The sequence below is a fragment of the Ailuropoda melanoleuca genome, chromosome 4 (assembly GCF_002007445.2).
Source record: "Ailuropoda melanoleuca isolate Jingjing chromosome 4, ASM200744v2, whole genome shotgun sequence".
Lineage (NCBI taxonomy): Eukaryota > Metazoa > Chordata > Mammalia > Carnivora > Ursidae > Ailuropoda > Ailuropoda melanoleuca.
The window spans coordinates 107,023,270-107,094,988 of NC_048221.1; the positions used below are offsets into that span (position 1 = coordinate 107,023,270).

The following is a 71,719-nucleotide window of genomic DNA, read 5'->3' on the forward strand; positions in this document are numbered from 1 at the left end:
AGTTTAAACAGTATGGAGTTTCCTCAAAAACTTAAAATAGGAATACCATACAATCCAGTAATTCGACTACTGGATATTTATTCAAAGAAAATGAAAACATCAGTTTGAAAAGATAATATGTAACCCTATGTTTACTGCAGCAGTATTTATGATAGCCAAATATGGAAGCAACCTAAGTGTCCATCAATGAATGAATGGATGAAGAAGAGGTCGTACATACATACAATGGAATATCACTCAGCCATAAGAAACAATGAAATCTCGCCATTTGTGACCGTGTGGTTAGACCTAGAGGGTATTCTGCTAAGTGAAATGAGTCAGACAGAGAAAGCCAAATGCCATATGATTTACTTTTATGTCGAATCTAAAAAACAAAACAAACAGATGTTGCAGCAAATGTTGAGAATTCGTTCTTTCTGATAGCTGAGTAATATTCCATTGTATATATGGACCACAGCTTCTTAATCCAGTCATCTGTTGAAGGGCGTCTCGGTTCCTTCCACGCTTTGGCTATTGTGGACAATGCTGCTATGAACATTGGGTGCATATGGCCCTTCTCTTCACTATAAGACACATATTTATTATGTGGAACACACATAGACACACACAAAGATAAGGTGAAAAAAAATGGATAAATTAGACCCCATCGAGATTTGAAACTTATTTTCAAATATATCATTAAGAAAGTTAATAGACATTCCTAAACTTGGGGAAGATTTTCCAATGCATGTTTTTGACAAAAGATACTTTTCAGAGTATATAACAAAAGATAATCTCTCTCTCTCTCACCGCTCTATCTATCATCTATATCTGTTTTGAACAGGTGTTTCCCAAGATATCAAAATAGCTAATGAAAAACATATGAAAAGTTACTCAACATCGTTACTCATCAAGGAAATCTACGTTTTAACTACAATACCACTCAAGATCTACCAATATGATTATAATAAAAAGTGTGGCAACACCAAGTAATGCCACGATTTACAGGCACTGGAACTTGTACTCACAGTTGATGGGGCAGAAATAGAGACGACCATTGTTTACTGAAGCCAAACCTACATGATTCAGCACTTCCATTCTGAGGAATGTTCCCAAGGGAAGGGAGTGTGTAAGTCCACAAAAGACATTGCAAAAATGTTCCTAAATCTTTATAACAGCCTCCAATCTAGAAGAACTCATAGATTGAAAAATGAATTGTGATAGATTCATATACTAGAGAACTTTCCTGCTGTAAAAAGGAATAAATTATGGCCACACCAACAACACGAGTGAAGTTCGAAAAACATGTTGTCAAAGGAACCTGAAAAGTACATACTGTCTGATGTCATTTATGTGAAGTTTAAGACCAGGAAACAGAGCCCTGGTGGCCGCTGGTGCTAGGCGGGGGCTGGAGTATGGATGGGACTGCAAGGGGCGTGAGGAGCCTTTGGGATGTTGGAGGCAGCAGCCCTCCAGACTGTGTAGCAGTTAAAGGAGGATATGATCATGTGTATATTCATCTAGGTATATATTTAATTTCACTTTATATACAGGAATTTCACTTGACTGCATTTAATATTATCTACTTTTTGAATGAATGAGTTAATTAAGGAATAGGACTTAGGAGTCTGAAAATCATAATTTTTCCCCCCATCTTCTTCCCTAAAGCACTGGTGCCTTGAGGAACCAGAGCTCGGAGAACCCCTGATTTCTCGTCGCTAGAGGCTGATTGTGTGACTGTTTGCTCTGGATGAGTAAGGCCTTGGTGCCGCGTCGAGCACAGAGCACGTCTCCAAGACTTCAGCAAACGGCAACTGGCAGAGTAATTACTGTCACGCTTTACCGTCATCAGTACTATTACTGCTATTCTTACTATTATGATTATTAGTAGGATTAGGAGGAATATTTTCTTGGATATAGGCTCCTTTTCCTGCTTGGTTCTCTGTCTTAAAACAAAACAAAAACCCGGCAGAGTGTTTCTCAGAGAAGACGACGCTGCAGACAAAGTCCTTTGCAGGCCTGACTTAGAAGCCTCCCTGATACTGTACTGTATGGTGATTAACATAATATAATAAAATAAAATAAAATAAAATAAAATAAAATAAAATAAAATAAAATAAAATAAAATAAAAAAAACAAAAAAAGAAGCCTCCCTGATAGAATTCGCTGAAGGTTTGGTTGTTCTATGTAGTGCAAAAAGGAAGCTTTTGAAGGACAAAGTTCTTGCAGGCCGTGACCCTTGAGCCCTGCAAGCCCTTCTCCCAAAGCAGCCCCTGCGACAATGAACATAGCACAGAGCAGAGCGCAGCTGCTGGAACCACTGCCCTCCCCCGCCAACCAGCCCAGGGGGAAGGTTTTTGCTCAGGGCTGTAGCACGGTGGGAGGGAGGGTATAATCCTGCTGGCAGTAATAACTGGCAGCATCCTCAGCCTCTATTGTGCTGATTTTGAGGATGAATTCTGTCTTAGACTGAATCGCAGAGAACCGGTCTGGGACACCAGAACCTAGGTTATCGGCGTCATAGATGAGAAGCTTAGGAGCCTGGCCTGGTTTCTGCTGATACCAGCTCAAGTAATCGCTGATGCTGTCATTGGCCCTGCAGGTGATGAACACGCTCTCTCTCAGGGACACGGAGAGGAAGGCGGGAGACTGGATCAGCCTAGTACTCCCGCGGACAGCTGGGAAGGAAGCAAAACACAAAGTCACCATTGCTTACTTGGTCCCACTCCATTTTCCTGCCAGAAGATTCTGGCTGCTCTGGTCCCCTAACCTGAGAGCACCTGGGTCTCTGAGGGGAGGGGAGACCAAGGTCAGGGATCCACAGAGGCAGGGGGAGAGGACTCCCACCATCTCGGGGGTGTCCCCTGCACTCCCCTCCTCACCTGGGAGGCAGGACAGCAGAAGGCAGAGGAGCTCGGTCAGGACACCCATGTTCGAGTCAAGGCCCTGCCTGAGGCTCTTTTTTGCCCCGAAAGTCTGAGCAGCCTATTCATGGGATTCTGAGGAGCAGAAATGGGCTCTGGAGAAAATATGCAAATCACTGAGAGCTCCGGCAGGTCTGGCTGCAGCTGCAGAACCAGGGCGTCTGGAGGGCTCAGTGCCTCCTGGGGGATCACACAGATGCAGGATTCACGTCCAGTCCCAGAGGAGCTTTTCCCGCTGTTTGTAAGAAAAAAACATCTCTCTGGGGCGCCGGGGTGGTCAGTCAGTTAAGCATCTGACTCTTGATTCTGGCTCAGGTCATGATCTCAGGGTCCTGGGCTGGAGCCTGCCTCAGGCTGGGTGCTAAGTGGGGAGTCTGCTTGAGATTCTCTCCTTCTCCCTCTGCCCCCCCTCCCTCCACCTTGCACTTGCTCTCTCTCTCTCTCTCTCCTCTCTCTCTAAAATAAATATATTTTTTAAAAAAGAAAAGAAAAAATCACCTCTAATTTTTCTGATCCCTATATGTCCTCATAGCTCTAAATTTTGTGCATCTTCTAAAAACAAGAAAATAATAGAACTAGGATGATGCTCCAAGACTTGAATTTTTGTATGAACAGTTTTCCCTGGAGAATTCATGAGCTCTCATCTTCTAGGGATGGGTATAAAATGCCAGTTTTTTGTTTGTTTTTTTTTTTAAAGATTTTATTTATTTATTCGACAGAGATAGAGACAGCCAGAGAGAGAGGGAACACAAAGCAGGGGGAGTGGGAGAGGAAGAAGCAGGCTCATAGCAAAGAAGCCTGATGTGGGGCTTGATCCCATAACGCCGGGATCACGCCCTGAGCCGAAGGCAGATGCTTAACCGCTGTGCCACCCAGGCGCCCCTGAAATGCCAGTTTTATCCTGATAAATTACTTAGACTAAATAACAGTGAGTCATGGACAAAAAGACGAGAGAGCATGTCCTCAGATCAAATCCATGGACTGCCTCTTCAGGCACTATGTGGTAGAGAAGGCTTACGCATCGCAGTCTATTTCCATGGCCAATATTAGTCTTTATTTTGGAGGTTAATGTCATTTGGGTATTAACTTTCTCTGTTTTCTATTTTTACTGCTTCTTATTCTTCTCATCAGTTGTTGCTGATCATATTCTCATGTAGTTATTTATTTATTTATTTGACAGAGGGAGAGACAGCCAGCAAGAGAGGGAACACAAGCAGGGGGAGTGGGAGAGGGAGAAGCAGGTTCCTAGTGGAGGAGCCCAATGCTGGGCTTGATCCCAGGATGCTGGGATCACGCCCTGAGCTGAAGGCAGATGCTTAACGACTGAGCCACCCAGGCACCCCATATTCGCATGCCTTAGAGTAACCCTAAGTTCTCTTTTTTTTTTTTTTTTTTTTTTTTTTTAAAGATTTTATTTTTATTTATTCGACAGAGAGAGAGACAGCCAGCGAGAGAGGGAACACAAGCAGGGGGAGTGGGAGAGGAAGATGCAGGCTCATAGCAGAAGAGCCTGACGTGGGGCCCGATCCCACAACTCCGGGATCACGCCCTGAGCTGAAGGCAGAGGCTCAACCGCTGTGCCACCCAGGCGCCCCCCTAAGTTCTCTTTTGACTGACACAGTCCCAATGTGATTTTTAACATTTAATAACACCCTCTTTTTGCTCTCACGGGTAACCCAGTTTGGATGAAAATTTATATGACAGCACTCTATTCTGATTCTTTTTATTCCTAGTTTTCTAAGACATTTCTTAACTAAGAATTAGTAATGACTTGTTAAATTTTATCAACTATATTTATAACTATTATCAGCATGATCAAACACATGTATTTATATATTTTTAAAATATATATTTATAGTTACATCACCATATAGATACACATATACAATCATCACAGAACATGAATACACGTATTTTTAAGTATGTGTCACTTTAACAGATAGATATATGCACCTATATGTATATTACAGACATATGTGCATAGTTTTCCATGAATATGGTAATTTTTAACTTTGTATTCAAATATTATTTTGTTTTAATTTCTTCTTAATATCTTTATGAACAGATTGCTAAATACTCATATTGAAGGCATCCATTTTAATAAAATGCATCTGTATACGTGTGTAGGCGTATAAATATTGTATTTGTCACCTTTTGCACGATGATTGGTAACAAACCACTCACAACCGAGTGGCACACGATACTAAGTATTAACTTCAATATTCACAGGTGTGCGTGTTAACAATGGTTTGGCTGATCCAGGCCCGGCTTAACCAGGTGCTTCTGCTACATGTCACTGAGATGCTTTCTGTCCTATGGATAGTGTTTCCTCTGGGACCAAGGTGTATATTATATATATACATATATATTTAATATAATTTATATGCTTTTGCCTTCGTAATTCTTCAAGTTTCTAAAAACCTTTAATCTGTTAAATTTTCAAAGTATCCCTCAAACAGTGAAAAATAGAACCTACTATCCAGTTAATCGCACTACTAGGTATTTATCAAGAAAATACAAAATCAGTAGTTCAAAGGGATACATGTATCCCTATATACATAACAGTATTGTTTACAACAGCCAACTTCTGGAAGCAGCCCAAGTATCCATTGAGAGATGAATAGATGAAGAAGATGTGGGATATTATCAGCCATCAAAAGGGATGAAATCTGGCCACTGGCAATGACATGGATGAAGATAGAGAGTGTAATGCTAAGTGAAATAAGTCAGTCAGAGGAAGACAAATACCATATGATTTCACTCACATGTGGAATTTGAGAAACAAAATAAATAAGCGAAGAAAAAAAAAGAGAGAGAGAGACAAACCAAAAAACAGCTTCTTAACTTAGAGAACAAACTGATGGTTACCAGAGGGGAGAGGGGTGGGAGGATGGGTGAACTAGGTGATGGGGAGTAAGGAGTGCTCTTGTCGGGAGGAGCCCAGGGTGAGGGATGGAACCCTTGAATCACTATATTGTACACCTGAAACTTATATGACACTGTATGCTAACTATACTGGAAATTAAAATTAAATTAAATTAAATAAAAATAAAAACAAAGTATTTGATCATGTCATTGGCAGATACATGTTTTTCAGATTATACCATCATAAAAATGTTTTCAAATCTAGTTTTGTGTCAACTGGAAAATAGAGCTGAATGTGGTTTCAACACACAGCTTTAAATAGAAATTGTCTTAAAGGGCTTCACTGGAAAAAAAATCTTTTTAGCTGAAGTAAACATTCTCTAAAACAGCTGCTTAAACATTCTATAGATCACCTGGTAACTTGTTAAAAGTGCAGATTCCCATCTCAAGGTCTAAGGTGACCCGCAATTTTGTGTTGGTAAGAAGTTCTCAGTGATGCAGATGTTTCTGCAGGCTTCTGGGAAAACGTCGAGGAGAAAGTTATTTTCATGTTAAGGAAAAAGAACACGACATTAACGGTTAGCCTTTTTTTGTGTGTCAGAAACGTTTTTCATTTATTTGTCAAACGATTGCTATATATTTAACATAATTTCCTCATTTTCTGTTTACCATATACCTCAATAAAGTTTCAGGCTATGATCCCAGAGTTGCTGATAATACTTGGAAGAACATTCCAGTAAATCATGGGTCCATCTTCTAGCCAGAAGAGCTCTGAGAGCCGGGAATTAGTGACTATAACTGGTCTGCCTCCTGTCAGCCGCCCATTATTGCCATCCCTTCTGGAAGCACATCTCCCCCTTTTTTTTTCTATAGCTTCCTTTAGAGGTGCCCAACGAGGCAGCCTCACTAGAATTTGGAGGTTAGAAGAGGAGGATTTGATACTACCATCAGCAGCTGCAGGCAGAGTGGGCAAGGTGAGGACTGGAAATCATCTGGTGAGGGCTGCAGAGGCTAGAGCAGGAGCACCTCCACCCCCCAGACAGGCCTGAGGACCACATGGTTAGGCAGCCTGTACCATCAGTGGCGATGTGCTCTGACTTCCCGGGGGAGCACCAGGGAATCACCCATTTCTAGCACTTGCTTTCCTTATTATCACACTCCCTAGACTTTGAAAGGTTTTGAAAGGTTATAGTTCAGAGTCAAATTCTATGAATTTGAAACATTCCTGCTTGGAATACCTAGAGTGGCTTCTCTTTTGCTATATGAACCTTGGCTGATGCCATAACCCACACTCCACAGGTGTAATCATCTCCATCTTGATCAAATCAGGAGAGGCCCCGTCACGTCTGTGCTGCAGGACTGAGGGGGAAAGGGAGTCAGGGGGCCGAGGAGCTTCCTTGCCCTTCTCTTCAAGCTCTCAGTGTTCTCCCAAGCGGGGCTGCCCCTGAGAAATTCTCTGAGCAGATGCAGGCAGCCCAGCCCCTCACATCTGCTTCTCTGGTGGTTTATGTTCTGACCTGTAACACTGTGGGCGGGTTGCTGTTATACTGATGGCAGTAATAGGTCCCAGCGTCTTCAGGCTCCAGGCTGCTGATGGTGAGGGTGAAATCTGTCCCAGACCCACTGCCACTAAACCGTGATGGGACCCCAGTTTGCAACTTGGATGCTTCATAGATCCGGGGCTTAGGAGGTTTCCCTGGTTTCTGCTGATACCAGGTTAACCACTTGTTAGCATTCTGACTGGCCCGACAAGTGATGGTGACTCTGTCTCCCGGAGATGCAGACAGCAAGGATGGGGACTGGGTCATCTGGATTTCGGAACTGGCTCCTGAGATTGGAAGCATAGAAACAAATACCCACGCTATGAATCATGTTATAAGAGGCCTTTGCAGGCAGTGCTGAGTGCACTGGCTGCGTAAATTCCCAGGGTTCTCCTTCCTCACCTGGGAGCCAGAGCAGCAGGAGGCCCAGGAGCTGAGTGGGAACCTTCATGTCCATGCTGTGTCCTGGCTGGGACTGCGTCCTGCACAGGGTGTGACCTGCTTGTTACTTAGTGTTCAGGGAAGTGGGCTGTGCTCCAGTGATATGCAAATCAACAGGGGACAGAGCATAACTGGGCACAGCCCAGGGTTGAGTTATCTCAATAACCGTACAGATGCAATAACCCTTCTGCTCTGGGCAGCATAGACATTTTCACAATGTGTATTCTTCCAATCCATGAGCATGGAATGTTTTTCCATTTCTTTGTGTCTTCCTCAATTTCTTTCATGAGTTTTCTGTAGTTTCTAGACTACAGATCCTTTGCCTCTTTGGTTAGGTTTATTCCTAGATATCGTATGGTTTTGGGTGCAATTGTAAATGAAATAGACTCCTTAATTTCTCTTTCTTCTGTCTCATTGTTAGTGTATAGAAATGAAACTGATTTCTATGCATTGATTTTCTATCCTGCCACTTTGCTGAATTCCTGTATGAGTTCTAGCAATTTTGGGACGGAGTCTTTTGGAATTTCCACATAGACTATCATGTCATCTGCGAAGAGTGAGAGTTTGACTTCGTCTCTGCCGATTCAAATGCCTTTTATTTCATTTTATTGTCAGATTGTCCTAGCTGAGGCTAGAACATCTAGTACTATGTTGAACAGCAGTGGTGATTGTGGACATCCCTGCTATGTTCCTGACCTTAGGGGAAAAGCTGAGAGCGAATGATATTCGCTGTGGGTTTTTCGTATATGGCTTTTATGATATTGAGGTGTGTTCCTTCTATCCCTACACCGTGAAGAATTTTAATCAAGAAAGGATGCTGTACTTTGTCAAATGCTTTTTCTGCAGCTATTGAGGGGATCATATGGTTCTTGTCCTTTCTTTTATGTATGTAGTGTCTCACATTGATTGATTTGTGGATGTTAAATCATCCTTGCAGCCCAGGAATAAATCCCACTTGGTCCTGGTGAATAATCCCTTTAATATACTGTTGGATCCTATTGGCTAGTATTTTGGTGAGAATTTTTGCATCCGTGTTCATCAGGGATATTGGTCTGTAATTCTTCTTTTTGGTGGGGGCTTTGTCTGGTTTGGGGATCATGGTAATCCTGGCCTCATAGAAAGAGTTTGGAAGTTTTCCTTCCATTTCTGTTTTTTGAAACAGCTTCAGAAGAATAGATATTAATTCTTCTTTAAATGTTAGGTAGAATTCCCCTGGGAAGCCATCGGGCCCTGGACTCTTGTTTGTTGGGAGATTTTTTTATTACTGCTTCCATTTCCTTGCTGGTTATGGGTTGGTGTTAGAAGCTTTATCACACTTAGGAAGTTTTTCACTTGTGTTGCCTGGTGGGACAGAGCACTCAGAATGCAGGAGGACACATGGCTTAGCTGGAGACAACAGGTTAGCAATGGCAGATACTCAATATCGGGGCACTTACTTACACATCATGACACCCACACTTCTTTATTACTCTTCTCCCTCATTGCATCTCTGGATGGTCGTGATGATAATTTCTTATGCCAAGAATAGCAGAAAATTATAGCAAAGAGGAATCTCTGTGGCCTCAAAAATAGTCACAGGCACCAAATAAAAGGAGCCTGTACACGATCTTAGAGTATCTGGGATTGTACTGACGGATGCTGTCTTAGAGACACAGCAAGAAAAGTGTGTCATGAATCTTAAAGAGACCAAAAGAACTCTCTATTCACAGGACAGCAGACTGGTTCTGTCCCATGGCCTCCAGGGAGAAACACCTCTTCTGCAGGCAAATTTGTGCTGTTCTGGTCGAACCCGGACGCTGGGGGGTTATTGCATTTTAAAAAATGAAAGAAAAAAAACCAACTTCTAACACCAGGTTTGGCGTCCAGAGGTGGTTGCCTCCATAAATATTTTTATTCTAGAAATCAAGAACTAATAGAATTCTGAGACCTTATCACAAGATAAATATTGATATAATCCTCTTTGCTTCTGTCAGGGCTGGGCTTCGCTTCGGGACTGGTTTTTACAATAAGAGGACCCAGGTGCAGTGTCCCCCAGGAGTCCCAGGCCAGACTGCACAAATTTGTCTGCAGAGAACATGTCTACCTGTGAGGACCGCGGGACAGAATTAATATGACAAAAGCTCAGAAATCCAAAGAAATTTTACAAGGTCCTTGCATTGGGTGCTTACACAGCTTTTAAGACACAGAGTCTTCTTTGCTCTGATAGCCTGATGCCCTCGGTGTGATAAATCATAGCATAGAGAGAGAACCCAGGATATCTACACGTTGTTCCTCTCAATATTTAAGAGTATACTGATGAACACGCGCATGTCAAGAACCTACTGAAGCTGGAGAAAACGCTGCATGAAAGTGTTACAGGGAAAATTTATCGGAGCTCACACAGGGTCAGAAGGAGTTGTGTGCACCAGCAAGAGTAGAAAACGTCATGATTCACAGGGCATCCAGCTGAGGACTCAAGAAGTCTTTGCCTTGGGAGTGGGCAAATTACCCCTGGACAAAATGCTATTCTGGTCCCACCTAACAAAGCTTAAAAGCAAGACCTGAGTCCATCAGTTGCATCCAAGTGGCAAGATTGGATAATTCAGAAAAAAAGATAAACAACTTTAGCTTTAGAAATTGTCTAAAGTGTAGTAGTGTGGGAAAAGAATACTTAAAAAAACATGAACAGAGAGAGCATCACTGACAACTTCAAGCAGTCTGTCCCATGAGTAATTGGAGTCTTGAGAAGAGAAGGTGAGGAAGTACAGGAACATTTTGAAAAAATATTGGCCAATTTTTTTTCAGTCTTAAGAAATCATTATCAGGACTTGCACAATTAAAAATCCAAAGTCCGCTTGAAACCATGTATTTGGTGGTTGAATATAGAAGGGCAAGGCAGATCGCACAGAACTTCCTCCATGGTCCTGGCGCAAAGAAGTTTCTAGAAGTGGAGTTGTCTGGGGGAATGTAAAAAAAAAAAAAAAAAGGTTGTCTCCAAAGTGAAAACACATTTTCAGGGGTGCCTGACTGGCTCAGTCAGAAAAGCATGCGACTCTTGATCTTAGAGTTGTGAGTTCAAGGCCCATGTTGGGTGTAAAAGTTACTAAAATAAATAAATAAACTTAAAAAAAAAGATTTGAAGACAATATTTATTTATTTATTTAGCAACCAGTAAGTTTGCCTGTTTTGAGTGAGACCCAGAGAAGAAGAACACTTTGCAGTGAGGACAAGCTGGAGAGGACTTTATGATCCAGGAGGGTGGTGATGCTTAAAGTGCCTTGGCGCATGGAGAGAACGTTTGGAGCCTCCAGAAAGCTCCGACAGGAGAAGCACTGTACGGACCTCTAGCGTATTGGAATAGTGCTGTGATCACTTCACAGAGAACAACTCTCTTTTTGAGACAGGTCCTGGCTTGCTCTTAAGACCTGGAGAGACTACACGTATACAGAGCCTGAAGTAGCCATGTGACCTAACCTGTATGAACTGAGCGGTGACGTCCAACAAGCCATAACATACACATGCACAGCAGCATCCTATCATCAGGGAGAAGTGGGGTATACAGGCTAGGCCTTGATGTAGTCCCCAAGGCACACAGGTGAGTTGTTCAAACTCTCGTGGCACCCGCACTTGCCGATTGCTCCCTTTCCCTCATCCTCATCTTAATGTGGATTCTCTTCAGACAGTTGACCATAAAAAATAATAACAATTCAGATCCAGTGTATGCAAGATATGCATAAATTGAAATCAGAAGTAGAGTTTTCCAGGCTTAAAGACCACTTTAAGAATAGTCAGGGAAGGGCATGTAGGAAGAAATTCACCCAGTGGGCAGAACTCGGAGTTGGGTTCTCCAGTCCACTTTACTTCTCATAGAGATAACCTGAATCAGAGTCTTCACTCATTCAGGGGAAACGATTAACAGTGTAGTCACACGGTCAGAACACTGGGTAAAGCAAGACTGGGAGACTGACGAGGAGGAGCTCAAAAGTAGAGTTTGATGAGTAGACAGGCCTCTGGCCTGGGCACATACCGTAAGAGGATTTGCGTCCTTTGCAAATGCTCACTTCAACACACGCCCTGCTCAAGGAGCTCTCAATCATCAGGCAGAGTAGATGACCAACTGCGTGGATGTCAGGTAGCTCCTTATCCAGACACCCCAGTGCCTGTTCATTGAGCTCGGGCATGAAGTGGCCGTGGTGGCAAGGAAGGAGGCGATGCATGGGCTCCACAACATGGACTTCCCCTAACCAAGACTTACCCAGCTTTTTGACTCTAGGTAACTGCCCAGCGAGACAAAGGAAGAGATCAGTACTGATCCCTGAACTCTCACTGTGGCTTCAGGGCCTGGGGCTTCTAGCTAGCTCCCTGGTGGCTATATCCCTACTCTTTCCCTTACTTTTTAAATAAGATGTATTTTTTGTGATCAACCTGACAATTTGGTCTTTAAATCACCTAATATACAAGTGATTGTGGCTGACCTGGAAAATAAATAAGCATCCCTTTCCAGGGAAGAAGGAGATCATGTCTTGAGTTTTACTGGAATCATGGCATCGTATTAGCTAGATAGATGCATGATGGCTTTGGACTTTAACTGGAAACATAAACACTGGTAAACCAATGTTTTGGACATTGGAGGACAAGGAATGGGGCCAGATTGCCTATATGTCTGCGTAACATCATTGTTTTGCCCTTCTACATTCTTATCTGCCTCACTTCCCACAATCCCTTTCCCTTATGACTCTAGATTTTGTTTGGTTAATAATAGAAGATGCTTGTGTAAGATCTACAAATTGGAATAGCACTGGAAAACCTCACTCTCCAGGGGTATTGTGGGCCAAAGCATGTGCAGGCCACAGATGGGTTCCTTGTAATTCTGGAGGTGCATCATGGCTTCTGAGATCTCTCTGGGGACTCATCTACTTTGGGGCTGCTACTGAAATTATTTGTGGCAGACTTTCCATGATTCGGGAATTTCTTGATTTGAGGAACTCTGGAAGTGGCTTCTTTGACCTTTCCTCCTCAGACTCCCCAGTGTACAACCCCATAATACCCTGGACGAAAACCAACTTATTTGGAAATTCTATGAGGGCATCTGTTTTCCTGAGAAAACCCCAACTCCATCTCATTTTTAGCACAGATTTTGCATCTTTGAAATAGGTTCCCTTATGTAAAGTCTTAAGAAGCCCATTAACTGCTTCCTTCATCCCATCTCATTCCTCCTGATGATGGCAGGCATTCGAGGCACAAAACATTTTTTTCCTCATTCTAGTCCCATAGGAAAAAAAGAGTCCTTAACTCCCATGTTTTTCTACTATTACTTGGAAATCCTTGTGTAAATTTATAATGTATAACATTTCTAATTTAAAAATAGAGTCTGTATGTTTAATAAACATAAACATGCTTTTGGTTTAATAGAAATTAACTGGCTCAAAAATTCACATAAAAATTAATTGATGCTTCTAAGGGTACAATTTCTAATTACAAACTTAGCAAAATGGTACATGAAATTGGATACATAAATTATAAAATACCACAATTCAACTTGTTCTGAGAAGCTCTAAACATTCAAAATAATGTTATCAAAATAGATGTATAAAGGGGAAAAAAACCTGAAAGAATGAAAAAAAAAATAAGGGAGGAAGGAACCCACACGCCCTCCATCTTGTGCAGTAATCACTGTTGAAGGGTGTAGATTATTATTTTATCAAGGAAAGAGTGAATCGCCTTTATTTGAGCTCAGCAAACCTTTCTGCTCAGCAGCTGTTGGGACACCAAGCAGTCCCCTTGCGTAAGAGGAAACAGCTGGAACCACAAGGCCTCCCTGGGTGACGAGTTTGAGCACATTATGTTTGTGTTCACAGATGGAGAGTTGTGAAAGCAAGTCATGTATTTGAAAAAATCGTCTCCAATAGCATAAGGGAATTGATGTTTACACACAGAATCTATGAATTTTACAGAACTAGCCTAGGGTTCTAGAACATTGATCAATCACTTCGTAAACGAAAAACTTAGGAGCCTCTCCTCACTTTTTGTGACTTGTAAACTAAAGTCCCTGGCCGGCTGCAGATGGTGAGTTTGTCTCCTGGACTCATGGACTCAGAGGCTGGGAACTCGGTCAGCATGATGTCCCCTCTGGCCCCAGAGAGTAAACATGACGCGGGTGTCTCCGGTGTTCTCCAGAGTGAAGCCACCACATTCCCAGCAGAGTGAATCTGACTCCTCACGCCACAGGGTGGGTACCATGCTGTCTGCCCTGGCCCCTCAAGGACTCTTTCTCCCAGTGATTTCTCTGCCTGTGGCTGCATCCCTTTCGTATCTCCATCCGTCAGGAGGTAGAGGCTATACGCTCAACCCTTGATTCTGGGCTAGCCTGTGACTTTCGTGGTTGATAGAATGTGGTAGACAGGCTGTTGCTCTAGCTCCAAACCCAGGCTCAAGAGATCTTGCCTAATTCCTCCTTAGTTTCTTGGCCCCTACAACTTCCCTGTGAATAGGACCTGACAGGGCTGTTGGAAGATTAAAGACCATGTGGAAAAGAGTCCAGATGCCAAAGATAAAGCTATTCAAGGGTGGCCTACGGCCAGCCAACCCTCAACAGTCCAGAGAATTACGAGCTGAATAATGACTAAACATTCTCAAAGCAGATGAAAAAGTCAACCCACAGATCCAAGAAGCCGAACAACCCACAAACAGGATGAACATAGAGAAAAACACACTTAGGGATATCCTAATCAAACTGATGAGAACTGGTTGTAAGGACAAAACCTTAAAAGAATCCAGACAGGAAAAAAAAAGTATCGGAGAACAAGAAAAAGGACTGCACACTTCATGAGCGTAGCTGACCCCAAGACAGCATCTTCCGGCACTGAAGGAAAAATACGTTAATTTAGAATTCTATTTCCAGTAAATATATCCTTCAAAAATTAAGGTGAAATAAAGCCATTGAAAGGTGAAAAAGAAACAGATACCTTGTCACCATCAGACCTGCACCACAGAAAGGCAAAGGAAAGTTCTGGCAGAAGATAAATTTCACCAGTGGAAACACAGAAGAAATGAGGAGAACCAGAAATGGTAAATGATAGGTGCATATAGAAGCCTTGTCTTCTGATTTACAGTTTCCTGAAAGACAATCGACTATTTCAAGCAATATGAAGGAGAATACATTGTGAGTTTTAAAACATATGTAAAAGTAAAATGCATGACAAAAATAGCACAAAGGTGGGCATGGGGTAATGACAGTAAATAGTTACAAGGATCCCACTGTGTAAGGGAGGAGGGAGAATACTAGCTTACAGTAGACTGGGACAGCTGGCAATGCAAACAGCAACCCGTGGAACAAGGCTTTTCTACGTGGACACTGTTAACATGGCAGACATGAAATTTCTTTGTTGTGGGGAGTGGGCCTGTGCATCCAGTGGCGTGACAGCGGGTGCGGTTTGGGGAGAAGCATTCATTCACAATTGCCAGTGGATGGCGATAATAAAAGTTGCATTATTATTACTATAGAAATTTCTACAGTCAGTTCAACCCTTTAGAGCCTGCACCTGGGGGTGGAGGTCTCCAACCACCTCTCCCCTTGTTGTGACTAAGAGGAGACCCGAGGCTCCCGGCTGACAACAGTACCAGCTGGCAGACAAGGGGTGAGACCAGCTTAGGTCTTTCAGTCCAGCTGACCTTCCAGTGGACTGCAGCTGCGTGAGTGAGGCCCCGCAAACCGGCAGAGAAACCACCCAGCCAGCCCGCAGCATCATGAGAAATAATGAGTTGTTGTTTTAACCCTTTAAGTTTTGGGGTGCTCTGTTATGCCATCATAGATAATAGAACAGCAATAAATTAATCCATCTAAAGCTTCTGTCTAGATCGCTGCTTGGCTCTATCGACCTCCACATTTCGTCTCTGTAGATCTGGTTTACATGGGAGACAATAACTCTCCAACGTGCCCCTGCCTCACCAGGTCAGAAGACACAGATTCTGAGAGTATGGAATCTCAAATCTGGGTACATCACTCCTCTCGCGCTGTGGCCTCCTGCAGGAAGCAGGTGTCTTTGTTCAACAACGGGCATCCACAGCCCAGAAGGGTATTTTTGTCTAGGGGCCTGTCACTGGGAGAGGCCAGAGGAAGTGCTGCTGACAGTAATACACCCCCACGTCTTCAGCCTCCACTCCATGGATGGTGAGGGAGAAGTCAGAGCCGGAGCCGCTTCCCCGGAACCGGGATGGGGTTCCGGCCGCCCGGGCAGAAGCCCCGAAGATGAGCAGCCTGGGAGCCTCATTGGGTTTCTGTTGGTACCAGGCCATGGAGGTACCTACCTCCATGTTACTTCTACAGGTGATGGAGATGAAGCTGTCCTGAGATGCTGCCAGGGTCTCTGGGGTCTGAGTCAGGACGAGGAGCCGCCCCCCGCAGCCTGCAAGGATCCCCCGGCAGGGCAATACAGTGTATTACTTCAGTCAAAGTTTTCAAGGAAACATCGTTCCTCAGAAGAACCATGCCATGCTTAAACCTGACTAGAAGTCAAGTGTCCCCAGACCTTCCCACCTTTGCCGGTGTCCAAGAATTCACACAGTTTTCTATTGCGGTGTCCTCACTCCCAGGACGAACTATGAAAGATGACCCAACAGGGCACAGCCCCACCCTGAGAGGCCAATGGACGCATCTCTCCCTTACAGCCTAAGCGGGTCCCCGGTGAGTCTCCAATGGCACGGTGGACTTGTGCTGGGAGCACAGACAAGGGTGCTCCGTGGGCCTCAGGGGCCAAGGACAGGTTCAAGGCTGTTTGTGCCTCTGCCTCATTGTCAGCCTTGGGCTCTGTGCCTGGATTTCCTACTAAGAGTTAAGTCAAAACCATACTATATATCCCACTGTCCTTGCCCGAACCCCCCTTTGAGCCCAGGTGTCAAAGGCTGAAGGTCCACTCCCAATCAGCAACAGGAAGCATGCTTACTCTGAAAGCCCATCACCAGGAGACAGAGGAGCTGGGCCTGGAGGCTCATCTTGGAGCGTCCCCTGAATCTGCTGCTTCTGGGTCAAAAGGCAAGAAGGATGGAGCCAGGCAGGTAGATAGTGATCAGGGCTGCTCTGCAATGGGGCCCCCAGTGCCCCAGGGTTAAATAAGCATGGGTCTCCTTGGAGTCAATTTGCATGTCTGCAGGCCTGACAGCTCTTCTCCCCTGCCTCTCAGGCCCCGGAGGCTCACTCCGCCTACAGCTGGAGGGGTGGCGGAGGTGATGGAAGTGCCTCAGGTCCCACGGAAGCTGAGGCTGGACTGAGGGGGACCAGGGAGGCTGGCCCTTTCACAGGGCTCCTCTCCAGAGACAGCCAGCTGCCTGTAGAATGATCACTCAAGAATCTATTGTTACAGAGATGGGGTCTTGTCCTGCTTTCTGCTCTAACTCGTTGCCAAGTTAACCATTGGTTGAAGCCCCGACTAGGCGGATAATGCAAAATACTCAAGCCAAACTGCTTCATCAGAGAAAATATGTTTTTGTTTTTGTTTGTTTTTTAAGGCTTTATTTATTTTGTTTATATAGAGAGAGATCGTAGAACGAGAGAGAGAGAGAGCACGAGCAGGGGTGAGGGGCAGAGGGAGAGGGAGAAGCAGGCGCCCCACTGAGCAGGGAGCCCAACGCGGGGCTCGGTCCCAGGACCCGGGGATCACTACCTGAGCGGAAAGCAGACACTTAACCGACTGAGCCACCCAGGTGCCCCAGAGAATATATTTCTGAATATACACAACAACAAAGACTAGTACTTAAAATTAAAGTTAAGTTGGGGTTGAAGAAAATAGTTAAATGAGAAGCCAGATGCCCACAGAGAGAATTCAGGTACACATTGCTGACCCAACAATGCACCACCGTGTCTAGCCCATGTCTCAGGAGAAGGGATGATGTCTCCTGCGCCTGGACACCACAGCTCTGGCCTCTGCCTTCCCTCCTGTGTGCTGGAAGCCGGAGCAGCCCCAGGGTCTCAGGTTGGATCTTCGACACTTGTCTGCAGCCTTCCAAGGCAAGGTTTTAACTCAAGGTGCAGTGGACAGGACCCAGAGAGGACAATGGGGATGAAGTTTTGGGGGGACTCACTAGGATGTCAGGAAGATCTTTTCAGTGTCCTCCTAGCTGCCTCCATGGAGCATGCTTGTATGGTTCAACCTGCTCCCCTTCTTTTTGTCTGTCTCTCTGGTTGTCTATTCGTCATCCGCCCCCCTAAGGGAGACTCTGTCAATTTCAGGTCAACAGAACACAGAGAAGTGAGTACACTTTCCCCAATAAGTAAAACGGATTAAAAAGGGAGACAAAAGTGGATTATATTTGAGAGAGTGGCCACAAATACCCTCCATGAGAGCTGAGGACCATAGCCCCAAATACAATCAGAGGTCCAAAGGATAAGAGCCCATGACTTTCTCCATAGAGACAGCTTTTCCCCAGACGGTTAAGGGCTATCTCTGGTGATGTCTTTTTTCTGCAAGATAATGAATGACACAGCTGTTCATTAAAAAAATCCTGAAAAAGGTCTTCTTTTGTGTGCCCCTCTGAGCCCGGACATACCTGGCATTAGATATGCTTAGAGCAATGCCTTGTGAACATGAAAGAGAGAGAGAGAAGGAGAGGGGGGTGTGTTCACAGAAAACTGATTCTGCCGAGTTCCTGGCCCCTAAAGGTATCAGATCCTAACCTGCAATCCAAAACATTACCTGAAATGAAAACAGGTCTTTGTGATTAAATCAAGGGTCTTGAGATAAGGAGATTATCCTGAATTAACCTGAATGTGATCACAAGTGTCCTTGTAAGAGAGAGGCAGAGGGAGCTGAACCCAGGAGAAAGCCAAGTGAAGATGGAGGCAGGGGTCGGAGTACCAGCAGCCCCAAGAACCTATGAGAGGTAAGGCATGGATTCTCCCCTACAGCTTCTGACTTCAGCACGACCCTGCCATACCATGGTCTCGGCCCAGACTTCTGGCCTGCAGAGCTGTTAAAGAATTTGTTATTTTAAGCCACCACATTTCAATAACTTGCTACAGTAGCTATAAGAAATGAACACAAATGGGGCTCAGAGAAGCTCCATACTAAAGGCACTGTTGTTTGTAATCTCCGTGGCTTTTTTTTAATAATAATTTTTTTATTATATTATGTTAGTCACCATACAGTACATCCCTAGCTTTTGATGTAAAGTTCCATGATTCATTACTTGAGTATAACACCCAGTGCTCCATGCAATACGTGCCCTCCTTAATACCCATCACCAGCCTATCCCATTCCCCCACCCCAACCCCGAAGCCCTAAATTTGTTTCCCAGAGTCCATAGTCTCTCACGGTTCATTCCCCCTTCTGTTTGCCCCCCCTTCATTCTTCCCTTTCTTCTCCTACCAATCTTCCTATTTCTTATGTTCCATAAATGAGTGAAACCATATGATAATTGTCTTTCTCTGCTTGACTTATTTCGCTTAGCATTATCTTCTCCAGTCCCATCCATGTTGCTGCAAATGTTGAGAAATCTTTCTTTTTGATGGCTGAGTAATATGCCATTGTATATATGGACCACATCTTCTTAATCCTGTCATCTGTTGAAGGGCATCTCGGCTCCTTCCACGATTTAGCTATTGTGGACAATGCTGCTGTAAATATTGGGGTGCCTATGGCCCTACTCTTCACTATGTCTGTATCTTTGGGGTAAATACCCAGTAGTGCAATGGCTGGATCATAGGGTAGCTCAATTTTTAACTTTTTAAGGGACCTCCACACTGTTTTCCAAAATGGCTGTACCAACTTGCATTCCCACCAACAGTGTAAAAGGGATCCCCTTTCTCCACATCCTCTCCAACATTTGTTGTTTCCTGCCTTGTCCATTTTTGCCATTCTAACTGGTGTGGCTAACTTTCTAATGCTGTATCTGAATGGCTTGGGAACGTTTTTATGGTGGTGAGTGATGTGAGCAAGATGGTGGACTAGGAGGTCCCACCTTTTGTCCTCCTACAGAAACAATGATTTAATGGCTGCTCATGTATAAAAATTGCTCCTAGAGAGTTCCACACTACAATTCAGAAGCTGCAGCAGCCCAGGGAGCGCAAACACTGAGGGTGGCTGCATAGAAAGTGTGGGAAGCATTTAACCTGTGTCGCCCCATCCCCCAGACCACTGCTTAGCACCAAGAGGAATCCCTTCGGGTACGACTTCTCCCCTTGGAGGAAAAGGAGAAGAGGACAGCAGCAGCCTGGCCCCAGTGGAGGGGGGCCATCAGCACCAGTGTGGATGCCACAGCCTCCACAGCTGAGGACCCCCCCAGCCTTCCTCGGTATGGCCTCTGTCTGATGGAGCTGCCCAGCAGTGCCTGCACAGCTGTGCCCCGCCCAATCCCAGCCAGAGCCTCCATACCACACCCTCCACCCCAGCTCCCCGGGAGTGAAAGGAAACACAGTCATAGAAATGTGAATCATATGAAAACATAAATCTCACGGGTAGGGGTCAATCTATACCTGTATTGGTGGTATGTAAAATATTTTTAACCCTCATATAAAAGCTAACCTTAAAAAAAGGTGTTACGAAATAAAAAGTTCTATTTATTAGTTTAATATTTAAAAAAGTAAACTCTGAATAAAAGACCAAATATGGGGGTTGTACAAGTGAAGATATTTATACGTGGTTGTGGTTATCGTCAATGTAAAACAGATGCTTGTAACTGCAAGTATTTCATATAAGCCTTGGTGTAATCACAAAGAAAAAACTTGTAATAGTTATACAAAAGATAAAGAGAAAAGAATCAAAGGAAATCACTACAAAAAATCAAATAACAAAGGAAGACAGAGAAGGAACAAATCAACTTCAAAACCAACAGAACAATTAACAAGATGACGATAGTAAGTCCTCATCTATCAGTAATTACCATAAATGTAAATGGATTAAACTCCCCCACTCAAGAGGCATAGAGTAGCTGCACAGAATTTTAAAAACAAGATTCAGAGATATGCCATCTATAAAAACTCACTTTACATTTAAAGACACACCTAGGCTGAAAGCGAAGGGATGGGAAAAGGTACTCCCTGCAAATGGTGACCAAAAGAAAACAGGGATGGTTCTACTTACATCAGACAAAATAAATTTCAAGTAAAAAATTGTCTCTAGAGAAAAGAAGATAATTGTCATGATGAAAGATCAATTCAACAGGAAGAAAACATTAATGCATTTATGTGTACCCAACATCAGAGACATAAACACAAAAAGCAAGTATTGACAGATCCGAAGGGGAAAACTGACAGCAATACAATAATAGCAGAGACCTCAACACCCCACTTTCAATAGTAGATATAAACATCCATATAGGAAAGCAATGAACTGTTGATCTGAACAACGCTATAGACGAAATGGACCTAAGGGTCCTGCACAGAATTTCCCCAAGATGCCCAGGAGTCCTGTGCAGCACATTACAGAGGTGCAGGACATGCTGGCAGGGGAGCAGGGGAGTGAGACAGGGAGAAGATGGGTGGTGAACCGCCCATCAGCAGGACAGCTGTGCGAGAGGATACCTGGATCTCAACCCCACATGGAAACAAGGGGAAAATGTCTCTGGGTGATCGCAGCGGAGAGGTGGGGAGCTGGGGTATTTTATCCACTTCCTCCTATCAGTCACAATTGAGGGCTGTCCTAGGGGGTGCTCATTCCAGGCCACTGGTGGGCCACGCATGCGGGCAGAGCTGCCTTCTCCAGCTGCGGAGAGAGCGGGGAGGCCTGGAGGGGGCCTCTGGACGTCAGCGGAGGTGCACTGAAATAGAAGGCTGATGGTATCCACCGAGAAAAAAAAATGTCTTTTCAATCAGGGGCTCCACAGGTCCTGCCTCTGTCTGGAACACGATCCTGGTTGCGTGGCTGCAAGCAGCTTCCCTGGAAACCCAGCGGGCAGAAAAGTGGCATTTATGGCGCCCAGCAGGGGTCGTGCACAGCGCAGTGGCCACCCTCACTTCGGAGAGAGGACTTACTGGCTGGCCTACCCCCGACCTGCCCTCCAGGAAGCCGGGCGCCAGAAGAGCTGCGCCTGAGTCCCCAGAAACATGCCAGCAGGGAGTGTTCAGGGCCCAGGGAGTGGGTGAGGCTTCAGCTTTTATAGAGACTGGGGGGTGGGGGCCTGGGGACGTGATGGAGATGAGACAGGGAGAGGGGCATGCAAAAAACAGGCTCTGGGGAAATAATCTGGGTAGTCCTAGGGGGCTGTAGGTTTTCTGACCAGAGATGGGGGCAGACGTCCTTGTTAAGAGATCAGAAATACTAAGAAGGGAACTTTTCTATCCCTGGACAGTGAACAAAAGGAAAAGACCCTGTCTTGCGTCACAGCAAGAAGCAGCACTCCGTGGTGTGTTTCTTGCTGGCCTGCCTAGACCCACTCTAGATGCTGGACTTCCACAGCCACAGAGGAGAACGTCGGTCAGGAAGTGGGGGGCCCTCAAGTTTATAGGCCGTACAAGCAGGAGAAGTTTCTTTTCTACTTCTTCCAGTGAGGTCCATCTCCCCTCCACTGAGAGACCTACACTTGCTTTTGGGGGCCTTGTGGAGGCAGCATGGAAGGTGGGTCCCCACCTGCATGCCAGGCAGGGGTGGCCCTGATAAACTCGGGCATCGTGATGAGGACCAACTCAGGTGCCTGGGGCTCTTTGGTTAGAGGTCCCCACCCTCGGGCTCCAAGGCTGTGACCTTAGGCGTGAAGGTCAAGTGCTTGCTTTCCACGTGCCCTGCCTCTCAGGACTCCCTCTGGCCTCCTCCCTGCTGGGGAGTCCAGAACCACCATCCTGCTTTCCAACGCAGGAATCCAGCACTAACTGCCTAGAAGGATTTCTTCATAAATCTTCAAAATGCACCGTCTACTGGGAAGGGGGCTGAGTCAGCACCTCCCCTTCAAAAACACCTGACGAAGGAAGGAAATCTGCAAACACACTGGGGTTGAGGGGACCCATGGGATCCCTACTCTCTATGTTGTATCTGACTTTTCTTGACCACAATTCTATTTTAAGGACCCTTGGGTGAGTGAAATCGAGGACATGAGGCTACTTTGGTGCTTAGGATATGAAAAGAGATGTGTAGACAGGAAGAGAGTTGAATTCGTGAACTCTTCTAAGTGTTTGGGTTTCTCTAGCCACGAGCACGAGCACGGCATGACTAAGACGCCGGAGAGGGCATCACTATTCATGGCTTCCTCCCTCAAACACAGACACAAAAGTAGGATGTCTGCCCCCTACTGAATGGCAGATTGAAGGCCTCGCCAGGCCCTTCCCCTTTCCTGTTTTTTCTGCATAAGTTGGAATAATTGTAAAAGCAAATGAAAGAAACGTTAGCAGCTAAAGTCAAGCAATAATGAGAAGTCCGAAATTTGGAGTTATTAGAATTGATGTGTTGAACCAAGCTGAGAGCCCAGCTGCTGGGATGACAGCAAGTGACCAGGACCTCAGAGCCGGGCCTGGATCTGTGGGGCCCGCTGTTCTCAGAGCTGCTCTCCCTGGTCCTCAGTGGCTCTGACCCCACTGGAGCCCCAAGAGGGAGGCCAACAAATGTCCCCACCCTCAAGTCTTTACTCAGCCAGATTCTGTTCTGGTTAGAAAGAAAGAGAATATATGTTAAATAAGCAATTATACCATTTATATGTTATATGCAATCACTATATATAAACTTTATATGTTAAATGTTTTATATGAACCATATTTATGTGTAATATTTATCCATAATATAAATAAAAATAATGTGTATATTTATCTATAAATAGGTATGATTTTCATTGTTGGCATAATGTATGATTTCAAACTGGGTTGTGAACGGGAACATTTAAAATCAGCCATGAGTTCTGGGCCCCAGGGCCCCATCCCCACTGCAGAGCGGGAGTGCTGTGAAGCCCGGGGCCCCACCATCATGACCTGCTGGGCTCAGCAGGGACCTCCCCATTGCTGAGGACTCTGAATGACTTGGGGTGGGTGGGTCTGGGGAACCCCATGAAGCAGCAAGTGCTGGGGGAGACATGCAGTGGTCTGGGCCTCCTTGAGAAGAGAACACGTTTTCTCTCTGGAGTCCAGTTGCTGGCAGCAACGCCCCCCCTTTGTGGTTCCCGTCAGTAGGGGCAGCACAGGTGGCCCCAGGGGCGTGTGTGCTCCCAGACAAAACCACTCCATGGGCTGGTCCCAGCCTCACGCTCAGCTCTCACTGCCACTCATAGTGGCCAGGACTGGGTTCTCAGCGGGAGGGTCTGTCCCCGCAGGCAAGCTTCTGTTTCCAAGAACCACCACTTAACCAACAGCGACCCTTCCGAAGGATCCAGGAGTGGAGTCAGAACCACAGGTCTACAGGGGATGTGGGAGAGAACAAGGCTCGCCCGCTGAAGGCACAGAGGGCCCGCGTGTGAAGTAAGGGCGAACTGGCCTTGGTGAATTCAGCACAAACTCCCTGCAAGTTCCACTCAGTGACCAAGAGGAGACACACTGGAGGTGCCCGGATAAGGAGCGGGGAGCCATGCCAGGAAGAGAGGGGATGCCATGTCAGGCTGGAAGCCCAGCCCTTTCCCCGAACAAGGTCCCAGACCCTCAGCAGCCCCAGGGCAGGGGTGGCTAGCTGGGTGCAGTGTGTGTCCCAAGAGGTGACAAGAGGAGGGGCCCTGTGCTCCCGAAAGCATCTTGGTCGTGGATGGCGAGGGCGACATCTGTCCAGATCCACTGCCCCTGGCCGGGCAGGCATCGGGTCTGGGGGGCAGTGTGCGGGAGCAGCAGCCTGGTTTCTGCTGATTTCGGGCTGTGAGCATGTTACGACTCTGGCGGGCCCTGCGGGGGATGGTGACTCTCTCTCCTGGGACACAGGGAGGGAGGCTGGCCATATCGCCCACACGGTGTCCCCGCTGGCCCCTAAGTGAGCAAGCCCACATGGACATCCCCAAACATTAGTAGCAAGCGGGTAGCTCATTCAGTTTGATGGAGTTCTGATCAGAAAACAAGCTAACAGCTTCATCTTCGGGGAGATGCTTGAGTTTAATGCAAACAACTGAGGCTGAAGCCTAAGCCCTCCCTCCTCACCAGAGTCAGAACAGTGGGAGGAAAAGGAGCGGAGCTCCCCACGTCCCCGAGGTGCCCCTGATGCCTCTTCAGTGTGGACAGGGTAGGGGTGGGATATTTGCACCGGCTGCTGTACCCAAATCCCAGAGGCTGGGTGGCTTATGTAGCAGAAATTTATTTTTTCACAATTCAAGAGGCTGCAAAGTCCAAGATCAAGGTCCAGTAAGATTTATGTTCTGGTGACAGCCCTCTTTCTGGTTAGCAAAAGGCCACCTTCTCAACGTGTCCTCACATGGCCTTTCCTTGGTGCTTGTGGAGGAAGAAAGTGAGCTCTGTGGTGTCTCGTCTTATAAGGACACTAATTCTATCAGCACGGGGACCCACCCTATGACCTCATTTCATCTTCCTTTTAGGCCCTATCTCCAAAAGCAGCTACACGGGGTGTTAGGCCTTCAACATGCACGTTTGAGGGGGACACAGTTCAGTCCCCAGCAGACAGGCGGGACCGGGCTTCCAGTCACACAGCAGAACAAATCAGCCCACAGAGGGCTCCTTCCCGATGTTTCCTCTCATACCCGGAGAATTCGTTCCAGCTTTGGGTGCTTCCCTGTGGATAATGGGCCACTGTCGCTCAGTGACTGTCCTAGTGTTTTTAAGATCTGGGCACTCTCTCTATGGAGTTTGTTTGCCACCTGGTGGCGGTTTGGTGATATAGCAACTTACAGGAGTTCAGAGGTTGAGTTCCAGCCAATCTTGACTGCAACTTTTCACTCACGTCCACGAAGCTGACACTGTTACATCCATCCCTTGGTCACGAGACAGTTATGGGCTAGGTTCTGTGATCCATGCAAGATGCCAGACATGTGGTTTTGGAAAAGACAGGTGGGCTGGGAAGGAACCTACAAGCATAGTGGCAGGGGGTGGGGTGGGACACAGAGGGGTCCTGGTCTAGATCTGTCACCCCAGCCTCACTCCTGCCATCCAGATGCCACACCAGAGCAGCCCTGAGAACCACAAGAGCTGGAAGAGCGAGGAAGCATCTGGACCAACAGCTGGTGAGGTTTGTGTTCTAGCTGTAACGCCATGAGTGACCATTACTGACCAATAGCACTTCCGGTGGTGCTGAAAATGCTTGCATTTGTGCTGTCCAATAAGGTAGCCACATGTGGCTATTGAGCACGCAAAATCTACTAGTACAAGTAAGTTTTAACTTTAATTAATTCTAATTTAAGTTTATATAGCTGTGTGTAGCTGATATTTACTATGTAAACAGTATCGTTTTTGGCAGTAATAACCAGCACTATCACCAGGACAACGAGCTGATCGCTGTTGAGCACAGAGCCTGCCCCCACGGCCACTGCACCAAGCTGGGGGTTGGGGTGCGGTTGTGACCAAGGTAGGTGAAACACACGGAGAATCTTTGAAAGCTTCCCTGGTTTCTGCTGCTTCCCGGCAGACAATGGAAACTCTCTCTCCTGGAGACGCTAAGAGGACACTAGAATAGGAGATGGGGACAAAACACAAATGTGTCCCAGTATTGACGATGTCCCACCCCATGGTCTTGCCCTCAAAGTGATCAAAGAGGGCTGGGAGGGCCTCAGTCACTGAGCGGCGGTCTCAATCCCAGCCCCGTAGAACGTGTGCATACTTCACAAGATGTCCCCGCTCCCGTTCCCTTTCTCAGCTCGAGCCAGAACACATGACCCAGAGGGCTAGAGCCCTGTGTCCACGGCCTGGGCTGCCCTGCCTGACACGGATCCTGTCCAGAAGCTGTGATCAACCACTGATAAGGACTTGAGTAGCAGAGGGCGCACCTTGGGGAATGTGAAAGCAATGAGAGATTCAGATCTAGGCTTCCAGCTTCTGAACAGAGGACACACCCTGCCTCCTGGGCGTGACCCAGTCCAAGGGGCTTGATGAAAAATGTAATAAATTTTACCTTTCCAGGGCGAAAACCCTCAGAAGCCTCCTCATTCTTACAGGACTGGTTTGGTTTGTACTAGAGAGGAAAAAACTTCTTTTAAAATAAACAATGGGGGCGCCTGGGTGATTCCTTGGGCTCCTTGCTCAGCGGGGAGTCTTCTCTTCTCTCTGCCCCTCCCCCAGCTCATGCTCTCTCCTCTCTCACTCACTCTCTCTCTCAAATAAATAAATAAAATATTTAAAAAAAAACACTTAATGGTTTGTTGGGAATCTCCTGAGGAGGTAATGATTTTCAACATGATCACCCCCCTCTGATGATTCGAGATGCTGAGTGAACGGAGAGGAAGGGAAAGTTACCGTTGATCCTCAGATACTGTTCTTGTGTTGCGTACGGACTAAGAGACAGGACTTATGAAAGTTATCGAAATTTTCCCTCTTTTCCATGACCTCCATCTTGCTTCCACTCCCCAAATATCTTCTTTCCCCCACACGTGTCTAGACTTCACATCAGATTCAAATGGTTTTGAATACAAAGGCTCATTGACCTCTGCCGAGGAAAAGATTTTCAAAATACAACTGGTAGCTTGGACCCCAAACCCTCCTGTGCCTCCCCCCGTCTGGGTAACAGAGCCAGCGAAGCTTCCCAGAACTCTGCAGACTACTAGCCCTGGAAGCAGGCAGTTTCTCTCTATGACCAGAAGCTTCCAGAAGTTTCCATGGCAGTCATGGAGATGCATTTTGTGAGTCTCCCTATAAGAAAGAGCTGTTCAGCTGCAAGGTATACTTTAGGCCGACAGCCCCCAGCGGTGGCCCCTCGGCACCCGCCACAGCATTGGAGTCAAACCCACGTTCCCTGCAGACAGCTCCCAACCAGTGACTGAGCACGGCACAGGTGCTAAGGTCTGGCCAGTTCTGCTCAGTGGTGGTGAGGGGGCCCTTCTCCTGGGCCAGGGGGCTTTCCATTGGGTTGTCTAAGACTGTCGAAGCTCTGTCACAGCCTGGGACTCTCCCTATCCAGCTCTGCTTCCTCCTCCTGTATCTTTCACACATATGACCTTCTAATGGATCTCTTACCCTCTCAACTCCATCTCATCTTTGACATATATCTATATATATATATAGATATCTCTCTCCATATATATACTGCCTCCTCTAACCTCCTCTTACAGTATTAAAAACCCTCATATCAGCATGGTTTTTTTTCAAAGACTTTTTTTTGTTTATTTATTTGAGAGAGAGAGAGAAAACGAGCAGGGGGAGTGGCAGGCAGAGGCAGAGGGAGAGAGAGAAGCAGACTCCCCCCCCACCCCAGCAAGGAGCCCGACACGGGGCTCAATCTCGGAACTCCGGGATCATGACCTGAGCCAAAGGCAGACGCTTAACTGAGCCACCCAGGCGCCCCAGCATGTTACTTTTTAAAGATTATTGGGAAAATGGCACTTTTAGAAAATATATATGGGAGAGTTACTGTAGCCCTGTGCATCTTTCTGAAACCCCAGTTGTTTATAGTTTCCTTTAAAGTCTGCAAAATTTTAATAATATCCTAAAAATTGTCTACGACCCAGCTTAACTGCTACCTCCTTCATGAGTCCTTCGTTGATTCCAGTATCTTTCTCAGAACTCCCAAGGAACTTGTGATCTGACTGCTACCTTTGAGTTACATTTGTAATCTCATTGTTTGCATACACATTTTACATTCTCTTCAATACTGTGAACGGCCAGGAAGGCGGATCATAGCTGCTACAACCATGGTCCCCGCCATGCGCAGCACAGTGGACTTCGTGTGTTTCCCTGCTGTTCTTATATTCGATTGGAGGAGAAAATGGAGTCATCCTGTCTACTCTGGAGGGGATGAATCCATATCCATGAAAGGCTCAATAAACCAAGGGTCAGTGACCAAGTCACTTGTGCTTTTAAACTCTGAGGCAATAAACTTTGTGTGGAAGGGTCAGGGGAATTAAAGGCCAGATGGGTGAGGACCCTTGCAGACCAAGGAGCCACCCTTCAGGGACGGCTTGGAAAACTTCAGGGTGGTGGTCGGGAGTGGAAGAATAGGAACAAGGACAATGACTGGGGGTTCCCGGATGGTTAGAATAACAGCACAGTTTCGGCATGGCATTTGGACAGATGGGAGGCGGTGTGGGTGAACGTCAGGGAGGACTGCGTGTGAGGAGCCGAGGCCTCAGGAACCCAGAGAGGAGCACAGATGGAAACTAATGCTGTGGGAATGGTGTCACCACTGCCCTACCCTCCAGAGATGTCCCCTGGCCAGTCCTAGGACTGGGACAGACAGGAGGCCTAGTGATCTACAGCGCCCTCTGTGGCTGAGAAGGGGATGGCGGCAATGGTCCTGCTGACCCCGCCCCCCAACAGGCACCGATCTCCCCTGCCATTGGGGGTCTGAGTTGGGACCTCTTGTGACCCGTGTGACCCGAGCTCTAGACTTTCTGACAGTTTGAATTCTCAGGCAGCATAATTCCATTTGCATAGTAGTTCATAGCAGTTACAGTTACATGAACTGATATATCACATTAGAGAAAAATACAATTTTTCTAGGATGATAATTTCCTTTTTAAATGATGATAATTACCTTTTTAAAACAAGTTAATATTCTCATAATATTCCTTCTCTTTTTTGTTGGCTGGTCAAGCCAGACTATTCTAGTCATACTCGTAAATAAAGAATCAAATCTTGGTTTCCATTCTTGGGTTAAAGTACTTCCAGTTTCTTTTTTTTTTTTTTTCTGATTTTTTTTCACTGTTACAATTAGTTTTTTTGTAAGGGCTGACCGATTTGTTGATTTCTAACTATTTTAATTACTTGGCGAGGTGTTCCAAGGAGGATTTCTTTCTTTTTTTTTCAAAGGTCTGGATTATTGCTACATATTTTACCCTTGCTACTGCTTTCTCTGCATCCTGTGCGGTCACTGGTTTTATCTCTGGTATAGTTATCATCTCCAGATGGTTGTTTAGAGTCTCATTCTTTTTATTTGTGACAATAGAGTTACTGAGTATGCATTTTCCTTGTTGGCATATTTTTGTGTCCTGGAATCTGATACTGCACTAGGCCCACATCTGAACCAAACAAGCAGACCGGCATAAACGCTGCCCCCGCTGTTGCCCGCAGGCATTCGCAGCGGGGACTCTCAGTAGGAGGTAACGGGCTGTTCCTTGGCCCGCCAGGATGGGATCCCTTTGAGGTGTGATACCAGAAAGTGCCTCTTCACCCATCTTCTTCAGACAAAGCCCTCTGAAAACGCCGCCAACGTTCCTGAACATCTGCAATTGTGACTTAAAAGGACTAGGTCCCCTCTAGGGGGCTGAAAAGTAGTCAGCCCTCAATACACCTTGGAATCGTGTTATGGGCTTCTTTGAAAAGATCAGTACCTCGGTCCCACCAGAGACCCCAAGAATCCCACCTTGGGAGGTGGGGCCAGCTCCTGGGTATGCTGTCACTTGCAACCCACGAGGCTTGGGAGCCAACGAGCCAGGCCACCCAAAGTTGGCTCAGGAGTTATAACTGCCAGGGAAAGCCTTCCCAACACCTGGGACTGAGGGGCAGGCAGAGCTGGCGCCAGTGGCAGGATAGACTGGGAAGAGACAACCCCAGAGGACCCACAGGACGGTGTGGACGAGTGATGTGGCAGCCGGGGCTCCGCTCTATCGGACTTCTCTGCTAAGTGGGACAAATTGGCTAGGACAAATGGCTTTACAAATCTGATGATCTTGAAAGAGGTATTGGCTTTTTCTATCAAGAACAAAATAATTTTGTTGTCCTTTCCCTTTTCCTTAGCTTTAGGACATCTTTTTTTTTTTTTTTTAATCAACCGAACATCATTCATAGGCCTTCCTTATCCCTATAGTTTCTTTTTTTTTTTTTTTAAAGATTTTATTTATTTATTTGGCAGAGAAACAGCCAGCGAGAGAGGGAACACAGCAGCGGAGTGGGAGAGGAAGAAGCAGGCTCCCAGCGGAGGAGCCCAATGTGGGACTCGAACCCGGAGCTCCGGGATCACGCCCTGAGCCAAAGGCAGACTCTTAATGACTGCGCTACCCAGGAGCCCCAGCTTTAGGACTTCTTACAGCTTGAGGGTTATTTTTCCTTGACAAACTTTCAAGGCTGTCAATAGGGTTGTTAAATTGCACTGCTGTCTGAATTATGGAAATTAAGTTATCTGCTTTCTGCTTGGTCTCTTTCCCTAATTCTGTAAGTCTGTTCCCTGTTACCTTTATTCAGCTGTTAATGACTTCCAGTTTGTGTCTGAGGTTCTAATTGGATCACGTCCTTTGCCTACTGAGAAACTAATTCTTTACAGCTTTTAGGTAGAAAAGGTGAGAGCCCAAATGCCCTGAGCTAGTGAGGGACAAGACACCCCTCTCCCTGTGCATCTCGTCCTTCCCCAGGCGAGTGGGTGGATAGGAGGGCTGACCCCAAGCGGGTATGGGGCAGCGAGGATGTAGCCAGGAGGGTCCTCTAAGCTTCCGGCTGTGCCGTCCTACCTTCTACTGTGGCTCATGCGACTTCTGCATCTGGACTGCTTGATTTCAACCTCCCCCCTTTCATTCTTTCTCTTCCTCCCTCCCTCCCTCTCTGTCTTTTTTTTTTTTTTAACTCTGTCTATTATACTCAGCTGGAAAACCCAAGCTGTGCAATCCAGCTGTTCGTTTGGGCCATCTCAAGTCCAAGCAGAAATCTGTCAGTGTTCATTTTTTTCTTGATCTCTGATCACAGTTCTGGATTCATAGACAGCAGCAGGAGAAATTTAGGCACTTCTCTCCCAATTTGGCCAGGACCAAGAGCATTTCAGAGGGATTCCAGGAATCGGGAGTGCTTGAGCGCTGACTGCGTGATAACCCTTCCATCTACGTTCTTGCCTGAACTCAGACCCTGCCCAGTGGGCCCCCCCTGCTGCCACCTCGGCCGGCTGCTCCTTGCTCGTGGCCCTGAGCACGCCCTTGCAGTCTGATGGGTCTAGTTGCTGGTGTTGAACTGGCCTTGCTTCCTCTTCTCATAAGCTCTGCCTCACCCCCACCAGCACCTAGGCCAGCCTCTGGGCTCTCAGGCTGGGTTTAGCCCCCATGTCTGTAGCATCCGCCCACTGCCATTCACAACTAGGTGTCAGTTCAACAGACATAAGAAGTGCCAATAAATGACCTGATGGCACTGGGGAAGGTGAGTCCTTCTTCTCCTTCTCCTTGTCACTGTGGATGGGCATATCTTTTCCGCAAGGAGTTACTCTATTTGGGGTTCAGAAGGGGAAAAGCAATCAAGACAGGCAGACACTCTCCTGTATACATCGGGTCTGTTACTGGCGAGTAATGAAATCATCTGTTACATTCAGTGTCAAGAATCCTTTACCATAGCTCGACGATCTGAGGTTACATCGTGAGGGCTTCTCAAAATCTTCAAGCTCGGCCCACAGTTACCCAAACTGATCAACGGGATAAGGCAGATTATAAACTCCACATTCTTCTCCCACGATGTGGACCTTTGTAGGAACATGGGCTGGTTTGGGTCACACAAACATCCATGGCCTGCTGTGACAGCCCCTGGTGGTTTTCTGCTAGTGAACTGTTCTCTCCTGACTCCCTGCCCTTTTCTTCTGATGATGGTACTGAGTCCAGCCCCTGCTCCCAGGATGGGACCATGACCCACACCAGATCAATCAGAGCCTTTCACTTCCCTGGCCATTGATTGGTTCTGGAATCAAGCCACATTTGAAGTTATATCCTTAAACTCTCTGCCACCTGAACCTGTAAACTCCCACTTTGCTTTAGTGGCTCTGGGTCGGGTTTGCTGTCACTTGCCACCGAAAGAGCATGGATGATTCATCCGTCAGAGCCTGGTGCCTGGAGAGTGTGCCCAGGCGAGGCCAGCTGCCAAGAATGCAGGAGCCTTGTCCCCGGCCTCAGCTCTGGAAGCAGCTGCTCTGACTAGAAGTCTCCAGAAAGAGAAGGGGCATCTAGGAGACAGGGTGGGGTGGAATGCATGAGGGCAAGAGGGGTCTACAAGTGGCCACCAGCGTGTGCCTCCAAACCGCCGAGGGCCCCCATCCCCAGGCCTCTGCTCTGACTGCCTTCCAATCCGGGCCTGCTTCGTGTCTCTTCTTCTTTCACTGTACTGAATTCAGTCTCTCAGCCATGACTCACCCCAGCTCATTCTCATCAATACCCAAGGCTCTGCCTTCTGTTTTCTTGCCCTTTCCCTTCTCTTTTCATAGCCCATGAGAGTGATGGTCAGCCCACAGCCAAGTCCACGGTCCCGGGACTCCCACAGACCCTCTCGAACCCTCGCTTTAAGGGCTCCTCACCGAGATTCCTCAACACGTTGTGGACCTCCACTCCAGTGATGCATAGAATCCCTGGAAAAGCCTGGGTGAGAACCCAGCCTGGGCCCATCTGCAGCTCCTCTGAATTGCCCCTGGGCTGTACCCAGGCCTCAGGAGTTTGTAAAATTCCCCAGACAGCTCAAAGGTGCAGCCATACAGCATGGGTCTGCTCACAGTTTCTGGGGAGGCTTCGAGCGTGGCCTTTTGTACCCGCTTATTCCGTTCCATGGCAAGTTCAGACACAAACACAAAGACCCTCGTATGGCATTGCAGACCATGTCACCCCTTTTCTAAAAACCTTCTAGTGGTTCCCGTCACACATGAAATGGTCTAGAAGTCTCTGTGAGAGTTGACCCCTGCCTGCCTCTTGACCCTCATCTGGGAGCACTTTCTCTCACACTTGCCCCCCAGCCCCGCCGGCTTCATCCTGCTCTCTGTCTGGGCATGTCCCTTCTCGTGCCTGACTCCTGCTCATCATTCAGTTCTTGGACTAAATGTCCCTTCCTCCGAGGGGCCTTCCCTGGCCTCCCCAGCTGAAGCAGGTCCCCTCTGCAGCCATGTTATCGCCTTATCTTGTTTCAGAGCATAGCACTTAGCACTACCTGACCTTATCTTGTTTTTCTCCGTATTTATTGCTCATCTCCCCCCTAGACACAACACACACCCCAGAACGTAAGCCCAAGATAAAAATTCTTTCTTTTCTCTCCCTTCCATATCTCCAGCAGTTCGTGCCTGAGAGCAAAGCGTGCGCTCAGCAAATACCTACTAAGTGGAAGGAAGCGTTTCCCCCCAGTGGGAGGCGCACTTGGAGGAAGAACGGCAGACACCAAGTTCTACCACACGGTGGCAGCACCTGCACGGTCAACTGGAGGTTCTCCGCTCGCTGAGAATGGCAGTCTGGAGAAATCCTCAGCCATTAGGCACGTCCGGCTTTCCATCCTACTCTGTCTGTCTAAAGAACCTATGGGCAGTGGAGACCAGCTGTCAAATCATTCGAAAGGAGTTTAGGGCTTTAACTGTCCTTACTTAGCCTCAGTTGTTCTATCTTTATAATGGACATACTAATGTTCTTCCAAAATATGTGACATCATTGAAACACGGGCTGCAAAATAATTTAAAAGGAAAGATTCCAAATGCTTCCTAAATAAACTGCTGGGAAGACTTTTGGAGGTGAGACTAGAGACCAGTGTTTGGGGAGGAAGTGAGCTAAGGTTGGAACTTTCGGATCTTCTAACTTACTCATATTTACAGAACAAGTCCTACCTTGCTAAGCATAATTGGAGATAGAAAACAAACTTGCACATTCTTTGCCACAAATGGGCTTTAGTAACTATTCTTATTTGCCTTTGTAAGTTCCTTTATTTTTTTGATCAAACATCCCCGTATGTTTGGGGAGACAAAATGAATACATGAAACACACGGAGATAAAGTGCTAAACTTCGGTAATTCACGCAGCTAAAAATTAACACAGTGGCATGGAAGGGGACAAGAGGACATGTCTTGGAGAAAGATGACCTGAGTTCAAATCCTGTTTGGGTTTGTGTCAGTCACTTAATCTCAAAGTACCTGGTTTCATTGCCCAGCACGGGGCCCTGCACATAACTGGTGCTCCACACCGGCTCGCTGAACAAATGAACGCATCTGTAAAGTGGGAACTATAAAATCATGCTAGTCTCTGTGACTGCAAAGATTCAATGAGATCTTGGATTCAAATTGGCCTTGTCATTCATAAAATGCCATGACATATTGTGTAGTATTATTAAAATCTAATTGCATGGCCAAAGAGTGAGACGGGCTTAGTGTAGGAATGGAAGGGTCACCATACACCGCAGGCCACAGGGAAGGCTCCTCTGAGATGGGGAGGGGAGAGAAAGTTCCAAAACAACTTCTCCACCACTGCCAGCAAGTCTGCCTCTGGGAGGGGCCCACCAGGGAGCGGGGGCAGATTCCACCCTTACTAGGAGGGGAGATGTGTCCTTATTCGGGCATGGAGGCCAAAAACACTTCCCTCGTGGCTATGTCTTTCTCCGCCAAATTTCTTCCACCAAATTGGATCCAATCATATTTCTGGTAGGACCCCTTCCACCCCCACCTCACACACATTAGCATCCTCAGAAGAAAGGCTCTCCATCTATTCAGAATCTTATTATTGCCTCTATAATTATTATAGTTATGACTATGACAATCATTATAAAGAAAATCATCCAAATGCAGTAAAGCAGAGGAAGGAGGGGACCCGATGGCTTTGAGCACAGTCACAAGGCCAGCAAACAGAGAAGTAGCAAGGGCTCTCCTCCCAGGCTCCCTCCAGGCTCATGGGGAAGCAGGGTGTGAGCTGCAGGGGTAGACTGTCATTATACCCTGGTCAGAGAAATCCCTTCTTTTCCTCCTCCCTGCCCAACTTTAGTGCATTTTTGTTTCCCCTCCATCCTCTCTGTGACCGGTCTCTCTCAGGCCCTCACCGCCTCCTAACCTGGATTATTGCGACACCCGCATCACCCGCCCTTCCAGCCTCTGGGCTCACGCAGTCCCTCTAGAGCACTCCCAGAAGGGTCTTCCCCAGGGAGGGGCTCTCATGTCACTTCCCTGTTCCAAGTCGGCAGGAGCTTCTCCTTGCAGAGAGAGTACATGGGGAGGTCTTCACCACGGCTGGGAAACCTCCGTAGACTGGCCACCACTTTATCCTACTCAGCCCACAGACAGAAAGACGGACTCCCTGTCATACCACTTGTTCATGCCTCGTGTCCCCGCTTCTGTCAGTACTCAGTCTCTTAGCCTGACTGTCTGGAATTACCTACCATCTTTCCACCAGACTCAAAGGCCTTCAGAGCCCCGGCTCAAACTACCTCCTCCAAATAATTTCCCACTGTTGGAATTCTTTACTCTTCCTCCTCTCCAAAGGATTTTATTTGCATGCAGGATATCCTGCCTTGGGTTGGAGCTACTAAGTTCACGGTATTAGTTCCTTCGACTCTACAAGCCTTGAGGGTCAGGGTCTATACCTGAGTCCCTCCCATCCGAGTATGGAGCACCAGGAATCAGTTAGCGTTGAATAAATGCCTCGTGAGTTGCGGGTGTAATTTATCACCTGCCTTTGCTGTGTCCTCGGCTGGGCCCCAGGAGCTGAGTGCTTCAGTATAAGCACCGTGGCACCCCACTTGGGCAAGGGGAGGCCAAACAACTTGGCCTGTGCCAGACCAACCACGTGGTGGAACCATACAGAGAGCCAAGTTCAAGGCAGAAGAAGCAAGGGCAGGCCCATGCAGGGTGGCACACGGTGTGCTGGGGAAACACCTGAGGTGACTCTGAGTCAAGATAATGTTACATAGGGATTAAGGAATCCAGACCCTGGGTCTGGGTCCTAGTTTCATGATTTCTGCTTGTACCATCCTGGGGGACCGATTCTCTGAATCGGTTTCCTCATTTTATACCCTCCTGGAATCGCAGAGGATAAATTAGCATCAGATCCCTCACATGTGGATACATAGACAGAGCTCCGTTGTTATGAAATTAGCACTGAGAGCATTGGAGAACAGCAGACTCTGATTTCTCTTTTGTGCCTGGGAATCGTTGGGAAGAGTCCAAAGTACCAGCCCAGGAATGGGGAGGAGAAGGAGAGGCTGCAAAAACAGCCTCTGATCATCTGAGCACATTCCCAAGATACCAGGCCACCCATCAGCACTTCCCAAGCAACGAGTCATGGTCATTTCCTCCCCCGTGCCCTGGGAAAGTGCACAAATTGAGTTCATTTCGGGAGCCTCTGTCTCCTGTTCTCAGGCCCAGTCATGACCCTCACCAGCTATCTGATACTCAAAACGCTAGGTATAGGCCACGTGGCATGAGGGCCCAGGGGTGTCCGGAGGCCCGCAAGAGATGAGAGCAGTTTGCTGAGAAAGGGTTAGCAACAGGGCGTGGAGGAGACGCCTCCCCGCTCCCCTGCATCCATGGAAGTATTGACTAAAGGGGAATACAGTCAGTCAAACGTAAGGCAGAAGACAGTGAGAGGAAAAGAGAAGGTTCAGGGCCGACCGGGGGTCCACAGAGAAACCTGTTTTCAAGGTAGAGCTGCAAAGACTCGAGAGCTCAGGGTCGAAAGTTAGCCTGATGTGTGTTCAATTTTCTGCCCCTTCACTTCCAGCTGCATGGCTTTGGGCAAGTTATTTAAGCATTTTACAATTCATTCCCTCACTTATAAAGTAAAAAAGTCCCACTAGCTGCTCACTAGCGTCAGTCCGCAGATGGTGGCGAGGAGGAAATGAGACCGTGCACAGAAGTGCTTCCCGTGCCACGTCGCACACCGTAGGTGCTCACTCGGTTAGGAGGCTTGGTGACGATGGTAATTTGGTCCTGACACAGACTCAGTGAATATTTTTATTCCCGTTTCTCAGTTGAACAAACTCAGGCTCAAGAAGTTAAGGGTCTTGCTCAAAGCCGTATGGTCAGTACGCGGCAGATCCTTTCTCTGAAGTGCTGCTCCTTTCCTGTCCAGGACCGCAGCAGGTGATCCAGATGTCCCGAGGAGGAGGCGCTGGGACCATAGTGGACATTCTTCTTGGGAAATCAGAGGATAGAGGAGAGCCAAACCAAGAACCAGCTGAGCCTAACAGCTAGGTAAACATTAAAATGCTCGGAATCATTACATAGAACTAGGTAGGAGCGCGTCTGCCAAGGTCCCTCTCCTCTGTTTGCCAGAAAGTGCCAACTTGTGCAAGATTTAACCACATCCCCCTGCTGGATTTGTACTCCTGGGGTCATTTAAATCATGGGGAGTCTAATTACACAGAGGCAGATGTGAGGTTTCTTCTAGAAGGAACCCAAAGTCTGTGGTTTTCAGCAGCAAAGGCAGGGAGGCCCCCAGGACCTGCCCCCAGGACTATCTCAGGAGGGCCTGAGCTTCAGGAGAAGACCACCTCTCTGGGACCCGCATCTACAGGCCTTTGTTCACCTCCAGGTGAATTTTGCTCAATCAGAACATCGAGGCAATATTCATTAAGCAACTTCCTCAAGGGCCAACGATCGGGGACTGCAGCTTTGCCTTAGGACGAAGAGGAAGGGGTGACTCCTAGAGTAAGAAGCCATGAGCTGTGGCCTCGCCACCCTTTGGTTATTATAATGTCACCAGGAACTTGCCTCTGACTTGTCTTTGCTCTGACCCCAGCACCCATACGACAGCATGACAGGTGCCTCAGAAATACCTGTCCAGTGAGCAAAGAGAAGCCACCATCATTACAACCGATCTTGGCCACACCCTCTGGCAGCCACTGTCTCCTTCAGTCCTCGTGGCAGCTTGAGACTTCCCCTCAGCACACATTGTTCACACACCAGGCTCATCTGGAGACATCTAGCTAGTAAGCAGCAACACGATGGCTTCTGAGCACAAATTCTGGAGACTTCCATGATGCCAGGGGTGGAGAGGTGCAAGAGAATGGGGAGGAATGCTGCTTGGTGCACCCCGGGACGAGTGTCAGCCCTTTGCTCCCTTCTCCTCCACCTGCACGGGCTTCGGGGGGACTAGAAGTTTGGGCCCCATGTGGCCTCCTGCCTTAGGCTGTGCTGTCACTAACTTCTCTGAGCAGGAGAGCCAGGTGAGACACTGTCGGAGAGCTGTGGCTGTTCAGTGGGAAAAGTGGGAAGCTCAGCTCCCTGCCAGCCAGCTGCCTGGTAAGTCATGAGGTATTTCTGCTCCTGGGGCTCCATGCCCATCTCCTGGGGTGAGTGATATGGGCCGAATGCCAGTGGGAATGTGGAAGGACCTCGGGGGGTACCTGGCGCATGACAGAAGCACAAATGTGGCTATAAGGCTACACGGCAAAATTCATGCCAAGGCGTTACCGCGGGCTCTGGGCTCCATGCCCGTTGCTGCTGTACTTCTTGTTTCTGACCAGCTTTGCCCCTGGGATGACATCTATCCAGTGTCCTCACACCGGGAGCCCCCTCCGCTCTGACCACCTCACCTCCCTCGTCCCCGGATCGCTGACAACCACCCATTGCTTGTCTACCCTCCCCAGGCCCCAGGGCTGCTCTGGGCCTCCCATTGCCCAGCCCCCTGGGCCTGAGTCGTGTCCTCGGACCTCAACCTGGTCCCACCATCACCATCCTCACTGACCCGCTGGAGCTTCTGCCTCATAGACACACATCAAGTCCGTCTGGCAAAACTCTGGGTCATGCTGAAGGACCCCATCATGGCTTTTATGTCTCTGTCCTGAGCTGGGCAAACTTTTTATCATCTCTTGTCCATTTTGAGCACATTCCCCACCTAAGCTTTCGAAAAGCTTCTCCAGTCTTCTGGAGTGCCTGACTCTACCCCGGCCTTCCTTCTAGGCAGGTGACCTTGCCTCTTTGTTCTGGCAAGTCAAGTGCCCTGGGATGAGCACATTTCTATGTGCCACTGGGGAGAAGTCATGGGCCACACGGCCCAGCTGCAGAGCCATGGAGGAGGGGAGGAGGGGAAAGGGGAGGCAAGAAGGGATGCAGGGTGTGGTGCAGGTAGAAGTGGGCCTCAGTGCAGGCCTGCTGACTCTGACCAGGAGGCCCGAGGGGGCTGCGAGGCCTAGTGTCAGTAAACTCACTCAGGCCCTGTGTTGACATTTAATAAATATATTGCATTGCTTTCAAAACCACCCCAAGAATGCTGGTGTCCAGGACCAACGTACCCACCTCTCTGCCATCTTTTGGACTCTAGGTCTGGGCAGGAACGGAAGAGGGGACACCCACCTACACAGCCCCTATAACCTTGGATAATGCGCCAGCCACAGCTGGGAGCCTCCTAGAGGAGTGAGGGGGACTCTTGCCTCGTTCAGTGCCAAAGATTTATCCTGAAGAGAAAAGATCGATGGAAGGACAAGGCAGGTGGGAGAGTATATTCTGAGGGTCAGCAATCAGGGGTCCTCAGAGCCTGGGACCTCCAGATTCGTGCTTCCCAGGACAGTTGGGTTGCAGGCCTAGAGCCCGGCCAGAAGCATGAATGTCTGCTGTCCTGGGGCCACTGGCCACCGGCCTGGCTCCTCTTGTATGCCCTCCGAGGCAGAGGGAGAAGCAGGCTGGTGGAACTGCTCACGGAGGGGGTGACCCAGTGGTCAGAAGAGAGCATGGGGGGCAGGAGAAGGTGTGCAGCACCGTGCCTGGGAAGTGGCTTTTCGCTTGGGCTCCCCAGCTGACTGCCTCTGAGACAAGGAACAGAACCTTCCACCCGCGGGGCCTCGGTTTGCAATTTAGAAGTTGGCCCAGATCAGTGGCCTCCAACTTGGAATTGTCACTCAGAGGGCTTTGTTAAAACACAGATGGCTGGTGCCCCCTCCACACACACATAGGCACACACACTCTCAGAGAGCTGGGGATTCAGCAGGTCAAGGGTGGGGCCTGAGTCTGCGTGTCTAACAGGTTCCCCCCGACGGGCTGGTGCAGCGGCCGCACCACAGGTTGAGAACCCCTGGCCTACGTGAGGGCGACTAGTTCCTCCTCCAGTTCCCGGATCTTAGGATTTGGTTTCCAAGAAGGACATACATGGTAAGAAATGATTTTAAAATAATGGAGCATTTCAGAAGAAGAAAGAGAAGTTTCCAGACACTTGGCCTGGCCATGACCTGGAGCCAGTGCCACGTTCTTGCCCAGGCCCAGCCGGGATGGGGCAGCGGCCCGATGGAGCTTGTGCTCTCCCTCCTTCTGCTCTCGGGTTTCATTTGCTTTTCATTGGATTCTACATCTGACACCGTATTTCATGACACCAGCTGCTTGAGTCTGTAATGAAATACTTTATGGGAAAGCATTTCGAAAATAGGAAGTATAAGGCAGGGGGGGTATTTTTAACGTATGTTCATATTTTCTGCTTTATCTCCTTCAAAACAGCAAATTACGGTGGCGATAAAAGAGTGTAGTTGATGGGAGAGGGTTGAATGGGGTGGAATTGAACTGATCTGAATTAAATAAGAGTTGCATTATCCCCAGTCGGAGTAACCAAACAGAGTGAATGCTGGAGGGAAGCCTGGGCGGCTCGAGAGCTGAGAGCCTCACTCTCCCCAGGAGTGCGTAGGAGACAGGCGGCAGGGGTGAGGAGCGTGGAGGGGCTCAAGTGCCATGGAGAGAGGACCTGGGGCTCCCGTACGTGCCACCCTGAACTCTAGCTGGCCAAAATGAAGCCTGTGGTCCTAACATGCAGCAGCCAGGTCCCAGAATGAGAGCTCAGGCTCCCTGACCCCTGGACAAGGTCTCCCCCACCATCTGCACTGCTTCCCTGTTCTTGGAGTGTCTTCCTTACAAGAACAGCAGAGCACCTTAGATGCAGACCCGAGCTCTTTTCATTTTGGTTTTCTGTCTACACGTGTTCAGCGGCTCCTTCCAGCCATCCACCCCAGGGCACGCACAGAAACACAGTGATCGAAAGGGACTGCAAGGCTGATTGAACGCGGTTTGCCCAGGAGCAAGATCACCTGAGACCCTGGGACAGCCAAGGTCCCTGCCTGAGGCCTCATGACGCCAAAGCCCTTGCCCTGGGCTCCTAAGCCATGAAAGGAGGAGTCCGAGGGCCCATCCTGGCATGCAGACTGTGTCCCGGGGCCCATGCTGAAGCCTGGGGGGTGGCCCGGGGGGCATGGCGTGGGAGGGCTGTAATGGAACCAGGATGCCCATACACCTGTGTGCCACGTCCCTCGGGGTTCAGGTCAAAGCCGGGGCTGGGAGGCAGGGCAGGCCTCTGACTCAACTACAAACTGAGTTAAGTGCTGGCTTCACAAAGGAATTACATCTTATTTGTGTTGGGAAAGAGCTTGAAAAGAGCAAAGTAGTGCAAAGTCCTGGCAAAGTCCAGGGCCTGCCCCTGGGTCTGGCCGGAGGTGCCCAGGATGGTGGGTACGTGGCTTACAGAGCCCCGTGGCCCCAAGGGGGCCCCTAGCCTGCTGGTGGATTTGTCCAGCGTCACTCAAGAGCCCTTCTCAGAGGGGCCAGCCACACTCTCCACCAGAGTTGTTTCAAGCCAAGATTGCAGTTACTCCTGAGAACACCCGTAAGTGGACTGCCGACCAGGAAGGCGCCAGGCAGCCCAGGCCTCAACAACCCCACGACCTTCTCCTGACCTCTGCATGGGGACAGGCCAGACAGATAGATGCCCCAGGTTGAGCCCAGCAGGCAGTATGGTGTGGAAACACACCGAGGCACCAAGGACCTGTTTTCTGTGGGCATCACTAGAACTTAAAGAACCTGGGGCACTGGACTCTTATCGATCAAATATACATACATGTTGGATTTAGGTTCAAAAAATCAGCTGAACAAGTATCAGGTGGGAGAGATCCCAACGAACCAGATCACTGAGACCTCAGAGTGTCAGCATGCCACAAACTTAAATGGGCAAAGAGACGGCTAAAACAAAAACAAAAACAGAAAACTACTGCGATCTTAGATTGTGGTAACAGATGTACGGGGTCCAAAGTAAAAGAGGCAAGAATGAGTCAGGCTATATTGGGGGTATTGTGTTCCATGTTAGGTAGCACATTTTTAAGACCATAATTCCAAATTAGAATATTCTCAAATCAGAATGCTACGGTGAGGAGCTTGTAAGGTAGCCTTAGAAGAATTTTTAAGGAAATGCTGTTTGGCCAAAAGGAGGCAGGACTGTAGATCTGGGAGCTGCCTTCCAATAGTTGAGAGATGTGTGTGAGAATGCTTGCTCCCACCTGGGGGTTCCAGCGGCTTGCTGAGAAACATGCGTACCGATAGAAATTGACGCAGCCTTTCTGCTGAACAGCACGTTCCTCCACAGAGGCCTTAAAAACTCCTCACGCTGTGGATTTGGTCCGGGACATCTCTTGCTGGGAATTTATCTCAAAGAAGTAGTCGGAATGCGGTGAAGATTTCCCTACAGTGATTTTTACTGCTGTGTTATTTACAATATGGAAAAGTTAGAGACAACCTAAGTTGTCCAAAAGTAAGGGTATGGTTCCACGCGTTGCGATACAGCCATGCTACGGAAAATATGGCAACCATTAAAAATATGGCTTCCGACTATTTAGTGATATGAGAAATGTTCACAATGTCAGTGAAAAGAATGATCTGGGCTCATTACCTATCGTCAACAGGATTCTAATTTTGTAAAACCCACGCATGGCCACACAAGCACAAATAGGAGGAAATGCATCCAAAATGCCGACAACAGTCATCACTGCAGGTTTATATTTATCAGCGATCTACTTTATGTTCACTTTTGCATGTTTTTCCAATTTTCTGCAATGTGTAGGTATCCTCTTTATAATCAGGAAACAAATACTAAAATATTTGAAGAGCGGTTGTGTGCGGGATAGCTGATAGACCCTGGGAGGCACCCGCAGGGGGACCTGCTCAGTGACAGCTTCCCAGTGAGATGGAGGCAGAGGCCCCCGGACACTGAGTGTCTGGCCTGGGTGGGGTGGGAGGTTGAACCAAAGGGCCGCTACGTGTGAGAATCCACAGGACGAAGGGGAAGTAACATTTACCAAAAACCTGTTCTAGTTCGGTCTGGTATGCTCTAAATTTGAGACTTGGAGTTGAGATAACTCCTGTAATGACCTAAGGTTGGTAAGAGTGGGAGCTGGGATCTGAAGTCTGGACTTTGTGCCTCTTCCCCCCACGTTTGGAGGAGCCTCCTCCCTCGGCAGGAGCCAGGCCGTGTTAGGCACCTATTCAGCTATCCAGCCTGCGTCACTCCTTGGGATCAAGAAACGAGTAGGACACCTTGCAGTCTGTTAGAGAGACTTGTCTCCTGACAGATTTGTGAAGAATTAGGGGGGAGACCGTTCCAGGAGAGGAGGTACTCGAGGAGTGGCTAGAACACAGCTGTGTTTCTCAGATTCCAGTGTCCCCTCATCACCAAACATCTTAGGGAGCCTCTTATTACGTGGATCAAAATCCTGCTGATAGACTCCTTTTCTCAGTATGCAGAACAGAGTCCCTTTCTATCCCTGAAGCATGATGCTACCCTCAAAGGCGAATCAGCCATCTAAGTATAAAGAATCCTATTTTCTCCCCTCACTTCTGCCATCTTGCTCATCTGATGCCATTTTGCTAAGGTGTCAAAGACTGTCTAACCCAGCTCCCTTCCCAGAGGGCGATTCTGAGTCTGCCAGGGGGCTGAGAGGCCCGTGATGAACTGCGGCACCATCAAGAGGCCCAGACACCAAACCTGGAACCATCATACGCCCGTCTGCCACCAATAAGACTTTGGACTTAGAGAAGGTTACTTGAGCAAGGGAGTTCTTATTTTCCTGAGGGACTTCAATGGGTCTCACCAAAAAAAAAAAAAAAAAAGCCACAGATGTAATAGTATTTAGACCTTTTTGAGCACTGATGAATTCCTGATTTATCAGGATTGATCTTACTTGCACCAGCTACACACACGAACACACAAACACACACACACTCACATGCACACATCCTCCCCATAATGGCTCTGAGCGTCAACTAATTTGAGCAGTTCCTGGCTCTAGCCAACAGAGCATGGGAAACAGGGATTATTTTCAGGAAAGTCTTGCCTGAATGTGATCGGTGAATGCTCTCAGGCCCAGGCCCCACCAGGAGCACCCCTGCTGACCCAAGGGAGGTCGAGGTACAATCTCCGTTTGCAGACAGCGGTCTATGAAGAGACTCAGCTCTGAGGGTCATGTCACTTGCACAGTATATCAAGAAACAAAATGTTCCCCCCTCTCAGAACTGGGGGTGGGCAGGAAGGGTAGAGAGAGCAGTACATGTCTTATTTTCTGATTTCTGGGAATTTAAAAGTAGTCTTTAATTTTCTTAAAGTAAGTTGTATTTTCATTTCCTCCTACACCGGAAACATTTTCTAAGAAAAGGCAGACTTTGGCCATCAGTACATAGTTATGTGAGGCAGAAATGCTAAGTTGGACCATTTCCTCGAGCAGGAGAAGACGTATTGCCTAATCTCCATCACGTCACTTCCAGAGGATGGAAGTATTCCCCGTAGAACAGCCAAACAACCTTAATAGCCCACTTTGGGGCTCCATCTGCATGGCCTTGGGGAGTTCATTTGACACCTCCAGGTGTCTCTCTTCCTGCTTCATAGGATGAGGATGTGATCACCAAGGTACCTCCCAGTTTTAAATTGTGTAATTCAGCTTGACAATGAATTGACCTGGACCAAAGGGTGACGAACTACAGTTTCCTGGTCAAATTCAGCTTCCCGCCTATCTTTATAAATAAAGTTTTATTAGTACATAGAATGCCCATCTGTATGTGTTATCTACAGCTGCTTTCGAACTATAGTGACAAAGTCGAATAATTACGACAGCGTTGTCCACAAAACTAAAAATATTTACTATCTGCTTTTTTACAGGAAAAGTTTGCCAACTCCTGGTCCAGACCATTGGAAACTGAGGTAGGTTGAGTTAGACAGTGAGAAACAGGGGATTCTGTAGGGAGCTCAGAGCAAGACATCCAAAGGCCAGGAATCTATTTATATTTTCAGCCTGTGCCACCAACTGGGATCACCCAGCAGGCAGCAAACTTATGGACCGTGTTAAATAGAACTTTCTTGTCATGGTCCTAAAGTTGTTGCTTCCAAGCTTCAGTAAGTGCCCCTTGGCAGGCACACCTGCCTCCTCCCTTTCGTCCCTCCACTATCCCGTAGATTTCCATCTCATCTCTGCTCACCCTTCCTCTTTCCAGACTTTACTCTTGGTTTGTTGGGTTTTTTTTTTTTAAAGTCTGTCCTTAAACAGAAGCCTCTCCCTCCCCTAGAGTGTTTTCATTGCTCTTCTCTGGACCATGTCCAGGTTCATTATGTTTCATGTAAGCCTATGGCCAGAACTACCCACTTTCAGGAGCACACTGTGGTTTCAAGCAAAGAGGGAAGATTTGGCTGTGGGGCTCGGCGGTAGAAGGCCAAGCTTTGTGGACGACATGGGTTGGAATCCTGCCTCTTGATTCTTCTAGTTTTGTGGCCTCCATCAGGAAAGGCCAGGCCACCTCCAAACCCTCTAAGGAGGGTGTGTGAGAAGGTGAGACACGGGGCTCAGTGCAGAGCCTCACGAAGGCACACTCAGGATCTGGGGTTGGCTCATGACACTCTTTGTGTGGACTTCTGTCCTCAGGAAAGTCACCTGTGTGGATAGGTAAATAGGTAGGTAGGTAGGTAGATAGAGCTGAAATCAAAACTGACTTCTCAGAAGATAAGTATCTCTCTCTCTATATATATATGTATATACATAAACATACATACACGTATAAATACACAAGATCATATGTATGAAGTTGTGTTAGGTGTGCAAATACACTCACAGTGTATATGTATAGAAACAGTGTATAAATATATTCTATATATTGCCTTGTATCTACACATATATTTACTTATAAATATTTATAATATACTTAAGACTAACATAATATACCTTGTGTCCCAGCTGAACACTAGGCTCCTTGTGGGGACTCAGCCTCACCCCCTTTCCAGATGCTCAGGGGCAAGTGTGGCAGGGGCAATATCGGACTGCCTGGCTGCAGAACCCCGAAGGCCACCAGGCAGCTCGGAAAAATGAATTCCACTAGAATTTACATCTAGGAAGGAGGAGATCTCAATGCTCGAGACATAGTTGTGGATTCACATTTTAAGTCGAAGGGCCTTCAGAGCCCCTGTTTAAAAAGTTATTTAGCAAACTTTTGTGGAACGTTTAAAATGAGCCGGCTCCCTTCACCTAGGACATGTCCTTTGCACCCCTAAGTATTGGTTTACAACTCATTAGCCATTTGACAGGGCAGCTGGGAGGGCAGGGGTTGACGAGAAATGTAAGCCCAGAGTGTCCCACGCCGCCGTCACCGGGAGGTACCGCATCCCTGCGACGTTAAGGAAAGCCCGTGAGAACATGTCTCCGTGCACAGGCACCGAAAGTATACGCCAACATTTAGGAAATGCAGACTATCCCGTTCTTTCTGAGCTCCTATGTTGGGGCCCAGCCTCATGTGAGTGTAGCTGAACTGATTTTCCCCTGGAAACTGCCTGGGGATGGCCTTGCAAGGCAGCTGCGAGGGCCACGACAACAGGTGTGTCAGGCCCTTGTCCCTCATCACAGAGTCGACCCCCTCAAGTACAGACAGCCCAAAGTACACGGTCTGAGGGCTGAGAGGAGCCCAGAGCGTCTCCCCGCCTCAACCTGGATTTGCCCCGGGTATCTCTTGAGTGTTTTAAAAAGCACAAAAGTTTCCAAAGGCCTCCGCTGGCTGGCTCCCATTACCCCAGCAGACCCCTATCTCTAATAGGGATCACGCATTAATGACAGAGACAAGTCCTCAGGAAGATTAAAGGCCTTGTATAATTAAAAAGATAAGAGCAGGCCTGGGAGAAGGAAATTGGGATTCAATTAACACGAGCGCCCTCCCCCCGCTGCTCCCCCGCGATCAAATGTTCCACTCACAAGTGCCCTCTCTGCTCACTGAGAGCCAAAGGCTGAAGGGCTCTTATTTATGGCCTGCTCGAGTTGGGCCTGGGGCCTTCCTCGGCTGGGGAGTCTGTTTACTTAGAGCTCAAGAGGGGAGGGGAAAAGCAACACAAATCCTGCAGGAGGGGCAACAAGGTGCTTTTGACTCCTTTTCTTTTCTCCTCTCAGCTCCTCTGATCTTCTTGACAGGGGAAGAAAAATACTCAATAGAAGGTCTATTTCCTTCCTCCTTCAGCCTGAGGCTGACACAACAGGCTAAGGGTCACTGCTGAGAAAGCTCTGTGGGGCTATTTGTGTTGGGAAACCAGGCCACTTCCCCCTTTCCGTCTTTCTCAGGTTTCCATGGAGGCAGAGGGAAGATAAGGTTGGAGAAGCAGCTGCTCCGAGGGCTTGTGGGACGGGACATGTGGGGTGCGCCGGCCTCGGGGAACCTCGCTCCTGATGATGTTCTGAAGGACTCCGAGTGGGGAGGAGCGTTCACTCGGGTCCATGGGACAAGCTGGAGTTGGTAGGGTGGGGACAGCCCGTGGGCTCCAACAAAGGGCAGAGCAACAGCAGGGCTGGGGGAGTTAGTCCCAAGGTGTCTTTACTGATAATTCTTACTTCACAGCTAACTAGCGGCAAAGGCAGATCTAGGCCCTGGGACGTTACGGAAATAGAACATGGAGGTCGATTTGGACGGATGGACTCTCCTTTTTTTTGCTTGTGCCGAAGGCTGGCGTGACCCACACTGTGGCAGCTCCTCCCTCTCTTTTCCCAGGGACTCGTGGAACCCTCGGTCAGAACTCTCCCCGCTAGAAAGCAGCTCCCAGTCAGCTCGTGGGGCCTCGAAGCTGTGTGCAACCCGGCCAGTGGCGTCCATGAGGCTGAGGAGGATGGTTGAGGGCCTCGACGGTCCCAGGACATCTGGGACCAAGAAGACAGAACACAGCAGAACAGCCAGAAGGAGTGGAGAAACCTGCAGATAAAACATAATAATCAGGATATTAGATCTTATTCCAGGACTCATTAATCGTTTTGGAAGCTCTGTTCAAAGTTGTACATTAACCTCACTTCATAGGCCCCCAACCATTAAGGCTAAGACATTTCAAGCCAAACTCCACATTTTAACCAACCATCCAATATCTTATCCTCCCATGTTCCTTATTCTAGCAAATGCCTCTGTTAGGACTTTCTGAGCCTTAGTTGTTCAATCCACAAAATGGAGGAAACACGCCCTTCCCCCTCTCATCCTCAGGTCTTTACTCGCCCTGCTTCTGCCTCCTCTGAGCAACCCTCCTGGTCCCCCAGCCACATTTCCCTTTCTCTCTCCCATGCTATTTGGTTCCTCTAGCTCCATGATCTGCTTTATATTTGAATTACCTCTCCCTCTACCTTGTGAGTCATCATTAGGCATGACCGTGTCTATAACCCTATACAATATCTAGCCCAGGGAATAATGAATCTTGATTACGATGACTACCATTCTGTCTCCCTCAGAGTTGACAGACTCAAAGGGAGAGCCCAGAAACAGACACATTTTTGCAAAATATAAAATGCGAGGCGGATCGCAGAGCTGGAGACCTTGGCCCTCCTCTCCCTCGTTGCCCACATCACTCACTTCCTCACTGGCTCTCAGAGTGAGGGCTCTGTCTCACACAAATGAGGACACAGGGACACTGCAGTGGCTCGAACCTGTAAGTGACAAACCAGTGCATCCCAGCATGAAGAGCTCCAGAAACGTCCCTCAGATGCAACACACGGCCATTTCCATACAACCCCAGAGAGACTGAAACTGAATTCTGAGGAGGGAACAAGGGGTTGACAATGACAGAGCAAATTTTAAGCTAGATGGGCGAGCAGAGTAGCTGCCTGCCAGGTCTAGCAGACCTGCCAAAGAGCTGCTTGGAGCAAGCAGCAGTGTGGTTGCCGAGCAGGGACCTCGGAGATCATCAGCTGTGTTCCTCATTTCCCAGAGGAACCGTGTCACCTGAGGGAGGATGTAGATGTCCGCCTTCAAGATGGTCTCCTGGAATTCCTGCCCTTGTGTTGCCCCCCTCCCAGACTGACTAGGGCTGACCTGTGTAACCAATAGGATGTTGAGGACGAATTTGTGACTGCTGAGCCTAGGGCATAGAGCACATGGCCTCTCCTGCCTTGGATCGCTCACCTGGCTGCCATGGCATGAAGACGCTCAAGGGTACCTCGGAACAGCCAGCAAGGAACAGATGGCAACAGCCATGTGAAGGAGCCATCGTGGAAGCAGCCCCTCCAGCCCCAGTAAAGCCTTCAGTGTACGCAGCCCCGGCCAATGTGTTGAGAGACTGTGAGTCCCAACCTCCCAGGGATGCCACGCCCAGATTCCTGACCCGAAAAAACAGCGAAGTAATAAATATTTGATATCTGAATTCATGAAGCATGGGGCTTATTTGTTCTACAGCAACGGATAACTAATACGGACGGTGTAGATCAACAAATCGTGTTCTGTCTTTTCACAACGTATCTACGGTCATTGACTCCTTTTATTCTGATACTTACTTGCTTTCTTGGGCTCAGAGGTAGAGAAGCTGCAGGTGGGAGAGGCTAAGTAGCTTTTCCAGGTTCGCATTAGGCATGATAGCAGAAACAGGTGAAGAAGCCAAGCATTTTAACTTCTACTATTTTCTCTTTGCACACAGTCTAGCTGCTGACATCACATTCTATGGATACCTGCCTCCTTGTCCATTTGCCAGGGCCTGCTCTGTTTCTCAAGAACTCCGTGGTGGATGTTCTAGGACACAGCTGGAGACAGCGTCACAGGTGGATTAAGAAGTTACCTCCAGGGGCGCCTGGGTGGCACAGCGGTTAAGCGTCTGCCTTCAGCTCAGGGCGTGATCCCGGCGTTCTGGGATCGAGCCCCACGTCAGGCTCTTCCACTATGAGCCTGCTTCTTCCTCTGCCACTCCCCCTGCTTGTGTTCCCTCTCTCGCTGGCTGTCTCTATCTCTGTCGAATAAATAACTAAAATCTTTCAAAAAAAAAAAAAAGAAAAGAAGTTACCTCCACTTTAGGGGCGCCTGGGTGGCACAGTCGTTAGGCATCTGCCTTCGGCTCAGGGCGTGATCCCGGCGTTCCGGGATTGAGTCCCACATCAGGCTCCTCGGCTGGGAGCCTGCTTCTTCCTCTCCCACTCCCCCTGCTTGTGTTCCCTCTCTCACTGGCTGTCTATCTCTGTCAAATAAATAAATTAAAAAATCTAAAAAAAAAATAAAAGAAGTTACCTCCACTTTAGCCCAAGCTGCTAAACTAGACCCAGTCTTCCCAGCCACCATTCAACAGGCCTCAACTGAGCGCCCGCCCTATGACAAGTGTCAGAAAAGCCACATCTACAGGATGCATTTCCTAGAGGCACAGTTCAATAGAGAGCCAGGGGGTGAAAAAAGAGAGAAAAGAAAAAATAAGAAAGCTATAACATTTGAGCTTGAAATGTCACAGGGAGCCAAGGAAGTTGTCTGATGGATTGCCCTGTCATCTTCAAGCCAAAAGAAAAAAAATTTCAGATCCATCAATTTGTTCCTGCCCTTTTAATCCAAACAATATTTTACAGCATCAGAACGCCAAGAAATTATTTTCTTAGACATTCGACAATGTGTGTGATTGCTGAGCACTTCACCAGAAAGCAGCGAGTGAGAACTGCAGGTTGTTCAAATGTCTGCACATCGTATTGATCCAGATTATATATAAAAATATACTGTAACACACATGACAGCCTATTTTGTGCCATACGTTCATTTATTTGTTCATTCATTCATTCATTCATCGGACCCCACCGTCTACGTGGCTCTGTCCCAGACAATGAACGTGAAGAGGGACACCTGTGTACATGCGACCACCCTGCCCACTCTGGGTCTGCTCTTCCCTCTGGCTCACTTCCTGCTCAGGAAACATATTCTTGAGCATCCTTTCTCTGGACCACAACCCAGGCTTTGGACCATCATCCGCTCCTGGGATCAAATGTTTGGTTCTTGGGCTCAGATCCTGTTGGGTTGTATCTGCGTTAGCAGAGCAGGCTGAAGAGTTCCCTCCCCTAACACAGAAAGACGATTGGCAGCATGAAGTATATGCTGTCGAAGTTTGGAGAAGGACAAGCACTGTAGGTTGGCTTCACAGCAAAGGCTTCCAAGTGATGTAGAAATTGATGGGGGCATTTGCCAATTTTCAAACACACCCTTCCTCCTCTCATCCTCAGGTCTTGACTCACACTGCTTCTGCCTCTTCTGAGCAACCCTCCTGGTCCCCCAGCCACATTTCCCTTTCTCTCTCCCATGCTATTTGGTTCCTCTAGCTCCGTGATCTGCTTTATATTTGAATTACCTCTCCCTTTACCTTGTGAGTCAACATTAGGCATGACCGTGTCTATAGCCCTATACAACATCTAGCCCAGGGAATCCTGAATCTTGATTACAGTGCCTACCATTCTCTACTCTCGTTTCACAGTGAAATGAAGTCACGGAAACATGAAATAGCTTGCTCAGGGTCATACAGCTAAAAAGAGGCAGAACTGGGATTTGAACCCATGTCATCCGACTGCAGAGCCAGTGCTCTTAATGCCTTCACGAGACTGGAAGGTATTTCTTGCTAGTGATTCCATACCTGCTGGTCTGTAATTTCCATCTAATTCTATTTTGTAGAGGGATCTAAGTCAGTAGATGGTAGCTTTTTTTTTTTACATCCTTTAAAATGTATTAAGACAATGATGATTGTGTTTCCTCTGAATTTTCCTGTCTGTAGGTTAAATATATCTATTCTCTCAAGAGTTCCATAAGATGGGCTGTTTCCAGCTCCCTCACCATCTTGGTCACCCTCTGCTGAACATCCTTAAGTTTGCGATAATTCTCATAGAAAGTGAAACGTAGAAGTAAACACAATCCTTCAGGTGTGGTTGAGCCAGTGCACAGTAAAAGTAAGTTATGGTTCCCTGGTGGAGGTGCAGAAGATGGCAGACAAGGCCTGCAGAAAATCCACTTAGAGGGAGATGAGAGCAATACTGAGTCAGAGAAGGAGACAGGAAACAAGGAGTTGGTAAAGCCTTAGGAAGGTACATTCTAGTAAAAGTGTGACGTGCCATGAAAACTGGGAGAAGAGGAAGTTTGAAGAAGCAAGAGGGTGGCTCTCAACGTGAGATTGTGCAAAGGGGCTAAGGAAAATGAGAACTGAGAAGATGGACAAATCTGGGGACGGCCAGCGAGAGCAGGTGGGAAGAAATGCGGGAGTTATGAAAGAGCAGGAGATGAGCCAGCAAGATGATCGCTCGCTGCCCCTTCCCTGTTACACAAGGAAAGGGAAAAGGACAGTGGCTGTCAGGAGGTGGAGCAGGCAGCAAGGTCAAGTAAAAGGTTGCTTATATGCCCAGGAGATGGGGGCAGGGGCATGTTTCAAGAGAGAAGAAAGAGTGAATGAGAAGTTCAAGACTGAAGTTGTTGGAGACAGGATGAGAGGAAGGGAGCCCCCAGATGGAAGGTACAGGAGCAACTTGGGGGTAGAGACAGAATTATTGGAAGGTCTGAAGCTACAGAGAAGGGGGCTGATAATAACCCTCACTTGGTGCTTCATGGCGTGCCAGCATTTTCCAAGTTTGTTATTTCACTATGTTGCATACCAATCCTTGGAGGGAGCTGTTACTATTTCCAGTTTACATGTAAGTCAACAGAGGTTCAGATAAGGTAAATGGCTTTCCCACGGCTGAAAAAGGCATAAAGTTTTCTGACTTCCAGACTCTTTTTCCTGACCTTTTGCCTGGAGCCTTTTGCACCATGCACCAAGGAGTTCAGCAAGGTGTAAACCAAGTCTGTGCCCTAAAAGGGAAGCAAGAGAAGTGGGTTGTTGGGAAGAGTTCAAGGCTCAGGAGACTGAGAAGGCTGAACACAAAATTGTAGAAAAGGAATCAATGTGAAATGAAGAAACAGGTTTATCTGGCAGCATCAAAAGCATCAAGGGAGACAGTCTAAGTTTACACTGGTCCAAGGAAGCCCAGCTCCAATTTCCTCTTGCATTCTGAGAAATAATAATCCATGCGTTAACTTCACTGAGCTTAGCTGAGTGCCGCTGTGTTAAAGAACCAGGAGGTGACTCAGGGCAGGCAATTTGTGTGGGCTGAGAATGGGCAGAAATTACAAGAAGAACAAGATGAATCAGGACAGTGGCCGTGCATGGCAAGATGAGCAACCAGAGAGTGAAGAGTGTGCACAGAAACCCAGGGGTAAAAGGGCTCCATGGAAGCGGGTAGTCTGAGAAAGTCCCTGCAGAGTGTTGAACCCAAAATTGTACACATGTGCAAGCCGGTGGTGAAAGTAGCTACAGAACTGAGAAACCCTAGTGTTGAATGTTTTGGATAAAGTCAAGTCCTGTTACTAGGTCTGGAAACTTCACCCCCTCCACCCCACCCTCAGAAGGGCAGAAAGAGGAAGCATTCTGACTTGGAGAAGGGACATGCTCCGTCAACAGAGCAATGAACCTGTCCATGAGAAATCAAGTCAGGAGGCTATTGGAACATGATTTCTGAAAGCCTAGACCAGAATCCTGACAATAAAGATGGGAAGAGAGGTTATGAAAAGAGGAATGGGTAAGATTTGATTACTGAGTGAGAAAGAATGAAGAAGAAGGGAGAGGTCAAAGATGACTCTTGATCGTTGTAAAAATGGTAGTAACATTGTTGAATAAAGAAAAATGGGAAGGGTCACAATTTATGAGAAGGGAGCTTAAAAGAGCACAGGGGTATCACGGTGAAACCTTCTGTAGATGTCTGGAGTTGCAGAGCAAAGTTCCCAACAATGGTTGAGTCTAAGTGATGAGGATTTGGAGGTCACCTACAAGGAAGAGGCATGTGACTCCTTGAGTATGGGCGATAAGGTAAAGAGGAAGAGAGGTCATGGTGTGAGCTTTAGGTCACACCAAAGAGAGCATGAAGAGCCACAGAACTATCTTCTAGAGTGTCAGGAGGAAGCATTTCAATTAAAAGGGGGACAATAATAGGAGATGTTGGAGAAAGGGGCTGAAGACATCAAAACTTAGAGATGATACAGAGCTCCCTGGTGTTCTTGGGGCCAGTGCCTGGGATTGGGGGCAGGGAGAGTAATATTTGTGTGTGCGAAGGGTGGCCTAGGGAAGATAGGTCTACAGTTGGAGAGGAGGTCCAGAAGGAGGACTCCGAATTTTTCTAGTGGAGAATACTTCTCCTTTAAAGGGAAAATTATAAATATTCAGAAATTCCTTAAACTTGATACGACAGATTCATTAACAGTAACTAAGGAGAGCCTCAGGAACTTGGAATTCTTTCAAGCAACTGCCAAACTCCCTTTGCTCCCAGAATGCTGCTCTCAAAGTGTTGCTCAGGTAAGACCAAGTGCCTAGAGGCCCAGCTACAACTTTGAGGTTGCTGAAAACTGGCCTGGATCTCCTGGCTCCACCTTGGTTTCACCATTGTCCCCAAATCAATCTACCCCTGAAGGACCTTGGTTCTAGCTAGAACTTTATAGCAAATGCATGAAAGGAAACTCATTAGAACATATTTCCATCTGTGTACAAATAATACTTAAAGCTGCTTGCATTTTTACGAGTTGAGAGAGTTTGACAGTTGTTTGGAAGAAGACCCAACCCAGTTCTGCTAGAAATCTGGGCTCAGTCAGTGACAACGTTTTCTGAACCCCAACTGAACTGCGTGATCTGACCTACAAATGTACATACGAGGATGATGGGACAATATATTCAAAACTGTTCCAGCGTATACAGCTAGAGTCCCATTTGTGTGGTAATAAAAGAGTTTGAGTTGGCCAATGTGGGTTTGAGTCCTGGCAGCCTCACATACTTGCGCTAGGAACTTGAGCCTGTTTCAGACTTTCAGAGCCAACTTCTAATCCCAGACCACCTCATGGTATTATGAGAATAAGAGGAACCAATCCACTAAAACGGACCGTATGATATAAAAGCACTTATAAACTATCAAGTGCTATATTTTTATTGTTATTATTACTGTAGTGCCAAGATGTGGTAAGGAAGCCATTCTTCAAGTTAGACTCAAGAGCCTGGAGTCTAAGCATTTGACAATGACTTCCCTGCATGAGATTCTTCCTCATCTACCGTTCTGAACTCAGTAACACATAGCAAGTCATTTGCCAGTTATCCTCGATCATTTTTAGCAGAGAAACGTCACAGCCCCATGCACTCTAAAATAAATTTGGAACTAAGTCAGTAGGTTTGGGGAAGAGAGTTTGGTGGACTGAAACTAATAATTCATTTGGGGGCCTATCTCTCATTTTCTTATGGAATAATCCCAAGACTTGACTCACTTTGGACTGGAGCTATCAGAAAACATCCATGTGGCCTTAGTCTGGGAGAGCTACAAAACAGATCCCCTGGGCCCATTCTAAATGCCAGGTACTTTCCCATCCTTTCAAATACAAAATGTAATCTGAACCTCAATGCAGCTTCTGGGTTGAAATGACTTTTCCCACTTAACAGATGAGAAACTGAGGATAGAAAAAGATTAAGAACGTACCCAAAGTCATACAAATAAGTGTCAGAGGAAGGATTTTAACCCTTTTCTTCAATTCCTGCATTCTTTTCATTACACCAGTCCTATAAAGAAAAGTCTCTGTAAACGAAATGAATTATTTGGGGCTCCTTCTCACAGTATTTTAACTCAAGAGCTTCCCTGAATCCTCTAGTCCATCAGCAGGGCTGAGAACGACAAATTATCCCATGGAATGGACTATGGAACCCAGAGGCAGATCCACATGTATATGGACACCACTTAATATAGAACACAACGAGCATTACAGATCAACAAGGAAATAATAGACTATTCAAAAAATCTTGCTGGGACAGCTGGTCAACCATAAAGAAAAACTAAATTGGAATTCTACTTCACAGTATACACAAAATCAATTGAAAATGGCTTAATAATTTAAATGTGAAGAGTAAACTGTAAAACTTTAGAAGAAAATGTGGAGGGAATATCTTTATGACCTCAGGATAAGAAATACTTTTATTTTGGGGCGCCTGGGTGGCACAGCGGTTAAGCGTCTGCCTTCGGCTCAGGGCGTGATCCCAGCGTTATGGGATCGAGCCCCACATCAGGCTCCTCTGCTATGAGCCTGCTTCTTCCTCTCCCACTCCCCCTGCTTGTGATCCCTCTCTCGCTGGCTGTCTCTATCTCTGTCAAATAAATAAATAAAATCTTAAAAAAACAAAAGAAATACTTTTATTTTAAAACACAACATAAAAAATAAAGCTCATAAAGAAAAGACTGTTAATTTTGACTATGTTGAAATTAAGAACAAGAGTTCATCAAAATACACTATAAAGAAAATGAAAAAGACAAGCCACAAACCAGGAGAAAATATTTGCAACACCAATCAACAATATATTTTCAGAACAGAATTTCTGAAAATCAGTGAGAAAAAGACAATTTAACAGAAATAGTCCAAAGAAATCATGAGTACTCATTTCTCAGAAAGGAAAACACAAGCTGCCAAAAAACATACAAAATTCACTCAATGTCACTGGTAATTGGAATATTAAAACTAAAATCACAATGAGAAATAATTTCACCCCCCAGCATTTAAAAGTCTGATAATACCAAGTGTTGGTAAAGAAATGGGGATAAGCAAACTGTCGTTGCTGGTGGGAGTATAAATTGACACGGCCACATTGGAAAACCATTCAGCATCATCCAGTACATTTGAAGATAGGCATACCCTGCAACCTTGAAGTTATACTCCTAAGTATGTCCCACAAAACACACACACACACACACACACACACACACCAAAAAACTTTTGGCCTGTGCAACAAGAGACATTGAAAAGAACCTCCATAGTGGAACAGCTACCATAGAAAAATATACAGGAAACAAATCAATAAAGCAAATGTTCATTAACAGGAAAATGGGTAAATGACTTGTATCGTCCTACACTGGAACAGCATAGAGCCATGGAAAGAAAGTATAGATGCAAACTTCAACACTCAGGAGCCTCACAAACATATTCTTGAACAAAATGAGACAAAACTGCACAAGAACACACATATTTCATGGTACCACTTACATAAAATTCAAAAATAGGAAATAATGAACAATCTATTGTTGAGAACATAAATTTGAGGCCAACGGTAAAGAAAAGCGAAAGATCTAGTGAGGCCAGGATTTGGGATAGTGGTTGCTTATGCTCGGAGGAAGGAGCCTGGGCCTCTAATGGTTCTTCAGGTCATGTTCTGTCTCTCATGTAGTGGGGTCTTTATCCCGCTGTTCGTTATATCAGTCTTTACACCTTACGAGTGCCATCTAGGCTGTGTTGTGAGTATGAGTTTGGTAGAAGAACCAGACCAGGAAAAGTAATCATTATAACTCAGAGTGAGCAGTCTTCTAGCACCCTGGGTATACCCCAACCCCACACCAGCTCTAAGCTCCTCTTCTTGGCGTGAGTATGGCCAGCCCCTGGCACAGCTGCTAGAACCCTGCCGAGGCATAAGAGTAACCTGATGAGGGAATGAATAGGGGAGGACTGATTGGGGGAATGAGTGGCTGGATAGAGAGATGAAGGAATGAGGTGGACAACTGAAAGCCTAAATAAGATGAAGGTATGTAATAGAGACTCTGGGGCGACTTCAGGAAAGAAGCAGAAGGCTAAGATGGGATCTGCAACCAGAACCTTCTTTCTCCTATCTCCCGAATGCACTCAATCAGATGAAATTAGGATCCTTTAATTTAACATAAGCCAATTGAACCTCTGTTTGTTAAAAGGAAAGAGGACTGGGGTGCCTGGATGGCTCAGTCAGTTAAGCATTGGACTCTTGGTTTCAGCTCAGGTCATGATCTCAGGGTCATGAGATCGAGTCCTGTGTTGGGCCCCCGCGCTCAGCACAGAGTCTGCTTAAGATTCTTTTTCTCCCTCTCCCTCTACCCCTCCCCCCACTCATGTGTGTTCTCTCTCCCTCAAATAAATAAATCTTAAAAAAAAAAAAAAAAAAAGGAAAGAAGACTATGGGTACACTAATTCAGCAGAACCCTCCTGCCACCCGATCAGCTTGGAGAATCGCCTCTTCTTTCTCAAACCTCCTATGCCTTACCCTGACCCGTCCTCCCCAATCGAAGCTGATTCAATCCCCTGGATGTACTTTGATTATGGACATTGTTTGCTGATTTGCAAGCTTGATGCCCTCTGGGTTTGATGAAGGGAAATGTGCTTTATTCATCTGTTAACCCTGCACCTGTTACAGCAGCTGGTAGACCACAAGTGCTGCACACATACTTCTTTTGAAACAGACACTGAGGGGCAGACTATTAAAAATAGTGAATCTAGGGGCGCCTGGGTGGCACAGCGGTTAAGCGCCTGCCTTCAGCTCAGGGCGTGATCCCGGCGTTATGGGATCGAGCCCCACATCAGGCTCCTCCGCTATGAGCCTGCTTCTTCCTCTCCCACTCCCCCTGCTTGTGTTCCCTCTCTCGCTGGCTGTCTCTATCTCTGTCAAATAAATAAATAAAATCTTTAAAAAAAATAGTGAATCTAAAATCAACAACTCAAGTAGTAACAGATTGGCAGAGTAGGGATCTCAGAATCAGAAGAAAGGGCGAAAATACAAAGTAGACTCTAGGCTGACTATGGCTAAGATGTAAAAAAGCGCTCAGAACCAAGCCTGAAGTCCTGCTGAGGCCCCTGCTAAGCCAAGTAAAGCTGATTCACAGGAGATACCTAACAGGCCACACACAGCCCAGGGGAGAAATCGGCTCTATCAAGTTTGGGCTGGGATATCTTTGGAAGATTAAACAGAAGTTAGCTTTGTGGAAATAGGACATTATAGAGGAAATTTTCTTCTTTGGTCTTTATCCCTGGAACACACATCATGCATCATGGAAGAGGCAGGCAGGTGACGTGGTGACGTGGCCAGGAAGAGGTGCAGAAATGCAGGGAGATGAATGAGGAAGGTGGAGAAGTCATCCACAGGGAAGTGTGAACCTTGGGTGGAATTAATCGTGTCTCAGGGCCCTGTCTGCATCGATCCTATATTAATTCTGGTGCGGTGGTTAAAACTCAGTTGAGATTCTTCTAACAGATACTGCTGGAAACTCTTCTAAAAATCGATTCAAGTTGCTGTATTTTGCTTATACATCAAATACTTGTTTGCATTCAAATGTGAAAACAGAACTTGAGGAAGAGACCAGCTTAGAACACACAACAGGTCCTTCTTCCTTTTGGGAATGGTCTCAAATCTTGCTGGATGAATGCCTAGCGACAGCAGCAACAACCAAGCAGTTACGACCTGTTGACCACTCACTGCAGGCTGACACTGCCTTCATCCGTGAACCTTTGTTACCCTCATAATGGTCATAATAGTGCTCTCAGATCGGGATTGTTGCCCCATTTTCTGTATGAGAAAACTGAGTCTTGAGAGATAAAGTAGCCTGTACTGAGTAATGGAGAAGAGGTTAATCTCCAGGGCCATCTGATTTAATCTCCTTCTAGTTGCTAGGCATAAAGACATCTCTAAGGAACACGGGGTTCTCTACAAGTATTTCTACCTTGTTTGGGCAAAGAGCAACAACCATTAGACCATAGGAAACTTGCGGGCCAGAGTTATCACAGAGACGGGCATCGTGTGATTCCATATGTCGGCTGACTGAGTTTGTTTGGAGACCACATAGAACATGGGGGCTTTGAGGGGTGCCTGGGTGGCACAGCGGTTAAGTGTCTGCCTTCGGCTCAGGGTGTGATCCTGGAGTTATGGGATCGAGACCCACATCAGGCTCCTCCACTATGAGCCTGCTTCTTCCTCTCCTACTCCCCCTGCTTGTGTTCCCTCTCTCGCTGGCTGTCTCTATCTCTGTCAAATAAATAAATAGAATCTTAAAAAAAAAAAAAAAAGAACATGGGGGCTTTGAGAATGTCAACCAGGGAAGATTTCCAACTGCTGGTGGTCTTTCTTCTTTATTTTTCCTCTTCCTTCCCTTCCACTTTTCCTTCCTTTCCTTTCCACCTGCCTTCCACTAAATAAACATTTCCAAGCACCTACTATGTATAAGATTTGTGCTAGGAGATGGGAAACATAGACCCACACTCAGGGACCTTGATGTCTAGACACACTAACACATGGTAGCATTATATAGGAGTGGGCTACTCGGATAATTCCAGGGAAGAGTAGACAGAGTCAAATCCAGTCCCTTCTCTCTGTGTTCGCCATTAGACCACAGGGCCGTGTTTTTGAATGGGAGAGATGTTTCAGGGGCCTCTGTCCAGCAGGTGAGGATGGGTCTACAGAGGAAGCAAGCCACACATTACCTAGAGGAAGGACAGAGAGAACACACGAAGGAAGGACCAAGCAGCCAGGGGTAGAAAGAGAGGGGCCAGGAAAAAGGCAGACAGTCTCCCCAAGTTCCAGGAAGAGGGGAAGGGGTTGGAGGGCCCAGGAAGTAACTTAGTGATCAGCAAAATTCCTCCCTGACCAGTCACCGCACCCCCCCACACTCCCACACTCGGGCCCCTTGTCTTCCAAGGAGGACTTTGACTTCTCTCTGTCCTTAATCTTGTAAATAGGAATGGAAAATGTAAATCGTGTCTGTGCCGGAGAGCAGGACAGAGCCAGAGCCTGCCTGTCGAGTGGAGGGGAAGATCCATTCCAATATTTATTTATTATTATTATTTCGAGGAGAGGGGAGAAAAAGCCAGAAATATTTCCAAAATGTCAACACTATTAAGGAAATCTGAACACCTTAATCCATTTAAATGTCAGCTAGAACCAAACGCGGGTTTTCGGGAGGGGAGAACGAGGAAGTAAGGAGGGGCAGAGGGAATTAATGCCAGATTCCACATAATCTATCAAAGTTTCTTTCTTTTCTTAATATATTAAATATTAAATGCTTCTTTGCATCTGAGTGAGAGAGGAGAGAGAGAGGGACCAGGGTGGAACTCATAAATGCCTAGATAATTGGTTTTGAGGGGTTTTTTTCTTCTTTCTTTCTTTCTTCTTGGCGGATTCTCAATTTCCCTATAAAAGAGAAAATTCATTTCCAGCCGCTAATGTAATGTCAGCGTGCTGTTTACTAAGCATGGATGATGTATAGGGGGACACTACTTTCAGAGGACTACTTAATGATGCATAGAATTAAATCCTGAGCTCCTCAGCTGAGCCTCCTCCCTCCCTCCTGGTTCCCAGGCTCCCAGTGCATCTTGGGAGAAGCAGGGTTGGCATAACCTGTCTCCCTGGTTGCTAGAATTCTGGGGTCTCTGCTGAGAAAGCTTGAAAAGAGCCCCTTCTCCTCAGCAGACACTTTTGTCCCTGGTGGAGCCTGGGATGAGCTCCTGGGCAGCCAGAAGCTGACGGACAAGGGGAGACATGGCTGCTCGGTGCTGAGGGGAACAGGAGTAGGGCGTTCCTGGGAGGCACCCGGTGTGGGGTGCGGGGGTGAGGGGCGTGTGGGGGTGGGAGGGGGCAGGGCCAAGTTGGAGCGCCCCGGTAGGGAACGGGCTGACCAGGAAGAGGTGGGTGTGGAGTTTCTCTGAGCTCGCCCTCTGCCCTCTGGAAACCACAGCATTCAGATGTCAAGGAAAATAGACGGGGGGGCACTTCAGCTGCGTCCCGGGGCCTGGAGGCTGCCCTTGCCGGAGCAGTACCTTAGCCCTTCCCCTGCACGAGTGTTTGTGTCGGCTTCTGCTGCTCACCCTGCCGTGAGCCTGCCTGGCCTCCTGCCCTGGGGAAGTGACCCAGCCATGCCACCCGAAGAGACCACTAACTCTGGCCGGCTGGCTCGGCCACCGGCAATGGGGAGAGAAGGTAGGAAGGTAGCCGGTGGGGCCAGTGGTGGGCTGCAGGGAGTGGGGGCAATTCATCTCCTCTAGGGTGGGCGGTGGTGAGGATAATCAGACACGTGGTCCCTTCTGAATCTCCTCCAAGGTTGTTTGGCCCCCCCACCACCCTACTGAAGCTGATCCCCCTTCTCTCCTTGGGGAAACTGGGTGGCCTCGTTTTCTTTGTTCTCCTGAGCATTTGATATCACTGACCCCTCCCTCTTTCTGGAAACCCTCTACTCCTTTGGCATCCTCAACCCTGCTCTATTTCTGACAGCTCATTGCTCTGTGTCCCTCATGGGGGCCTTCTGTTCCTCCTGTCTGCACACTTAGACTTTCTACGGGTGTCTTTCTTGATGGCTCATTCCTTAGCTGTGTATTTTCAGTGCTTACAAAGGTTCTTGCCTTTCAAGACTCCAAGCCCATCTCTCCAATCTAACCACTCTCCTGGGCTCTGAGGGCCCGTCTGAAGCCACTTCCAGGACACCTCAGCACAGGTGCCCTGCTCTTGTGGCCCATTCAGTGTCACCGTCTTTTGCCAGCCGCCCTTCCCAGCACCCATCTCAGCCCACACAACCGCCATTTCTCCAGGCTCTCGGATTAGAGGGGTGGCTCCGCAACCAGTGGACGCGAGAAATAATCAACTAGATTTTGGTAGAACTTTCCATGCTCAGAGACATCTGAAGATGAAATTCTCTGCTCCTGTCTCTATATGTGTTCCAACAAAGACTGACGGTCATGTGCGAGGATGTTGTAAAAGAAATCCACCCTAGGGGCTACTGAGGAAGAGCTTTCCTAGAAGGGCTCCAAGGTCCCTCCTCCACACCACCTTCCCTCACCTCAAAGGTCCTGTGTTACTCCACCTGACTTCAAGTCCCTCCTTCATCTGGCCCCACCTTGCTATCCACCTTCTTTCCCAGCATCACAGCCTCTGTCCAGGTGGGCCAGAATCTTCATGGTCCCCACATGCTCAATGCAAGTCTTTGCTCGTGTGGCTTCCCTACAAAGAATGGTCTCTCACTGATCCTTCAGACCCACCTCCTGCAGGAAGCCTGCCGGGTTTCTCTGCTCTCTCCTGTCTTTGACTCACACTCAACCGCATGATCTTTTCCTGTACCCCTCTCCCCACCCTCAAAGTTTTCTAAGTGTGAGTCACCCTGACCCCCTGTAAAGCATGACTCACCGTGCTCTGAACGCTGACCCTGACACACACTGGCCATCAACAAGCACTTGACCAAGCTGATTGATGAAACGCCATTTCATAGACATTTTCCTTGCCCACCTTAAGCCTTGCTTTGTTAGCCTTGCCAGGTGCCCCCTCCCCCCAAATGTCATCCAAGGAGAGATTCTGCGCGTGGTTCTTCATCACATATGGAATAAAATGCCCGCCCCTGAGTTCGACCCTCAGATCCCAGTGCTTCCTGATCATAAGCCACCTTTTAAAATCCTCCTGTGGGGGCACCTGGGTGGCACAGCGGTTAAGCGTCTGCCTTCGGCTCAGGGCGTGATCCTGCGTTATGGGATCGAGCCCCACATCAGGCTCTTCCGCTATGAACCTGCTTCTTCCTCTCCCACTCCCCCTGCTTGTGTTCCCTCTCTCGCTTGCTGTCTCTACCTCTGTCGAATAAATAAATAAAATCTTTTTAAAAAAATTTTAAAATTATAAATAAATAAATAAAACCCTCCTGCATCCCTCCCAACAACCCACAATTTCACTCTGAGCACATCAGACTCCCATTATTCCCTGCTTGGAATATGTCCTTCCCATCTTTGTTCATCTGGAAAATTCCTATTCGCTCTCCAAAAGGCAACTCAGAAATCACCTTCTCAGGAAAGCTTTTCCTGATGACCTCTGAGGTGGCTCCTTCACTCCCTCCTCTGTGCTCCCATGACACTTTGGGCAGATCTCCATTATACTGCTCACCATATTTTATTATAGTTAATTGTGTACGCATCTGCCTTCCTCACTGTATGATGTGCTTGCCCTTCAAGGCCAAGGACAATGTCTTACCCATCCCTCATCCCTCTGGAACCCAGCAGAGTGTGAGGCCTATAGTAAGTATTTAATTAATAAGGAAAGAGAGGGATGGGACAGAAGGAGAGGGAAGGATAGAATAAGGGACAGAGGGAAAGAAAGAAAGAAAAGAGAGGTAAAAGCATGAGCCATCAGGGGTGTGATGACAAGGGTCTGATGAGAGACATAGGCCTGACCCACAAGTAATAAGCTACCACTTTGTAAGACTTCAGGGATCTGAAAAAAGATCTTTGCCTTTTCTCTGGAACATGGTTACAGCTTTCTTGCATTAAAGCAAATCTTCCTCCCTTCCAGGACCCTGGTGTTCCCCTGTGCAAAAGCAAGAAGGGAGAGTTTCCGTGAAGGCTGGAGGTCCTGAGTGATGGGGTAGGGTAATGTGGTGCGGGGACTTGAGAGGACCTGCTGTCCCAGAACTGTGGTTCCCTCAGCTGCAGAGGAGGAAGTGGTCCTGGACCTCACAGTGGCATCGAGGTAAGTCTGAATAACTCTCCCTGATGCCCGTTCTCAGCAGAACTGGTCCTCAGGAAGGCTCTGGCCCTGGGCTTCCTTCCCAGTTTCGATGCAGCTAACTGGACTGGCAGCGTGTCCCAATTGGGCCAGAGCAGAGGCTCGGGTATAATCTGGTAGCTGGACTTGAGAAATACCCATCTATCTATCCGGATCTTTTCTTAGAGCAGAGGGATATACGCCTCAGAAAAATTGTGAACTGAGTCTTTAAGAGTTCATGCATAAACAGACATGTCTAGTGAGCTATTCAGTGGTTCTTTTTGGAAGCCCACCTGTGAAACAGAATGACAGAGCCCTCATGAGATCATCCACCTTAGGAAGAAAGTCACGGGGAGCCAGGCTCAGCAGCAGTACCAAGCGTTAGTGAGTCACGGTGGCGTTGTCTGCGGCAGGTGTGTTACTTTGGGGACTTGTCCCGACCCAGCTCTCCTGAGGATACAAGGAGAAAAAAAGGTCTGTGTGTTTGTCCACTGAGAGAAGCATTCCAGTAAATTCTGATCCTTTGGCTGGGTACAGGCAACCTTGCTTTGAGACCTCCCTCAATCAAGCACAGAGGACACGATGGTCTCACTTCCTGAGAGCATCAGTGTTGAGGTGAGCCAGCCTACAGTGGCGGAGGATGACAAAGCCCCCGTTGTGCATTTCCGGGGAGAGCAAAGACTTCCTGCTCACTAGGGGAGGTGACAGACCCAAAGAAGAAGCCAGTGCCAAAATGCCTGCAGAAGCTACCTCTTGGGTAGTCCAGAAATGTTTAAGGAGGAAGAGGTTGCATGAGCAAGAGGGAGCTGGAAGGTTGCAAGGTCAAAATTATTATTAAGGTGTCAGCACCTGAACCCACGCATTCATGAGAGTCAAGCTACTGAGATTATACTGTGTAGTTGTTGCTGTCACTCTGGCTTTACCTTTCAGTTTATTTAAATACAGAGGGTGACAGTTCAAGGCCAGAGAAGAGAAAAGAAAAGAACCCTGGCAGATTCAAGTCAGGATGCCTACAGCCGGCTTATTCTCTGCCCTCAGGCTCTGTGTGTGGGGCAGGCACCCCCCCCCAAAGATGAGAGGTTCCACCTGGGAGCCCTGGCACTTGTCCTGGGAGTCAAGTGCACTGGGGGTGAGATGGTGAGAGTGAGAGGCAGAGCTCAAAGCCGGCCTCAAGCGTGTCCAAACAGTTCTTCCCGCCCCTAGGGGCTCCTCAGCCTCAGCAGAAACAGATGTCAAGAGATCACGAAGAAGGCAGACACCTTGTCACCAGAGGCTCCAGCCAAGAGCTCTGGTTAGTGGCTGTTCCCGTGGCTTGACCACAGCCAGTATTTGCTCATCTTTGTGCTATTTTCTGAAACCCTTCGTTTTTTCATCAAATGGGAATTCCTTCAGATTATGTCTTCTAGATTTTTCCCTCAAATATAACATCCTAATTTCTCTCCCTTCTCATATCTTCCACAATCCCACCCACCTCCGTCTCCAGGCCCACTGCCTTGACAACATTGGACTGGCCCAAAGAGAAAGTGAAGTCCACACACAGTCTGCCCATCCAATGGCTTCTGTGCCCCTCTGTTCGGTGCTCCTCTCCCCTAAATTACCGGGGAGCCATTGCCTCCAAACCTGGCCTGCCAGGCTCAGGCCCGTCTCTCCCCTCAGCCCCACCACCTCCTTCCCGTCCCAGAATCCCACACCACGGGTCCTGTAAACTCTTCTGGGTCTAAATGTTAATGGTTAATGTGAGTCAATGAGTTACATTTCCCTGAGGCCTTTTGAAGTCACATGGCAAGAGATTTTTTTTCACTCAAATCTTTCCTTTTAAGAAGATTCCAGAGACACTGACATTTCAGTTCTGTGGAAAGTACCATGATCACACCTCAGGGAGCCCTGTGCCTGAGTAACCCCACCCCACCTACCCCACACCTCTCATACTCTATCCTGGTCCATCTCTCAGGCTCCCTGCTCCGGGCGGGGTGGGGGGCAGGGTGCAGTCACCAGCACCACAGAAGATTGTCTCAAACCCACAGTGCCTAAGTGTTCCAGGTACACAGACCAGCAAAGAAATCTACTGACATGCCCCCCCACCTCATATTCACTCATTTGTGCCTACCTGCTGCAAAAAGAATTCCAAGGATTTTTTTTCAGTTAAAGATAAAAAGACTTTAAAAGACCATATCTTGGGGCTGTGACAAAATAAAGGAAACCTCATCCCTGTGGGTAAACTCTGAGACGATTACAAATGACTAAAATTAGAAATTCAGGACGGAAAGAGTTTCTTAGCTGCTATTCTCATAGTCAAGTGTAGAAACAGAGGCTTCACCAAGGGAGGACGGCAGCGGGCCCTGAGGAAAGAGGAGCTGAATCCACCTTGCCGGACCGGGAAGTGAGAGCCGGGACAGGAAACTCTATCCCAAACCTTCCTCTGGCCATAAAGGCTCACTCTCATACCCCCTCCCACAGCGGTGCTTCCCACACATCACGCGCAAACAACGCCAGAGGCTCCAGGGAGCAGGGGAGGGACAGCGGGGAGCAGTCTGGACTCTGAGAATCTCAATCCAAAGTCTGCTGAGGCATATTTCTCCCAGTCCGGGATTTGGGGAAAGTGTGCCTCGGCTTTCCTATTTGTAAACCACAATAACCAAAGCTAACAGCTCCCGGGCCTGCTCTAGATGACAGACAGTACAAAGTTCTCTGCAGGCATTCACTTACTCCTCACAACAACTCCATGAGGTGGGTCCTATTATAGATCCCATTATTCCGATGAACAAACTAAGGCTTGGAGAGACTAAGTAACCAGCCAGAGGTCCCGCAGTGCCTCCAAGATTGAAACCCCCCAAGACTGCTTCTTTCTCTATACTGCTCGTCTGGAGGCTTGCTTAGCAGCCCGTGCGTCTTATCCCTCCCTTGGAATGCAGACATGGTGCTGGCCCATCTCCCCCTCCGTGGCTCATTGTCCTCAGCAGGCTGGGGGCAGAGAGAAGGTGAGCTAGTTTTCCTGGGCACGACGTTGGTCACCTGAAGCTAGCCAGTGATGACCACCCGTGCCTGTGGACAACACCATCAGTTTGTAAGGTACTTCATGTGTGTTTTCTGTTGGCTTTCACAGCAGACTTAACATGTAAACAGAGCAAGATCTCCCTGTGTACTAGATGAGATCAAATTTTCTGCCTTGCAGGACCCATGTGAAGATCAAATGATTATCGGAGAGCCCCTGGAACAGTGTCAGGCACAGAAATTACTCTTTTAACCAACGTGAGGTTGGTCTCCAAGTGACAGCACTAATGAGCAGCTGGGACTGCAGTCTTACACGTGGAAGCCTCCTTACCCCTCACCCCAACCTGCCCTTCCTCCCTGGAAGCAAGCATGTCTTGGCATCCTGAGCCTGTTCTCTGATCTCCCTCTTCCCTCTCCCTCCCCACGTCCCATGCCCCACAGCCACAGGTCCTAAATGAACTTTCAACAGATACCACGTTGCAGGCCAAGAATCTAAAAGAAAACCCCAGATTGGGAATGGGTAAGGGATGTTTTGGGGGTGACAGGATGCAGAGCTTTTAGAGAGGGAAGGGCTCAGGTCATGAAGGGAACAAAGGCACATGGCCCTGAGAGACAGACAGGTGAGTGTGTGCACAATTGCACGTGTGCAGCTCACTTACTATCGAGTGTATACATGCACACACACACACACACACACACACACACCTGCCAGCTGGGGCCTGGGTAGAGCACACATCTGACAGTAGTGGTCTCAGCAAATGAGCCCCTGCTCATGCTATAAAAGAACTGTTCGGGCAGCCTGAGTTCCAGGAAACACTCATTCTTTTTCTGGGGGTGTTTATAACATACATAATCACATAAAGCCTACATAAAATAAATGCCTTGGTTAAAATGTGGTCAAGCGCGCTGAGGACCAGACCCCTTGGCCCACCCTGTAGCCTCCTCAGCTGCCCCTGAGCTATTTTCACGGTTCCTTAGGGCTCCATGGAATGTATTTGAAAAGCAGCTTTAAACCAGAGAGGAAGAAATGCAGGGTTTAGGGTTGAGCGTGTGGGGACTGTGGTTGAACGTTGGCTCACGTGACACCAGCAGTTGCCAATGTGGTTCTGAAGGGGCAGGTTGCCTGGGCCTCCAGTGACTTGGTAGAGTCCCCGCACCAGAGCTGGGCGGCCACATCTACCACGCTCCTTGCTTTGTGAGAGACTAACAAACCCCTGCTTGATTTGAGCCACTGCTGTTTGGATTTCCTGTTCCGTGCAGGTCAGCTCAGGCCCTTCCCGACCAATCGTGCTGTTCGTTCCCCTCCCAGCCTCCTGTATCCCAGGCTGACCGCCCAGTCCGATGTCTACTCTTTCCCCTGATCCAGTTGCTGACTTGACATTTATTCTCTCCCTCCACACAAATCACTCAGGGCGCCTTCCCTGCCAGATTCATCCCAGAAAGGGTCCTCAGGTCTCAGCTCCACGCCTGGCACATGGGAAGCACTCACTGAATATTCCTTAAGCAGAGAAAGGAGTGAGCTTACCAGCCCTGCTTTGCTCCCACCATCCTGTGGCTGACCAACCTGCAATGCCAACCCTGACCCCTTGGCCCTCTCCTATCTCATATTTCTTGTTGTCTGGAAGATCTCTATTTGGTTGACCTTCCCACCCCTGCCACAAACTTGTCTAGAGCAGAGCTTGTTATCTTTTCCTTCCAAACCAGGGCCCCTTCCACCTTCCCGATTATTGCTAGCAGTGCAATTAGCCTTAGGACCGCATGGCCATTGCTCTTCATTTGCCTCCTTTCTTGGCATCTACTCCTTCTTCGGATCTCGCCTGTTTTTTCTCATCATGGGCTCCCAGGCCCCAGTTCTCCGATCCCACAGCCCACTCCTGATCCAGGCACATACTCTGTGCTGCGAGCAACGGGAGGTTTTCCTTCGTGCTTTGCATTGACCCCAGACAAATGCCATACATAGCCATTGCCAGTTCCTTGATACAGATGGATTGGCAAGGGAGTGCTGGAGGCGTATGTGTGATGAAGGGTTGAGGGAATAAACGGATGGCCCTATGCTGGCTTCTTCTCTGTGTTCTATCTGCCCAAGGTTAACCTAGTAATTCTGAGGACTGGCTGGAGGCTCTTCTTAATTCTTCATTTGTTTCATCCGCAAAACCAATCTGGAACCTGTTTCCCTCTCTTCACTCTCATACCATGTACTCTCTCTTCATTTTCCTGCTTCTGGACCACCGCCCTTCACTGAGTGGCATCTCACGACAGCTGGGGAAGGGGCCATGACCCCACACCCCGCCTGTGGGAACAAAAGGTCCTGGCCCACCCACTCAGCAAGGGGGTTTCTCCTGCTTCTATGCCCCCCAACATCTTCTTCACCTCTGTCTAGAGAGCACGTCAAAGCCTGCTGCTCTCTTCAACGTTACCCTGTGATGCTATCTTCCAAAGAAATAGATAAATAACAAGAAAAGAAAGAAAAAGTAATTTCTTCACATCAGCAAGGCCAGCTCATTTTCCTTACCACCCACCCCCATTGCAGACTCCAACCCGAAGCTGCCTAAATGTGTTCCTCACGTGAAGAGTGGGGCAGAAGACCTTGCCACATAGCATGCTTTCTGGGTATCACCGTGTGTCTGGGATGAGCCCTTGGGTTCCCCATACCCCCTACTGCTCAAAGTCTAACTGTGTTGGCTGGTTTACACAGGGCTATGAAGCTTCCTGAGAAAACAGGGATTTGGACATACACGGGCATGTCCGGTGACATCGATGGGGTCTTCATGGAAGTCAAATTGCAGTGAAAACCTTCAGGATCTATATCCCTAAGGGAAAATGCACCACCATGCGGAATCCGTCTGGACACAGGACCCGCGCAGCAGATGGAAATGGCTCTGCACAAAGCAAGACCAACACGAGGCTCACTCGGCCCAGTCGTCTTAATGGCCTAGATGCTTCCGCAGAGAAAAAGCCATGTAGGTGCACAGTTAAAAGAGCTAGGCATTCAAGCAGCTCGTCAAGGAGTCACAGAGGAAGAGATACTCAGCTATGGCCACCCCGAGTGAGCCATGATGGCCACCTTTCAAGAGGCACCCGGAGCAGAGTGACGCTGGGGGCACAGCCAAGAGGCAAGCCGCATCAGCAGCTGAGAAAAGCAAAGAGATTCATGAGCGCACTGTGACACCCAGGCAGAGCCTGAGATGGATGGGAGGAGGGAGGAGCCATGGGGGGGGGAGCGCGGCCTCGAGTTCCCAGCAGCGAGCTCTGCAGTACCAGGAGCCAGGCACACAGATCACTGTGACCTCGTTGTACCCACAGGAGGCGAGGTGAAGGAGCGTCCAGATTACATAAGGAATTGTCCAGGTCAAGGTACACCAAGCAAGTCCAAAGAATGAACTAGGGAGAAAAGAAAAACAAGACGATCGGCTTCCAAAGCGCTGAGTCCAGACAGGCTTTGTTCGGAGGCTCAGTTTGGTCCGGGTTGGATGCGAGAGGGAGCGCGTGGCAGGAAGCCGGTCACTGGTGTCCACTCAGCCCACCCTGAGCCAGCCCTGTCCTCAGAGCGGTGGGGAGTTAGGGCCAAAACACGGGAAGCCTTGGGTGTGAGGGACTTTTTATTTTTATTTTCATTTTTTTGGATAGGCATCTGGGCTTCTCACACAAGCAAATAATTACAAGTAGCATTTGTATGGCGTCTCACACACATTAGCCTGTGTGATCCCCACAGCAGCCCTCATTGTAAAAGGAAAGAAAGAAAGGTTCTGCAACATTACATCAGACCCAAGTTATCTCAGCTGCCCTGCACTCCTTGATCTGCTGAACAGGAGGAGGGGCTGGGGGGAGCTTAGTGACATCTTGGCAAAACACTGCAAGCCAGCCACTTGATACATATAGTACATATGAAAGTGTGAAAAATTGGGGCGCCTGAGTGGCTCAGCTGGTTAAGTGGCTGCCTGTGGCTCAGGTCATGGTCCTGGAGTCCCGGGACAGAGCCCCATGTCAGGCTCCCTGCTCAGCGGGGAGTCTGCTTCTCTC

The 71,719-nt window shown here is 47.8% G+C and overlaps 1 long non-coding RNA gene and 2 gene segments (V, D, J or C); 1 reads left to right on the forward strand and 2 right to left on the reverse strand.

Moving 5' to 3' along the window:
• Positions 1 to 569: 569 nt before the first annotated feature.
• LOC105240715 lies at positions 570 to 3,270 on the reverse strand. The segment is given in 2 exon segments: positions 570 to 2,657; positions 2,862 to 3,270. Coding segments are annotated over 2 exon segments (366 nt in total).
• Positions 3,271 to 5,702: 2,432 nt separating this feature from the next.
• Positions 5,703 to 7,821, reverse strand: LOC105240710. The segment is given in 3 exon segments: positions 5,703 to 6,282; positions 7,286 to 7,596; positions 7,712 to 7,821. Coding segments are annotated over 3 exon segments (435 nt in total).
• Positions 7,822 to 38,346: 30,525 nt separating this feature from the next.
• LOC117801796 lies at positions 38,347 to 50,188 on the forward strand. Of its 3 annotated transcripts, none has more exons than XR_004624509.1 (3): positions 38,347 to 38,646; positions 45,299 to 45,340; positions 50,051 to 50,188. It is a non-coding gene; the product is annotated as an uncharacterized LOC117801796 (long non-coding RNA). The 3 variants fall into 3 exon arrangements; XR_004624507.1 differs by lacking the exon at positions 50,051 to 50,188 and adding an exon at positions 48,154 to 48,258; XR_004624508.1 differs by lacking the exons at positions 38,347 to 38,646; positions 50,051 to 50,188 and adding exons at positions 40,365 to 40,491; positions 48,154 to 48,258.
• Positions 50,189 to 71,719: the final 21,531 nt, after the last annotated feature.